The sequence below is a fragment of the Neoarius graeffei genome, chromosome 12 (assembly GCF_027579695.1).
Source record: "Neoarius graeffei isolate fNeoGra1 chromosome 12, fNeoGra1.pri, whole genome shotgun sequence".
Lineage (NCBI taxonomy): Eukaryota > Metazoa > Chordata > Actinopteri > Siluriformes > Ariidae > Neoarius > Neoarius graeffei.
The window spans coordinates 66,917,195-66,989,283 of NC_083580.1; the positions used below are offsets into that span (position 1 = coordinate 66,917,195).

The 72,089-nt window shown below is 40.6% G+C and overlaps 1 protein-coding gene across 4 annotated transcripts; it reads left to right on the forward strand.

Moving 5' to 3' along the window:
- Positions 1–308: 308 nt before the first annotated feature.
- Positions 309–50,671, forward strand: cxxc5a (CXXC finger protein 5a). 4 transcript variants are annotated; one of them, XM_060935189.1, is made up of 3 exons: positions 309–589; positions 18,903–20,002; positions 49,390–50,671. In XM_060935189.1, exons 2-3 carry the CDS (start codon positions 19,148–19,150, stop codon positions 49,432–49,434), a joined length of 900 nt encoding a protein of 299 aa, XP_060791172.1. In that variant the 5' UTR covers positions 309–589; positions 18,903–19,147; the 3' UTR covers positions 49,435–50,671. The 4 variants fall into 4 exon arrangements, with proteins under 4 accessions (XP_060791172.1, XP_060791170.1, XP_060791174.1 ...); XM_060935187.1 differs by having other exon boundaries at positions 309–585; XM_060935191.1 differs by having other exon boundaries at positions 309–585; positions 49,393–50,671.
- Positions 50,672–72,089: the final 21,418 nt, after the last annotated feature.

The window sequence follows — 72,089 nt, forward strand, 5'->3', positions numbered from 1 at the left end:
GGAGAAAGACACTGCTGCTGATCAGGCGCATCTCAAACAATAGCGCGCAAAGCTGTGAACCGACAACCTTGCGGTTCGAAAAAAAAGGGAAAAAAAACCTGCTGGAAGTTTAACCTCTCATGATTCGATTCATAAATAAAAGCGGGGTTTATTTTCAGAAATCGTGACGGGTTTATACGGGGCTTTTTTCCCCCCTTCACTCCCTTTTCCGCCCTCGCGGATCTCATCGCGTGGGAAAGAAAGTCCAGTTCGGTTTTTCCGTCAAGCTCCAAAAATCTATGAAATGTGTTTGCATGCTCGTCTCCGCGAGCGGGGATGTAGAGGTGGGATTGCGAGAGTGGAGAGGTTCGAGAGCCCACGCGTTCAGGCGTCCAGGAAAAGTGCGTTTGGCCGTGATTCGCCGCCCGGTTCGGCGCGCTCTCGTCTGGCTCAGGGGCTCCGCGCTTTCCGGGAGCGCACAGGGAAGCTTTTGGCTGCTTTCGGTTTTGACGTGGATCGGAGCCGGAGCGCTCGGACGGACACTCGGATCCCTCCCCTCTGTTCTGCTCTGCTCTGCTCAGATCAGCTCTGCTCGAAGCCGCCTTGGTAGGTGCGAATAAAAAAAAAAAAAGAAAGAAAGAAAGAGAGAAAGAAAGAGAGAGGACGGGGACGCGTTTACGCATAAATATGCAGATTTATGGAAGGGGCGGGAGGAGTACAGGGGATCATAGTTTGGTGAAGTCTCAAAAGTTGGCGTGTCATCTTTGCTTGATGATCAACTGGTCTGGGGGAGAGGAACGAGAATGGTTCCACCGTGCGCTCGCGCTCGCGCCGCTCTGCACCGTCCGCCGGCACTGCGCTTTCACACCGCCGAGTCCAGACAAAAGGTATTTTTGTGCCGCTTGCTTTTCCTGTCACTCGGATCCGCTTGCCATCCTGCCTCGCTGCGCGTCAAAGTCATTTCCTCCACGCTTCTTGGGTATGAGATCATTACAGAACGTTTAAAATCCCGCGTATGGCATGGTATGGTATGGTATGTTTTTTTTTTAAAAAATGTATTAAATTATCGCGAGGTTTGAATTGCAGCCTGGATTATGTTCCAGATGAGGACCCGGTGCGTTCTTGCCGTGTGTCACCCACCGTTCTGATGAAATATGTGGCAGCGGAACGGCATGGATGAACCCTGCGTATAGCCAGGTGGGCTTGGGCTCTGGGGTGGATGTGATGGTGATGTGCTGCTTTATGGCAGAGGAACTTTATGGCAGCGGAGCGCACCTGTGCTGGGAATGAAACCTATAACCGACTGTGCAGCTGAGCCGTTCCGACTAATTACGCAGTGGGCTTAAGCGCAAAGGAAACGTGTTGCTGTGTGTGTGTGTGTTGGAGTTGAGGATGTGTGGTGATGTGACTGTATTGTTCGCCTCTCATCTCTCCATCTCTCCATCACTCATTCAACTTTGGTCATTACTGGACAAGTTTGCATTTTTTCCCCCCTCCCCAACTTGAGATTTACACTGAATGGTGAAAGTGCAGATGTTGCTGACGTCTGATTCTGAAAGCGCGTCAGTGTCTCCTTAACATCTGTGTGTGTGTGCGAAACTGAGTGTGAGGGAGTGGGGGGGGGGGGCTGGGGAGGTGTGTGTGTGTGCGTGTGTGAAATTGAGAGCGTGAGGGAGTGAGAGAAGGGGGGCATGAGTGTGTGTGTGTGCGTGACCACTCGTCTTTAGGGGAGTGATGCGTTAGATTCCGCATTACCTGGACTAATAAGCATCTGCCTGCGTGACGTCTCGAGGCAACCTCAAGTAGATTTTTTTTTCCCTCCTACTTGTGCTGTCAGCCTCCCAGGCGAGAGGGCGTCTCAACACTCTTCTTCCATTATTGTTTTGGTCATTTTATTCTGCAAGTGTGGCCTATTTATTTATTTATTTATTTATTTATCATCTCACTTACACTATAGCAAACACACTAACACATTGCACGTCATTAAACATAGACTAGAAATCAAGAAATTGATGCAACAGCCCAAAACAAGAATACACACTCAAATCATCCTGCTATTGATTTCTGGCTCAAGCTGGAGATGTTGGGATTAATGTGGCGCGTGTACGTGGATGGCATGGGGCGTGCAGTGGGGCTGGTTTGGATGGAACGACTCTCCTGCAGAGGAAGACCAATTACTGACACACACACACACACACACACACACACACACACACACACACACACACACACACACACACACACACCTCCAGGGAGGAAGCGTGAGCTGTGGTTACGATCAGTTTCTTCCGACGGGATCAGTGTAGTGCTGAAAAGCTGCTACAGTAAACAAGGGAAATGTTTCTGCGGAAGTGCGTCGGCTGCTTTTTATAGGCGCATACACATGTTGTAAGCATGTAACAAGTCCGTTTATAAGGCTATAACCTGAGTTATTACACACAACATGTGTGCAACATATACGGTAGATGAAAGAACTGTCAGGTTTTATAACGAATGAGTACAGCAGCTATTACACTGACACAGTATCATTTCTTTCGTATATTTTCTTTCCAGTTGATTATTCATCAGTTCAACAGAGAACGTTTATTAAAGACAAAATTAGTTCATTTTTTTAAATAACTGCGTAGACAGTTACCAAAGTGTCCTTATAACTTTTAAAGCACTGGGGACGTTGGTGACATGTTCCCACACTTTTCTGATTAAAAAAAAAGTCTAAAACTCTTTTATGCCATGGCTCACAGCATACACTTATCCAAACACTTTCTAGAATTCAGCTGAGCCCTGTTCATTTTCTTCGCTTCACACATCTCTCCTATGATCAAATTCTCACTTTCTGTCAGGTTTTTTTTTTTTTCCCTAGAACTTGGACCACACATGGTGATTATTATGTCATGGTGTACTTTGTTTTTCCTTCTAACAGGCTTCCAGTGAAGACATGATAGAGGTGATGCAAACCATAGCAAGTCAACTTTTAAAGACTTTGTAACAAACATCATTCCATGGAAGTATTTTAAACGCTTGTGAGGATTTAATTAGAATGGAAGCCTGTCTCTTTAGTGAAAGGTACTTAATACAGATGTAGCTTAAGATTGAGTTCTACCGGTAATTGATCAGACTGTGTGGGGTTTTTTTTTTTTTTGCCTCATCATCATTCTTGTCCCAAGCCCTTTTACAAAGCTGACAGTTTTACAGAACTTTATCTGTTTCGCAGTTTATACTTGAAGGTTTTGTTGGACACAGCTTAATTGGGTTTGGCCTAAAGGGGTTATGACATAATGACCTGCTACCTGAGCACCTTAACCCACGTCACCTGGTTTGACAAATATACGCATGGCATGCTTAGGTTAATATTTACACATATTATATGATAATACATATAATATAAGAATATTATAGAGCATATATCCTTCTAGTTTTATTTAACCCCTTCACACCTAGTTTCTTTTAGACCCAAATAATGGTGAAAGTCATTTATTTCACCCTCAAATATGATCTTTTTGACATTCACACTTGTCTTTGAAACATAGTATGGTAAAACTGGATTCCCAATGGCTTCCCAATGGCGTCTAACTAGAAATCAATGAATTTTCTGTCAATATTTTATATTAAAATTAACAGTTTCATGGCCATTACAATGGATGCTGAATCTGAGGCCTTTAATATTAATTATTCTATTTTATTTAATTCATTCACATAATAAAAATGCACGGTGTTGTTTCAGTGCTAGAACAATAGTCCTAGTTGTTAAATTTACTCCCCTTGTGGCTGTTATCTCTCTCTAATTTAACGACATCAATTAAATTAATGGTTAATTAATGTTAAGTAATGTTAGTGAACTAACCAACAAGATCAATTCTATACGTATTATAAAAGTATATAATAACTAGATAGAAACCATGACTAAAGTCACAGTAATTTGCGTTAGCTGACCTTTGTCAATTGAAGGTCAAGGAAAAGTTGTGCCCTGCTGCTCTGAATAAAATGAAAAAAAAAAACTGATTGAAAAAATCATGAAACTTGACAGAGTTGTAAGTGATTGAAAAAAAAGCCTGTTTGTCATGGTTCATTCTGATTTGGTGATCCTGATCAGCACCAAAAGTCATACAGTAGCAATGTAATTCAGCCCAGAGGTATTCTTCATGTGAAATTTGGTGATGATTGGTTGAAAAGTGAGGGAGAAATAGTGTCTTAAAAAAATGTTAGGATACTACTACTACTACTACTACTACTACTAATAATAATAATGTAATACTTTATTAGTCACTGTGATATGAAGAGACATTATTTACCTAGTGAACATTCAATTACGGCGGCACGGTGGTGTAGTGGTCAGCACTGTTGCCTCACAGCAAGAAGGTTCTGGGTTCGGGCCCAGCGGCCCACGAGGACCTTTCTGTGTGGAGTTTGCATGTTCTTCCTGTGTCTGCGTGGGTTTCCTCCGGTTTCCCCCAAAGACATGCAGGTTAGGCTAATTGGTGGCTCTAAATTGACCATAGATGTGAATAGTTGTTTGTCTCTATGTGTCAGCCCTGCGATGATCTGGCAACTTGTCCAGGGTGTACCCCGCCTCTCACCCATAGTTAGCTGGGATAGGCTCCAGTTTGCCTGCCACCCTGCACAGGATAAGCAGTTACGGATAATGGATGGATGGACATTCAATTAAACATAAATTAACACAATTATTAATAACTTTTTTAATGTTAATAATACCATATTATCCATATAATCTTTCCTGATAGTTTTATTTACAGTACTGTATAATTCAAAGTAGTTAAAGAGGAAGACGTTTTAACTAATGCCATAACTAGGGCTTTGAACCGGTTCAAGGAATGAAAACGAAAACCGGGAACTTTTTCTATTTCACATGGAACAGAAATGAAACCAGAAACTTTATTATTTTTTTATGTTCCGGAACAGAAACGCTTATTAAAAATAATGGTAACCGGTTAATACCGGTTTTTATTTCGTTCCTCAAAGTTTCCGTAGCCTACAAATAAAAAAGTAATTCTTCTCCTGCGCAAGTTTCTATGACCCGCTGGGGTTCACTTCCTGTGTGACGTTCGCTGACTGAATGTAGAGAGCGGGACGGTGGACTACTATCACGTCTCCACATCTTAAATAAGAGGTAAATATTGCAGTCTATCGTTATTCAAAAACGTCAATTTCAAACACGATATCAATATATTTGTCCACGTTAATGAGAGGCTCGCGAACATTAAATAACGTTAACCTCTGTTAGCCTATCAATGCATAGGGCCTGACTAGCCTTTGGTAACACACTAAACGAATTATCTTTCATTTTTGGCACTTTTTCTGTTTGTGTAGATGGGAAGACATACTGAGAATCCAAATCGCCAACATTTGAAATAATAATTGTTTTGAATTATTTCTTGTCTTATTTAATGAAGGTTGTAATAGAATTAGCCTACATTTGGCTTAAGCTGGATGAGACAGAGACATAATTTTATAGCCATTTGTTAAACAGCTGACAGGGAACGTAATTAACTGTTCCGGGAACGAAATTTTTTTGTTCTAACCGGTTCGGGAACGTCTATTTAATGGTCGAACCCAAAACTGGAAACGTTAAAATTCCGTTTCTGTTCGGAACAAACCAATAGGAAAAAAATTCTGGTTCAAAGCCCTGGCCGTAACTAATGCTAGTTAACACTTCCTGTATTTGTTCTCGCTTGATGTTACGTGTAATATTCAGTTAGATTATAAGGCAGAGTGCTTTAAGTAACAAAGCCGTCTGTAAGTACTGATTAATGAGTTATAGAGAACTGCTGTACTCATTATACTGTTGTCTTACACGCTCACATAATCTATAATTCAGTTTGAAGTCCAGAGGCCAGGAACTGGCGTCTTTTTTATCTATATAAAGTAAACAAAATGTAAAACGCCAATATGCAGCCATCAAAAATGTAAAAAGTTCGACACAGGAATAAGAAATAAAGGCTGTAAAAAAAAAACAAACACCAAAGCGCTTTGTCATCTGTCATCATTTCAGCTTTACTAGTGCTGTGGTGAATCATAATGTTGTCACAACGCTGTTATTCATCGTAGAATTACAGCTGTCTGAAGAAAAAAAAAACAGTCTGTTTACTCAGCAACTGAATCCTCAGTATGTCTTCAAAAGGCTGATTTAATTTAGACTGTAAACAGGAAGCTAGGCTAGGACAGTTCCCCAAACTCACCGCTGGAGGTAACACGACACTGAATCAGACCTTCTTTTATTGTGTTTTGCCTCATCATATGATGATAAAACTGAAGTGCAACCAGCTTGTTATGGAGCTTCTGATAACAGGATGTGCTTCTCCATTGTCATTCAACTCACCCTCAAATATGTTTTGACATCCTTATTCGTCTGTTGTTGTTTTTTTTTTTTTGCTAATTATGCCTCTTTTCAAACCCTTTCTGTGTGAAACTCATTCGATTTTTACAAATATTTCTCTTCTAAACGTTCTCTAATTCTATAAATGAATAAAAATATCCCCAAATGATTATTAGTTAACGTGTTAAATCCCTTTAAGTTATGTAGGACTAAATATTCTCCCTGATCACAAGCACACACTGATCATTTTTATTTTTCTGTGCAAAAGTCTTTTCTTTGTCTCTGACCTTTTGCAACCTCTTGCTATGAGTCACATGGTAGTCCACATGACTGCACAGTTAATAACTGCTAAAAGGCATTTATTCAGCTCATGCTGGATTTCTGTACACAGGTGGGCTGAGGAACTGAAGGCCCCGAAAGGCACTGACACTATCACGGATGCTGTACTCTTACTCTGATATTGTGTAGGATGTTGCCTGGTTCACTGATTTAACACTAAATAATATTGGCTCTGATAGGAGATTGTCTATGTGATTTTGAAGACTGGAAAAGCCTTGCCTAATTCAGTCTTAAACTGTCCAGTTTGGGCGAGCCTGTGCCCTGTGTAGCTTCAGATTCCTGTTTTTGGCTGTGGTCTTCTGCTGTTGTGACCTACACTACCGTTCAAAAGTTTGGGGTCACCCAGACAATTTTGTGTTTCCCATGAAAAGTCACACTTTTATTTACCACCATAAGTTGTAAAATGAATAGAAAATATAGTCAAGACATTTTTCTGGCCATTTTGAGCATTTAATCGACCCCACAAATGTGATGCTCCAGAAACTCAATCTGCTCAAAGGAAGGTCAGTTTTATAGCTTCTCTAAAGAGCTCAACTGTTTTCAGCTGTGCTAACATGATTGTACAAGGGTTTTCTAATCATCCATTAGCCTTCTGAGGCAATGAGCAAACACATTGTACCATTAGAACACTGGAGTGAGAGTTGCTGGAAATGGGCCTCTATACACCTATGGAGATATTGCACCAAAAACCAGACATTTGCAGCTAGAATAGTCATTTACCACATTAGCAATGTATAGAGTGGATTTCTGATTAGTTTAAAGTGATCTTCATTGAAAAGAACAGTGCTTTTCTTTCAAAAATAAGGACATTTCAAAGTGACCCCAAACTTTTGAACGGTAGTGTATCCTCGTCAAGATTCAGCCTGCTGTGCATTCTGAGATGCTTTTCTGTTCACCACAGTGCTAAAGAGTGGTTATTTGAGATACTGTAGCATTGCTAGCAGCTCAAACCAGTCTGGCCATTCTCCTCTCATCTCATTATCTCTCTTATCAACAAGGTGATGAGACACACAGAACAGATGCTCACTGGATTTTTTTATTTTTTTTGCACCATTCTGTACAAACTCTAGACACTTCTCAGAAGATCAGCAGTTTCCGAACTACTCAAACTAGCCTATCTGGAACCAACAACCATACCACAAAGTGACTGAGCTCACATTTTTCCCCATTCTGCAGTTTGATATGAACATTAACTGAAGCTCTTGACCTGTATCTACATCATTTGTGTTGCTGCCACATAATTAATACGTCACTGAGGTTGTAAAGACAAGCATTGTTTGAGCAGCAATTATTGCATTCTTAAATACATATACACTCCAACCCAGTGTTGTAACTGAGTCACTAAACCTCGAGTCCGAGTCCAGTTTTGAGTCCCCAGCGTTCAAGTCTAGGTCATTAAAGAAAATTTCGAGTTGAGTCCGAGAACAAGACTCCAACCGCACCATTTGACGGTGGCTGTTATTGCCTTTATGTGAAACCGCCTCTGCTACTGTATTGGACTAATGTTACTGCTCGATTGCCCCATTTTAGTTAACAGGCTACAGATAAAAAGCTTGTTCATCGCTCAGCAAGCCCCGCCCACTATCAACAGGGCAAATAACATGAGAGAGGGTTAACACTAGCTAGTTCATCGCTCAGCAAGCAAGCCCCGCTATCAACAGAGCAATGAACACAGCATGTCATTTACTTCTCTGGGTGGAGTCTTACCAAATGACGATTGAAGTTCGAGGTTGTCCCTGTCGTCTCCTCGATAGTTCTTCTACATATGGAACACATAGCAGCGCATTTTTTTTCCCACTGCACGAGAAGTCTGTATTAGCAAAGCGGACAATCCTAGGGGCGTTCTTTCCAAGCATTTTAGCGCCATTAACGTTAGTTTGTTCTTGAACATGACGTATGAACAGGTGAATGTGCATTCTCTTGCACAAAATTAGTATAAAAATCAATGTAGATATAAATATCATATGCCAAATTATTATGGCATGTTACAAAATATAAAGAAAAAATCTGAGTCCTCGTCTCCAGTTTACGAGTCCAAATGCAGTTCATGCACGAGTCCAAGTCTGAGTCATCAGCGCTCAAGTCCAAGTCAAGTCACGAGTCCTTAAAATTAGGGCATGAGTTGGACTCGAGTCTGAGTTCTGGACTTGAGTACTGCAAGCCTGCTACAGCCCTGCTATAATGACCTCCTTGGGGGATGTCCAAATAGTTTGTTCTACCGAAAAGATCGTAATACTGAAATGGACCCAGTTGTCACACCAAACACTCACTCTTACATAAAACAAGACCAACTGTGTTTAATTTATATTTACGCCTAATTCACTTACATATTTACAAAGGAAAGGAAATAAGTCACACTTGCCATAGTTTGCTTGCCGCATCTTCTTTCTTTTCAGTCCATCATGTTGATTGCAGTTTTGGATGAAGTCATGGAGCTCTTTTACTTTAAAAGGTGAAGTTGAATTTTTTTGGCCTAGCATATTCTTTAGACAAATTTGTTGGTTTCTCACCACGCTTTAGATGGTCCAGGATATAAAATTTGTCTTCGATGGAGAGTATCTTACGTTTACGAGTGTCATGTCATGGAGGCGGATGAAGAAAGAGTGTTTTTGTCAAAACAGGCAGGAAAACCGTTCAAAAATGTAAGACAAAGGCAAGGTCTTGGAACGGGCAATGGTTGAGCGAGGCACAAACAGAACATTAGAGGTAATCACAAAGGCAAAGTCCAAAATACGAAAGCAAGTCAAAACTAGTAAAGCAATACATAGCACAAAGGCTTGGCAATGTGAGACACTAGGTACAGTGTGTATACTTTGAAAAATCTGTGTGTTTAGGGAGTCCTAATAAATGTGTGCTGTGATTGCACTCTAATCCGGAACAGGTTCATGGGAATTAGTCTTAATGGCACTGCGTCTGGACGTGACAATGAGTAACCATGACAGCAATGCTTATGGAGTAAAGACTCGAGTAAAACTGCTTTTAGCTCATAAAATAAAGCTCTTTTAAGGGATTTTTTGAAGTCACTGATTGCCCTTCTCAAGAATTGTTAGCGATCGACACCTAAGCGAGGCTAGTTAAGTCTTTGTTTTATGGCATTAACATGTATTGTTAACCTGACTGTGGACTTGATTACTTATTGTTTGTTTCCTGGAGGAAGAGGAGTGCATGGCTCAGTGATGATTTTTTGAAAACTCCGACTCATTGTCATTAAAGGTTGGGGGCACGAACTTAGTTTGTTATATGTGAAAGTTTGTAGTAAAACAGTTCATTATAGCGGGGTTGCAGTGTATGAAAAAGAGACGATATGACTGACAAAGACGGCATGCGCTCTTTGGAGGCTAATGATAGAGAAAGAAGCTGTTTTGAGAGACACTCTTTCTTTCTCTCTGTCTCTCTCTTGCTCTCTGTGAGAACCAAATCTAAAAGAAGTGTTAATGGACAGAGCAAAATTAAAAAATTACTTGCTGCTGCATGCGGCTGTTAATAACTGACGGATGACAGACAAAGCCAGGACTCTCTAGGCTGCATGTAAGATCTTACCATATGACCTCACTTACTGTATGATATGCATATAGAGTTTAGTATAATATTAAACTCATGGATTAAAGTTTTCCGTCGTGTGACGGATTTCCGTCAACTGAACTCTCCCAAGGCCAAATGTGAGGTCGCTGCTGATCCGAGGAGAATTAAAATGACGGGTGGTTGGGTAGAGATTGGGTTATAACACTGATGTGTTGCAACACCATCAACTATCAGCAGGGTTTATTTAACTTTTTTGTTTTTGAGCCATGCTTTGTGTCGTTCATTTCCTATATGTTTGATCATGTTTAAACGTTCGCTGTCTACGGTGCGGCATTAAAAAAACATGCGCTGTCAAAATTGGCAAAATACATTCCCATGTGCTTGGCGTGCTTGTGTCTGACCATTTCTGTTTTGTGTTAAATTAAATCTTGCCAAAATGACTTAGTTCAAACCTGGACATATAGAAATAGAGCATGTAAAAAAAAAAATAAAAAAATAAACCCCGGAAAGCCCGCTCCTCTGCTTCAGCCAGACTTGAAGACCCGACGGTGCAATGCTTGCAGACTGTCAGAAGTAATTAGACCTAAATTTATAGCTAACAAATCAGCAGACGCCCCAACAATTATTATTTTCGTTAGGCCAATGTGTAAGGTATGTTAGAACCGTGCCTTATAGCCTACGTTATATCACAATTTAAAGGACATTTTGAGGAGTTGTAGGCTGCGAGCGCAATGATGTTCCGACATGTGCTAAACTTTATTCCCTGAAAATCATACACCAGCGTTCAATGCCCCAAACGGTCAAAATGTCTAGAAGACTACGGTTAAATAATAATCATAGCCTACTAAGTTAAATTATGTCAAAACATCTGTTTCTGGCCTATGAAATGATGGAGGAAAATGAGAACGAACGCAAAGTAGATAGCAGCCAACTTCACGCGATCTTTTAGGTAACTTAACACTCGTGTTGGCCACAATATTTCTCTTAATAAAATCTTGAATTGTTTTTGAAGTCGTATTCAACACAAAGTAAGGTCAAATTATAATTTTAATTTTAATGTAAGCGAAGATCCAAACTTTTTTCTATATTGACGTCGAGCATAGAGGAGCATGTCATTCTGCTTTCGGTTTCGGCAGCATGGATGCGCTTTACATGAAAGAAGGCACTGATGTGTCTGCCATCGATAAAGGTGTAAAACAAGTGGAGGTGGGCTTGGCTGTACGAAATAGGTGAAAACGGAAAGCCATTTAGTTCATGGTGCAAAAAACCAGGCGTTTGCATTTGTGTGGTTTGCCACAAAAAAATAATATACGGAAGCAATAGAAAGAAAGTGCAATAAATTGAATATATTAATCCATTAATTAATTGATAATAAAGTTATCAGTTCTAAGTTAATCATTCTCAGAATTTCATCGAAATCCACCCATAACCCCCCCGTAGAATTTCATCGAAATCCACCCATAACCCCCCCGTAGAATTTCATCGAAATCCACCCATAACCCCCCCGTAGAATTTCATCGAAATCCACCCATAACCCCCCCCCCCGTAGAATTTCATCGAAATCCACCCATAACCCCCCACCCCCACCCCCCGTAAATTTTCAGTCAAATATTTTTTTTTTACTTTAATTCATGTATTAAACTACTTTAACTACTGGATATGTTTGATTTTCTTCACTATGTGGAAACAAAATCAGGAAATAATGGCCAAAAATATAGTATAGTGATTCAGTGAACAGTTAGTGTTAGAGTTATATCTAACGCTCACTGTTCACTAAGGTGGTTGATTGCTATTTAATAATTGTCAGCTCTTTAGTAAAAAGACAATGCGTGTCATTTTAGTTTCGATTAGTTTAGCTGTAGTTTCTGAATATTTCTTAGTAGTTATGCTCTAAGGTGAATAACTGATGGATAAACTGAATTCCTTTTTCATATTTCTACTCCCTTTCCCATTTAAAGGAGAACTGAAGGCAAATTTTTTATTATCAAAATTCTATTTCTCTCATTTTATTAAATATCGGAATGCATTTTTGATAGCTATTTTGTCACTGCTATAGCAAGTTATGAGTGTTTGAAATATGCTCTGTAATATATCAGTCCATATGTCAGAGCAATGGCCGTAAACGAGATTCGTTGAGACCTGTGCGAGACATCGTAGGACGGAAGTAAAACGTACAACGGAAATCAAAGTGACCGACATCTGCCGACGTTGTCAAAAGACGCGTGCGCCCTCTTTCGAACGCTGACGTAATCAATCCGGAAGTTTTGTTTGTTTTGATAGCAATCAGGAAAGTTTGAAAAAAGTAGGCAGTAATCGTCATTTAAACTTGTTTTTGTGCAATACTTCATTTTGAAAACAGTTTTCAAAATGGCAGCACTGACACCTGGCTGACACTTCACGTTTCGAAGTCTTGCACAAGTCTCGTGAAGATCACGCGGATAAGCGACGCCTGCTGTGGACCAAACGAACTAAATTCAACACGGCTAAAAACCGAATAGGCCGATAAGTATAATATTTGTTTGCAGTTAGTTGCCAATACGAGTCACGATATAAGGTTACTAAAACCGAAAACGTAATTGAATAACACGTTAATTAAGAAATAAAGCAAGTTTAAAAATTACTTCAGTTCTCCTTTAAGGAAATTAGATTTTCCGGCATGAAAGTTTTATTCATCTCAGTGTCTGCTGTTGTATTCTAAAAGACTATTAGAATATGATAAGGGATTAATGAATGAATATACCTTTTTATAACCAGACACTTTATATACTAACGTTTATATATTTTAGTAATTAAAACTAAAGGTGATGATACACGGGGCAACTTTTTGGGCAGTGTTGCTGGGCAGTGTTGCCGACGGCGGGCAACCAGGTGAGACACAGGGCAACTAATTAGGACAACAGACAATTGGCAACAACCAATCAGATAAGAGCAAATCTGTTGCCAGGGAGACAGACACTGCAAAGATGGACACTGAAACATTTGCAGCTGTCACTTTTGTCTCGGCTTCAGCCTTTATTTCGCTCAAGTTATTTGCTCAAGTTACTTTTGGAACAAAACTGAAGAGATACTCTGGTCAAAAGATAATTTGCCATTATTTTAACATTTATAAGTCAAAATAACCACATTATTCTGTTAATAAAAACACTTTAAATTTCTTTAAAAATGCTACTAGTCTCAATCACTAATAACTGACACATACATCACAAAAACATCATTGTTTAAGGGCGTATTCACACCTATGTTGTTTGGTCCGGACCAAACGACCAAACGAACCAAATTTCCCTTGGTCCAGACCTTTTGGGTTGGTCTGAATACAAACCACCGAACTCTGGTCCGGACCAAACAAGCGGACCGAGACCGAGCTGCAAGGTCGGACTCGGTCCGGACCAAAGGAACCCTGGTGCGGACCTTTTGGAGGTGTGAAAGCAGACCGGACCTAATCTGACAGTTTTGCTTTTTTGTACCTCGGGAGCTTCCGTCGTTTGTCGAGCATTATGGGAAACAGAGTCTTGACACTCCACCGCAAAGTGCAAACACTGCTTCGGTTGTCAAGGGAACCTTACAACAGTCGTTCAGTCATTCAGACCAGTGGTAGGCTAGACTACAGAGTACAAAAAATGAGTAGGGGGCAAACGTGGGCCGAGGAAGAAACGCGTACCCTTGTGGATATATGGGCAGATGTCCACATATCTGAGCTTTTGGAGAGAACACACAAAAATGCCGACGTGTTTGCTGTATTCAGTGAGAAAATGAAGGAGAAGGGGTTCACGCGCTCCCCAGAACAATGTCGGCTAAAAGTGAAGAAACTCCGTCAGACCTACATTAAAATCAGGGACATTCTTTCAAAAAGTGGCAGCACTAGCGACGCAAAAAAGAAATTCATCTATTACGATGGATAAGGCGAATATCCCGACACATACCTCCTCTGTCTTGCGTGAAGAGCCAGAACTGTCACAACATGATGTGCGCTCATCAGCGCTATCCTCCGTAGCCGCCTTGCCCTTTGAAGTCGTCGTTGATAAATTACTTGTACAACAGCATAGTAATCGCACAATTGTGAAAACAGTAAAAACTGGAAAAAACGTATAGCTTTGATGACATTAAAAAGAATAACAGCACGGAAAGCCTCCATGACTACTTTTGACCTTAACGCTTTGTGCGCGTGTCGTCTCTGACCAATAGCTGAACGACCTCAGGGCGCGTGGCTTTGTTGACAGATTTTGGTCCGCTTACTAAAATGTACAGCGTGAAAGCGAACCGCACCAAAATGAAAAAATAAAAAAAACATTTGGTTCGGACCAAAGCAAGTGAACTATCGAACTATCCTGGTCTGAATACACCCTAATTCTCATCTCAGCAAAAAAAGAAAAAAGGACATAGACCAGGAGATGGCTGCTGAGGAGGAAAACGGGGTGACCGAGCTCTTGAAAGGCTTTCTTTCTTTTTTACATCCCGAAGTTTGTACTGTTTCACCCTCGGATTCCACAAGTAGTCATGCTCTGTATGTGAATGAAATCAGACGATAAGTTAGACAATCTCTAGTCCAACTCACAAAAAAAAAATATCATGAGCTGCCCATGACTTTTAACTTGACATGAGAGAGCTAACGTTATCCTTACATAGCTAGCCATGTTATGTTAGCAGAAACCATCACTAATTAGCGAAATCCCATTCAATCTCTATGGAGCAGTGGTTAGCTAACGGCAGTTTACACTTAGCTGAAAAAAATCGATGCCTTAACCGTTTGATGCAAAACATATGCACACCACTTCTAATGCACAACATGGGTCAAAAATGACCCGCATTCATTTTCCAGGTTATTTCATGCTGACTGAGTTTTTCTTTGCTCTATCTTTTGAAATCAATTTATTTTATGATTGAATATTCCAAGTATTCTTTAAATATCTTGTTTTTAATTACCACAAATCATTAATTTAATTTTTTCTTTCCTACTTTATGAACAAAAATACTTTTTATATGACTACACATGGGTCATCCAAGTGTGATTTAAAATTAAATGTCTTAATACTATAATAATAATTTGTTTCAAGTAATTACTTTAGCAGTGAATGGGGCCAGTTATTTATTTATTAACTATGTAGTTAGCTAAGCCAACTACAATAAAATTAGCTAACTAAAGTAGAATACGTCAACAGCTCGGTAGCTAATAGTAATTACTTGTAACTTTCTGACAAGTAATCTACTCACTCTCAAGGGAACCTAAACATAATCCATTTTTTTTTCTAAGGTAATGTTAGAACAATTGAAAAACATTACTGACATGTATTAGATGGGCAAAGGGCGCTGTGCTGAGCTGTGAAATGTCTGACACAAGCACAATTCACAGTTCCCACCAAACGCTGTAGTGAATGCATGCGGGTCGTTTCTGACCCATGTGTGTAAACTTGATGTAGAATTACAAAAGCTGTGCTTGTTCATAACTTAAGAAAGGGAAAATAAAAATGATGATTTGTGCTAAACAAAAACAAGATATTTACTGCATATTTGGAAAAGTAAATGACAAAATGAATTTATTTCAAAAGTATATCATAGAAACACTCAGCCATACATGAAATAACCTGGAAAATGAATGCAGGTTGTTTTTGACCCATGTTGTGCATTAGAAGGGTAGTGATACAAAAAGGGTTTTTATTCAAAAAGTAAGAAAGGAAAAAATAAAATAAGGATGTATGATGATCAAAAACAAGTTAATCGAGGAATACCTTGAATACTGAATGATGGAATTAATTTATTGCAAAGATATAGAAGATAAAAACTCAGCCGGGTCACTTTCGACCCATGTTTTGCATCAAAGGGTTTTAATTACAACCTGAACACATATAAATAGATGTCTGTTGGTTTTCTAAGCATTTGATGAGGTAAATTCACAACTTTGGGTTTACACATAACTTATCGACATAAAAAGGTATAAGTTGTCTCTCTTTTTCTTTGCTCCACTGCCAGAGAAGCCGCCACCTTTGTTGAAAATTTCAGAAGGTCTCAGGTAGTCATGTGATTCACTGCTAGCACTCTGATTGGATGATCTTAAAAAATTGCCCAAAACGATGAAAATTGTTCAGATAGAAATTATGTTGTCCAATCTCAATGGGAAAGTGTCGAAGCACAATTGCCCGGCAACATTGCCCAAAAAGTTGCCCCATGTATCAGCAGTCTAATGCTTTATTTGAATTGATCTTGAGTTAATCTTGAATTGGCCCTGTTGTTGTCTTGTCATCTCGTTTAATAAAGTGTGGTTGGGGTGACAGCATCGAACCCTCATGTTTGGCCCTTAGCTTTGCATCACATCTGTGTAGTTAAAGGATTGACTCATAAGTACAGCTGATGGCCCAAAATCTAATCCCATCCCATCCTTAAAGGGAATGTCATGTTGTTCGAGGCCTGTAAGAAGTGAAAGCTGGCCTATTAACAGTACAATTTAATGCGGTTCCTGACAAAGTTACTAACAAACCAAGATTTGAAATTTTGTAACAAGGCTGACCCAGATAACAGCCATATTCGAGATGATAATTAGAGTTTTGCATGGTTTGGGGGGATGGTTGGTCACTGATGGTGTGTGGCCAATCGTTGGCTCCATGCAACATCCATGCGAGTGGAAGGGATTTTAAACGTGCCATGTTGTTGTTCTCAGCCAGAATGAAACAGAACCCAAAGGCTGCCAGAGATGAGCTAGCAAGGTCTGGGTAAGACGTGATTTTTCTGAAGTTTTGAGCATCCAAATGAAAGTGTTGGCGCACAGAGCGAGTTGAACGGATAAGAAATGTGGCGGTGGGGTTGTGCCATGGACCCGTGAGATCTGTGTGTGATGGGGCTGGCTTGGCAGGCGGGAGGCGAAGCTGCCTGGCTCAGCGTGGCCACTGGTCAGGAACAGAACGAGAGAGAGAGAGAGAGAGAGAGAGCGAGAGATGGACTGGCTGTGGTCCACTGGCGCCACAGACCCCTGAGCTGGGGAGAATGCGGAGGCTGCGCTCCTGCCTTTGAAGCTTTACCTCCCACTAATTCTGGCCTTCCAATTTCCACACGCTGCGTAGACACCCCCACCCGCCTAGCCCTCCCTACCCTTCCCTTTGTTTCCCTTATAAGGCCAGGCTTGGCCATTTCCTCAGCCGGGTTTAACGTGTATGCGTATCTGTGGTCATTGTGCATGGCGGTTACACTGATGAAGAACAATAACAAGTCTTTTTAATGAATGTTTACAATCAAACAGTGGTCAGTATCACCGTTCAAGATCTCTTCAGTTTAAGCCACGTCACAGATGTTATGAACATCTGCAAATAGCTTGTTGCTTGATTAAATTATTGACATCAGATTTGTCACTGTTTCTATGACAACTCTTAGATCAGCTGGTAAGTAGTTCAGTCAGAAATGTGACTGCCTGATCCACAGCGGGCCGATCGCACTGACGGAAATATGGGTAGATGACATACATGACCTCATTAGGGGTGCAGATTCTAACACGATGAAGGAATGCAACAAGCAAGATGTGACGTTTCACGCTGGAGAAGTCATGAAAGACAGTCCTAGTACGTGACTACAGAGATGAAATCATGGCATATGACTTTTAATGCGTTCTAATATGTGTGAATGTGCGTCCGTGAGAACCTGAGAGTAATTTTGGTACCCAGTATTTGAAATGTATATTGATACTGAATTTGGACAGACTTTATTTTTTGAGTTGGTACAAACGACATTAAGTAATTACCTTTGGAGATTGTTGTCAGATATCATAATTTCCACTGTGTAACTGTAATCTTAACCAAAAGTCAAAACTCTCCTTTTGTATGGCTACCTAAAAACATACAGCATAGCTTGGTTCCAATGTTAGTATTGATATCTAGCAAAGGTTAGCAAAGTTTTATTTGTTCACTGTACTTTGTGGCCTGCTTTCCCAAAAGCACTGCAAAAATGTAACACGTGATACTTGCTTCACTACATTGCATTGATCCACACTGCTTTTAAAACCCAGGTTCTGAGTCATGACTTTTAAAACCTGACTTTACCATCCATCCATTATCCATAACCGCTTATCCTGTGCAGGGTCATGGGCAAGCTGGAGCTTATCCCAGCTGACTATGGGCGAGAGGCGGGGTACACACTGGACATGACATATAGAGACAAACAACAATTCATCCTCACACCTACAGTCAATTTAGAGCCCCGAATTAACATAACCTGCATGTTTTTGGACTGTGGGGGAAACCAGAGTACCCCCACGCAAACATGGGGAGAACACACAAACTCCACACAGAGAGGCCCCCATCGGCCACTGCACTCGAACCCAGAAACTTCTTGCTGTGAGGCGACAGTGCTAAGCACTACACCACCATGCCACCCCTGACTTTACCAGTTCTACTCAATACCTTTGTTTAGCTTAACTTAGAATGATGAAGGGATAGCTCATCTCAGAGGCAGAGAGATAGATCTGACTGAAGAGCTGTAGTTCTATGAACCCTCCTATTCAATACTGCCTAACAAATTTAGTCCATCCATTAGGCTAGACTAAGCTAAATGCTGACAATGATTCTAAATAATGGCACTTGATATCTCAGATTGTTTAACAACGTCTTTGGGAAACTGTAAAATTCTTCATATAAAGAAAGTTTTTTGATGGGTCCTCATGATTGGGTATGTTTCTTTCATGCAGCTGAACTATAGATCAACTAATATTTGTTTTCTTTTTCTTCCTCTCTCACTCTATCCTTCTTTGTGGTAGTTTACTGGTTGCCAGTGGGAAGATGACGGCTGAGGTCTAAAACTGGTTCTGCGGTGCCAGGGCCTGCCTGCCATTGGCTGGCCAGTTTGTCAAAGAGGAGGCTCCACCCTCATCTGGGTATCCAGTGGACTGAAAGTACTGCCTGGCTCCTCCCTTGCCCATCCCCTGTCCCCTCCCCAACCCCACCCCCTATCCGCCCACGTACACACATACACACACACACACTCACACCCTGGGGCTGGACCATGTCTGGCGGACGGCCGGAGGGCAGCCGGACACCTGAGGCCCAGGAAAAGGACAAAGATAAGGACAAGGAACAGGAGCAGCACAGCTGCAGGGAGGACAGCCCTATCGTTGAGCGCCGCAACCGCAGCGGCATCATTAGCGAGCCCCTCAGCAAAAGTCTGAAAAGGTCTCGCACTCTTTCCCAATACACCGCTGCTTGCCCGCAAAACACCAACGGACTGACCCATAATGGCCAGGCCAAGGGGAAGGTCCAGCCTGGCCAGCACAATCAACAACAGCAGCAGCAGCAGCATCCGTCGTCTACGGCTTCGGCCCTGGTGCCTGCCAAAGCGGACCGGAGTCTGGAACAGGCGCTTGAAGGACACAATGGCCTACTACACTTTGCCCAGGCAGCAGCGCTGCTTAAGCGAGCAGGCATGGAGCACATGTTGCTGCCTGGGGGCATGGGTGCAGGGGCGGGAGTGGGTGGAGTGGGCACTGAAGCAGGGTCAGGTGACCTGGAGGGTGCATCAGCAGGCGACAACGTGGGGGGCCACACGGACTTCCCGTATGGCATAGGTGGTGGCTTTCCCTTCAACCCGGCTGGGCTTTTCATCATGACACCGGCCGGTGTGTTCCTTGCCGACAGTGCCCTGCACATGGCTGGCCTGGCTGAGTATCCAGCGCACAGTGAGCTGGCTTCCGCCATCAGTGCCGGCAAAAAGAAGCGTAAACGCTGTGGTATGTGTGCGCCCTGCCGGCGCAGGATCAACTGTGAGCAATGCAGCAGTTGCCGCAACCGCAAGACGGGTCACCAGATCTGCAAGTTTCGCAAGTGTGAGGAGCTAAAGAAGAAACCATCCGCTGCACTGGAGGTAAGACCAAAAATATTACTTTCCCTTGGTGGCGGTAGGGAATTTTTTTCGTTTGCATCTTCTCAGAAGTAGTTTGTATTCTTCTCTTTATGGTATTTTTGGAGCATAAAACAGATGAAGACTGACCATTCGGTGAAATTTGCTACATACCAAGGTAATCATGGTAGTGTATCCATATTGTGAATACTTATATTTGGTTTATGTTGCTGATATTTCGTGTTGCAATGGGTTCTAACAGACAGCACATTCACGTTTTTTGAGGTAATTGAACTGCGCAGGGAGCCCATTCCTTTCTTGGAGGTCCAGATTGGTGGGGTTAAAGAGGCAGGTGATGAGGCTTTGGGGTGGCAGGTGGCAGTGGCAGGATTGGGGGAGTGGGTGGAAGGACAGACATGCACCATGGGGACTTCTCTAATCTGTCCACCCACTGTGCTTCACGTCTCTCTCCACACAGCCTGCCTCACTGACACTGCAGGCTGCAGAGCTTTTGATAGACTTCTTCAGTTTACAAATAAACCCAGATCCATTTCAGGTTATGGGAATGATAAATGTAGAAGTGTGTGAAAAGTAATAAAAGGCTGTTGCATTGTGAGTCGGACTCCTGGAAAGTATGCATCTTATACATGAGTATAATGATATGTAGTAGGGATAATGTAAGGTTATAATAGAAAGAGTAGAATAGTGGGATGCACATTTGTTAGTTGTGTTTGACATCATCCATCTGGCCAATGACTGTCATCTGGAACACCAGGTGCCATAGTTGCCCTCCCTCTCTCTCTCTCTCTCTCTCTCTCTCTCTCTCTCTTTCGCATATAGCCCTCCAAACTTTTTGCTGAGGTCATCTGAAGTTGGTTTGGCTGTCATTGACATACTATGACGTGTCTTTCAGTTATTAATTTAATTAAGCTGATCTTGCTTCATTCATAATCAGTATTCTCTTTTAAATTGGATCAGTTAAGTCAAGGTTGATTATCTGCTAACATATAGGAAATGTAAAAAAAAAAAATCCTTCATTTTGGTGCAGTTAGAAATTTAGCTGTGACTTAGCATATTAGCGATTGGCTAGCAATGTTGTGGAAAGAATGAAAAAAAGAGTACTGTTGGATATGCTTTCGTTCATGCAGTCTTTTTCATGCCTATAAAAGTGCAAAAAACTGTACAGTATTGATATTCTCTAGCAGTGTGTGGCATGGTAAAAAAAAAAAGCCGCATTTTGGTATGTTAGTGTGTGTGTTAACGGTTTTAGCAAACCATGAAGTAGCCTAATTGTGAAGCAGTGAACAAGACACTAGGGTTACATTTAAATTACCAGGCTGAAGTGACTCAAATGTGACTCAGATCTGATGTTTTCAGAGCTGTGTTGACACAGAACTCTGATCTTTTCAAATCAGATTTGAGTCGCATTCATATTTCGTCCTAGATTGGATATGTATCCGATTCGTGACCATGCGACATGAATGAGAGTCGTCAGATCAGAAATCTGTGGCTTTTCGCCTATACGCATGCACTGAGCCCTGTCTTCATCTGACGACCTGTTTGCTGTCTTCCAGAGGAAAATGCGATGCATACATTAGCTACTAGCGCGTCCATTTTGTCTGTCTTAATACCAGGAGTCGTCTCACAAATATGATGTTTTTGTTGTTGGCATACATGTCAATCTATACGGAATGTCCGTATTTTATACGGATTTGATTCAATAAACGTAGTATACGGGCGTACAAATAAAGTTAGACGGATTCTTTAAAAAAACTTCAATATTTATTTAGAGCTATAATCAATTCCCACGATGATAAAAGAGTGCATAACATTTACAAACATACTGTACACCACAGAAAGCACTGACAGCCAGTAAAGAGTCTTATTAAATCGCGCGTTATCTTGTGGTAGCGAGACTTCGTTCCACTTTTGATCATGTGCACACCGCATTGCGAGAATCCTGCCAACCGGGAAGTAACATTTTGTTTGAAACGCGTATTTCCACCTGAGCGACTTTCAATAGCGACTGAAAAGATTCTGAATGGGCACTCCGGCAAGATCAACACAGACACTTGCTGTGACATGCAGCCTAGTGAGGTATTGGTGCAGAGTGCTAAAAAAAAGCTGTCATGGAGTACAATTCAGAATATTTGAGTGACACTTTGTGTTTTTGTCAAACATTGGAGCTTTGTATTCATTCTGAAGGTTTATTGTTATTAATATTGAATAAAAAGTAACTGGGATATATCATTGTTAATTATCATTCAAATTTTAGGTAATTTTAATTTGCATCTTATACGGATTTTATAAGGGAAATACGGATTTTGGAGGTTGGTTATACAGGTTTGATTGACCAAAGGTTGACATGTATGTGTTGGTGACACAGATAACTCGTGCAAACGTGTATCAGCGTGCACATGCATGCTGTTTCGGAGGACAGATGAGGTCACATTATAGTTACATCAGTTAATTATAGTTAATTATGAACATGAACCATCAAGACAGGCAAATCCGATCTGAGCAAAAATCAGAATTGAACAATGACGCTTGAAATGGGAACATAGCCTCAACTGCATACATTTAACACAAACATCATTATTCAAAGATTAAATAATTCCTAATATTTTGCATAAGGTGCCGTCAGTGTAGTTGATTGCGCCTTGATTTTCTGTGGTTTGTCAGTGTACCTTTGAGAATTTGACTCACTCTCATTGAGGTGATGTTATATTGTTCTCTGGCTCTTTTCAGGTCGATTCACACCAGACATGTTTATGAAACTTTTTTTTTTCTTGACAGCTAGGTCCAGTTTTACAAGTGTTTCAATCCATGGCAGCTGTGTTAACGCCATAAGACCTTCCTACATGTGCTTCTTGTTGTCACTATTTTTTCATTTTGACACATAAAAGTGAAGTGTAAATGCCATAGAAATTGCTTGAAATCGCACATTGAGATTTTCTACACACTGGGAGCTTCAAAATAATGTTTTTTTTTTTCGAGATAGTCCATTTGGTTCTGTGGCTAGTCATGGGGAAACAGGAATACTAGGAGCTTATATGAAGTGCTTGTACACAAAAAACTAGCACTCAAAAAAGCAAAACGTAGCCGTTTAAACATTAGCTAGCTGCTAACAGTGTGTATGCTGTAGCTCAGTCATGAACTACACCACTAAGACCAAAACATAGACATTTAAACATTAGCTTGCTTAGATTACTGCTAATAGCATGTGTGCTCTAGCTCACGTACTGTAGGTCACTAAGTCACTGGAATCTAGCGAACTGATAAAGAAACTCGAAAGCTAGCATGGTTTGCTAGCATTTGCTTAGTAATGTTACCCACTTGACATTACTTGAGTATTCTGAAATGTTTTAAGAGTGAGCTGTGCCAACTTTGTTGGAGGAGGTTATGTTTTTGCCTCCGTTTGTTTGCCTGTTTCCAACATAACTCAAAAAGCAGTGAACGGATTTGGATGAAATTTGGAGGAAAGGTGAGCCATGGGCCAAGGAACAACTGATTAGATTTTGTTGCAAATCCGGATATGTCTGTGGATCCAGGATTTTTTTGTCTGTTCCCAATGTAACTCAAAAAGCAAAGGTGGACAGTAACGAAGTACATTTACTTGAGTACTGTACTTAAGTACATTTTTTGAGTATCTGTACTTTACTTGAGTATTATTTTTGTTGGAAACTTGTGACTTTAACTTCACTACGTTTGAAAGACAAATATCATACTTTTCACTCCACTACATTTCTGTCAAGGTCCTCGTTACTCGTTACTATGAAGTAGCTTTGAAAGTGGATGGGTTTTTTTCTTTTCTTTTCTAAAACGTGATTGTTTTTTTCGCAGGTGACACTGAGACAGCCTATCAGTAATCACTAGGGTCACATCACGTCCATAGTCTGGATAAAATCAAGTTCAATGATTTCTCAGCAGCGTTATTTGAACATGATTGTTCAGTTGATGGCAGAATGGAAGGATGTGGTTTTTCTGGGGAATGCACGCACTCATGGCCATACCTAGAACCCATGTTTCAGTTTTCTGAAAGGAATAAAGATTCGTTTAATTTTAAATGTTTGCTTTGTTTGCTGAAAACGAACCACATCACAGCCTACAAAAATTTGCTATCCAACCTGCAGAAGCATATAGAAGTATGTAAACATTTTATTCCAAGAGAAAGCTTGCAATGAAGTTGTCTGTGCTTTTAGAGTTAGTGATAACGTTGCAATAGCTATGCAGTCTGGTTAGTCAAATGACTTTCTATGGATTTGCCTGCCAAGTTGCCATCGCCTTGTCCACGGCTAACATTGAAACTGTTTGTTAGGATGTAAAAACGGAGTTACACTAACATGAATAACATTAACTTATCTGAAGTCCTTTTAGAAATATGCTTTAGCATAATCTTGCCAAATAAATAGAATGTAGAAATCTTTCTTTTCTAGTAACATTAGCTACCCAATATGATTTTGAGTTTGAAAAGAGTTTGCTAACATGTCAGGTGGATCTTCAGTGCTACAGGTTCTACAAGCTAGTCAGTAAATCCAGTAGGTTGCTTCAGAGGCATTGGGTTTTGTAAGCGCTGTGGCAATAATACAACAACGCATTGACAGAAAATGTACTTTTAATACTTAAGTATTTTTAAAAGCGAGTACTTCAGTACTTTGACTTAAGTAAAAATTTGACTGTACAACTTTCACTTGTATTGGAGTAAAATTTGACCAGTAGGATCTGTACTTTGACTTAAGTAATCAGGGCTCTACATTAACTTTTGAAACCACTTGTCCTGTCGGGCAAATTGAAAGGAAATTTACTTGTCCGAATGTGAAGTTGACTTGTCCGAAGAAATATTTGAGAACCCCCCCCCACAAACTATTTGTAACCCAACAATCTTTATTGCATTTGTTTCCGAATTCTCAACATATGCAAAATATCTATGAATCAAAAGTAATCAATACTTGATATACTGAGGCAAAAGTTCAGAAATATAGTAAAACAGACTGATTGATACCATAATTCACCAATTATTATGCTGAAGTTCAGAAGCAATATATTCCAATAGAGTAGAAATTATGAACATAAAATTTTAAGAACAAAATAACTATACTATGAGATCCAGAAACACTAACCATTATACAGTATATACACAGATCAGTACTCTGCAGTTCAGTAACAAATATCACAAAAAGTAACATTATCGGCGGCACGGTGGTGTAGTGGTTAGCGCTGTTGCCTCACAGCAAGAAGGTCTGGGTTCGAGCCCCGTGGCCGGCGAGGGCCTTTCTGTGTGGAGTTTGCATGTTCTCCCCGTGTCCGCGTGGGTTTCCTCCGGGTGCTCCGGTTTCCCCCACAGTCCAAAGACATGCAGGTTAGGTTAACTGGTGACTCTAAATTGACCGTAGGTGTGAATGTGAGTGTGAATGGTTGTCTGTGTCTATGTGTCAGCCCTGTGATGACCTGGCGACTTGTCCAGGGTGTACCCCGCCTTTCGCCCGTAGTCAGCTGGGATAGGCTCCAGCTTGCCTGCGACCCTGTAGAACAGGATAAAGCGGCTACAGATAATGAGATGAGATGAGATACTGTATCACTAGTTTGGACAGGAGAAACAAATAACAATACTACAAATAAAAACAACTGATAACAAAATTGACTGATTAATACTGTAAATCACTGATTATTATACACTGAAATCTAGTTATCAAATGACAAGATAATATATCTTGTTATGAAAACCTCCACACCTCTATTGACTCACAGATGAATGGATACAAATAAAGTTTCTATTCATCTTCATCTATCAACCCTTGAGTTCTGCGTGTTCTGACCCCACCCTGAAGCCCACTTCAGGAGGGACATTTTCTAGTATTTTCTGGTATTTCATAGATAACTTTCCCCACTCCTACCTCACTCCCTGTCAATCCACACGCATGCAGGCGCACATTCCAAGCCCAGCACACCCCGCCACACACGCTCAGCTATATAATGAACACCATCAACAACAATTCAAAGATTTGGAAATTACCACATACTCAACATAAATATACAGTTGAATAATGATCCCGCCAACAGAAATGTCAACAAATCCACGTGTACGACACGATTAAAACCAATCATAAACGACTGTTTACTTTTCAGCTCAAATACACGAAGCGGTATTGGCCGGTTTCGCAAGTAGAATATTGCGCATGCGCACATCGTTCTTTCCGAATAGAAACGTCCGGCGATTCATCAAAACAATATGTCGAGTGAGATGCTTCGGAAATCATGTGAATAAACTGATAAATTTGATATGTAACCCGAATATCGGCGTATTTTGGCACTTGTCCGATTGTACAAGTAACTGAGACGATGAACTTGTCCGACATAAAGTATCACTTGTCCCGGACAAGCGGACAAGCGTTAATGTCGAGCTCTTAGTAATGAAGTTGGGTACTTTGTCCATCTCTGTCAAAAAGTACTGAATGGATTTGGATGAAATTTGGTGTACAGCTTTAGTTTTATCCAAGGTTCAAGTGATTTGATTTTGATGTTGATAATATGTGGCTTGGCGGAGTTATGACCTCTATGGAGTGCCCTTCTAGTTATTTTTCTGTCTATTTTTTTTTAGTAGTTCATCATGATTTGTAATTATTATACCTAACATCTGAGATAGTAAACAGAGGTACATTTAAGTAAATTTGGACCGAAGTAGAATGGCTTCCTTCCTAATGTATATACAAGCATCATCCAAAAGCTCATCAAATATAACCAGGATCAATGTCAGACTGATCAGGGAGTCATTTGCTATTTCAGATAATGCATGTTTTATAGCTTGTGTTTACTTAAATATGAATGTGTCTGGCCTCCAAGGCTAGTTATAAGGCTCAGTAACATTTTAAAGAGATCCTAATAGGCAGGTAAGATTAATGCCACTAATGCTTGTAAGGATGATCGAAAATACCACAATCGTGTCAGGCTGATCAGGTTGCCAGATGTGTTCCATATAGGCTGCTTGTAATGAGTAATGAATGCCTTACAGCTTGTTCACGTGAGTACTATCTGTTTCAAAGGCTGAATAGGATGCATGCGGTTGCTAAGACTGGTTAAACATCACACAAGTAACATAATGCCAACTATCATTGCGTTCATGCTAATGTTGCTAAGGATGGCCCGTCCAGTATGAATTAAGAAAATAGCACCATCCTAGCTAGCTCCTCTATATGCTAACAGTTTCCTTTCACATTTCTGCTAGCAGTTAGCTGTGACTCAGTATAGCGGAATGATACAATGAGTGCAGCAGGAAGTGTGCAGCTTGCCATGAATTGATTTCCACAACTGATTTAGTATTGTAGTGCCTGATGAGTTTATTCGCTAGCCCACAGCGCAATTAAAAGCTCCAGTCTGCTGTTTTGGTTGCTCAAAAACCTAGCTGGCTAAAATGTGATAGCTAATGTAATGTAATAACGTAATGAGCTAGTAAGCTAAAGGAAACAAAAGTGTATGTGATCATGTGCACTTAGCGGTTACATCATGAACAAAAACTCTGCAAGTCATTGGCGAGCATTTCTAGTCTGAGCTGTGTTCTGGCTGGCTCTTGACATATTTAACCGAGAGGTGACTGAGTTTAGTAAGCAGGTGAGTTTTATGATGGCTTTGCGCTGCTTGGCTTCATCAATGTTTCCACATACCTGTGGCACCTACCTAATGCCCCTAGTGAAATATAATCAGCCACATCACGCCTCAGCTTATACACTCAGTGGCCACTTTAATAGGAACTTATTCTTGATTCTAAGATTCCTGTTCTTGGCTGCAGGAGTGGAACCCAATATGGTTTTCTGCTGTTGCATGCTGAGATGCTTTTCTGCTCACCACGGTTGTAAAGAGTTGCTTTGAGTTACTATATCTATCCTTCCTGGCAGCTTGAACCAATCTCGCCATTTTCCTCTGACCCTCTCTTATCAACAAGGCGTTTGTTTCCACCCACAGAACTGTCGCTCAGTCAACTCAGTTTTTTTTGTTTTTCGCGCCATTCTATCTGTGTAAACTCTAGAGACTGTTGTGTGTGAAAAACCGAGGAGATACCGCAGCAGTTTCTGAAATACTCAAACCAGTCCATCTGGCTCAAACCAACACCCATGCCACAGTGAAAGAAAGTCACACTTTGAGATCACAATTTTTCCCATTCTGATGTTTGAAGTGAACATTAACTGAAGCTTTTGATTTGTATCTGCATGATTTAATGCACTATGCTGCTGTCAAGGGATCGGCTGATTACATAACTACATAAAACAGCAGGTGGATGGATGGGTTTTCCGAATAAAGTGGCTGGTGAGTGTACAAACTTTTTTTTGTAGTAGGGAGGGTCATTTTTTTCTCTCATTGTTGAAATTAATTGGCTATTGGGCAACTATGAATAAAAAAAATGTATAGCCCAGACACAAAACTTGCTTGTCCTGGGCTACTGATTTGTCCAGTCCTGCCATAATAATGAAAGTTCTTAGAGACTTTTACTGGGGAATAAGTAACCATTTGTGTTTAGAAGTAGAATTAAATTGTAGAACCAACTAAACTATTATATGGGGGAAAAGAAGAATGACTAATGTAACATACTGGTTTTGTACAATACCCCTCTTCTGTCTGGGGTAAGCTATGGCTTAAAGGGGAACTGAAGGCAAATTTTTTTATTATCAAAATTCTATTTCTCTCATTTTATCAAATACAGGAATGCATTTTTGATAGCTATTTTGTCACTGCTATAGCAAGTTATGAGTGTTTGAAATATGCTCTGTAATATATCAGTCCATATGTCAAAGCAATGGGCGTAAACGAGATTCGCTGAGACCTGTGCGAGACATCGTAGGACGGAAGTAAAACGTACAGCGGAAATCAAAGTGACCAACGTCTGCCAGCATTGTCAAAAGACGCGCGCGCCCTCTTTCGAATGCTGACGTAATCAAGCCGGAAGTTTTGTTTGTTTTGATAGCAGTCACGAAAGTTTGAAAAAAGTAGGCAGTAATCGTCATTTAAACTCGTTTTTGTGCAATATTTCGTTTGGAAAACAGTTTTCAAAATGGCGACACTGACACCTGGCTGACGCGTCACGTTTCGAAGTCTCGCACAAGTCTCGTGAAGATCTCGCGGATAAGCGACACCTGCCATGGACCAAACGAACTAAATTCAACATGGCTAAAAACTGAATAGGCCGATAAGTATAATATTTAATTGCAATTAGTTGCCAATACGAGTCACGATATAAGGTTACTAAAACCGAAAACGTAATTGAATAACATGTTAATTAAGAAACAAAGCATGTTTAAAAATGACTTCAGTTCTCCTTTAATAGTTAGAGAAGCAGCTTTGGGACCAAAAGGTCGCTGGTTTGAGTCCCTGGACCAGCAGGAATGGCTGAAGTGCCCTTGAGCAAGGTACCTAACCCCTAACTGCTCCCCAGGCTGCTCTGGGTATGTTGTACATCGCTCTGGACAAGAGCGTCTGCTAAATGACTGTAATGTAATGTCATGTATAGTATTACGTTGTTTGTTCCGTCATTCCATCATATTTCTTCTGTTATCACTGGAAGGCAGTAAATTCAGATTTTTGTAGTCACATGTAAATGGATAACAGTGTATTGAACATGTAAATAATATGTGATGATAATCAAATGAAACAGGTTCAACAGTTGTGATATGTTCATTATGCGTTATTTCCTCTCTGTGAATGAACTCAAGGTGAATTACGATTAAAAAGATGGTGAATACACTAATGCACTAAGGCAAGTGTACCTTCTCATCCAGAACATGAGCTATGTAATGCGTCATCGTTTTGGCACTAATTAATGGTTTTCAACAATTACGCACTGATACAGATGGTATGCTGGTATATTAACATGCCTCCTGGGATTATCCTCCTTTCAAAATGTATTAAAAGGCCATGTGTCATTCAAATGGTGAATTAATATCATTTTTTAAATGGCATTATTACAAGTGCATTATAAATTTGATCTGTGTAATCTACAGTGTAATCATACAGCATAATTTGCATCTGGCTTTTGTAGAATTGGTACAGTTATTTTATAACATGATTGTTATGTTTTACGGTGCTTAAATTCCTACTGATTTTGGAGGCATTTAATCAAATTACTCAAATTCCCACCTCCCTCCTCCAATTATGTACTGTGCCAGTCTAAAGTTTGGACACACCTTCTAGTTCAATTTTTTTTCTTTATTTTTATTAATTAAAAGACTTTCATGTCTTAAAGTATTGATGGATGTCGTTTCTCTTTACTTAGTTGAGCGGTTCTTGATATAATACTGTATGGATTACAACAGTTGTAGAATAGGGCTGTTTACTGCATTTTTATTATTTACTGTTTTCTGTTTGATCTCAAATGCATTACGAAGGCAAGAAATTGCACTAATTAACTTTTGACGAGGCAAATTGAAACGCGTTCCAGGTGACTACCTCATGAAGCTGGTTAAGATAATGGCAATAGTGTACAAAGCGTCATCAAGGTAAACACTGGATACTTTGAAGAATCGAAAATATGAAGCATGTTTTTGTTTTTTAACACTTTTCTGTTTACCCCATAATTCCATATATGTTCCAGATGTTCTTTCATAGTTTTGATGTCTTCAGTGTTGTTCTACAATGTAGAAAATACAAAATACAGAAAAAGCTATGAATGAGTACAGTAGGGGTGTACAAACTTTTGACTGGTACTGCTGATGATCAGATGACTGTATCGCAGGTTGGGTGTAAAAAGAAATCTAATCCAGTCAATTCGCATCACTCACGAGTGAAAAAAGCATGTCGTAGCAGTGTGGGAGAAATCGTCCACATTTCTTTTAGACCTGATGCAATTCTTAAGTTATATATATTACAAACGTAAATTTGGATTGGTTTGTTTTTGCCAGCAAAGGTGACCAAAAACCTTTTCTTAATTTTGTTTTAATAAAATTAGATTTTTCAGATTATGACAATTTATTGCAAATCAATTCAGATATTGTGTCCTAGAGCGGCGGCTACAGTTATCGACACCTTAACGATCTTTTGGCCATTGCAAAAGTAGGAAAGACTTTCAATACGTAAATTGTGCATGAATAGTTACTCAAACTTCCACTGGGAAAAAAAAAAGTTGATTCCCAATTACTTAGTGCAGGGGTCACCAAACTACGGCCCGCGGGCCAGATCCGGCCCGCCACTTTGTTAAAGTATGCATGCTTGCTGTGGCCGAGGAGGTGTGTCCCGACAAGAAGGATGCGCTCAATGCGGTGAGTCTCTCCGCACCTACTATGACCAGGCGAACCGAAGATTTGGGGGACAACGTGTATGACCAGCTGAATGAGAGAGCGTCAGAATTCGAGTTTTTTGCTTTGGCCATGGATGAGAGCAATGACGTGCAGGACACAGCACAACTGCTGTGATCTATTGCTCATATTATTATAATTTCACTGTTTTTTTAAATGTATTTATTTTATAGGCCTATTTATTTGACCTTTATTAAGTGCTGCATACAATTATTATTTATATTATTAATAATATCAACAGGCCTACCTACAATTTATAATTTTCCACTCACCTTTGCCAGTGTCAATCACCTCAAATAGGCAGATGTTTCTTACCTTGACAGCTTTGATGTTATTTTTATTAGAAAACAAATAAATGGAATATCTGTGGTATTTCAAATTAAAACAAAGTGTGAAGACTCAATTACTACTTTTGCAAACCACTAGTAAAGATAAACAAATATGTGCCAGGAATCAAGTGTTGATATAGTAGTGGGGGATATAGTAGTGTTGATATAGTAGTGGGGATATAGTAGTGGGGATACAGTAGTGTGGATATAGTAGTGGGGATATAGTAGTGTGGGTATAGTAGTGTTGATATAGTAGTGGGGATATAGTAGTGTTGATATAGTAGTGGGGATATAGTAGTGTTGATATAGTAGTGTGGGTATAGTAGTGTGGATATAGTAGTGTGGATATAGTAGTTGGGGATATAGTAGTGGGGGATATAGTAGTGGGGATATAGTAGTGGGGATATAGTAGTGGGGATATAGTAGTGTGGGTATAGTAGTGGGGATATAGTAGTGGGGATATAGTAGTGTGGATATAGTAGTGGGGATATAGTAGTGGGGATATAGTAGTGTGGGATATAGTAGTGTGGATATAGTAGTGGGGATGGCCGTGCCAGGCTAGTAATCTCTACTACACAATGAGGCCTGCTGGTGGTCATATTTGTCTGGGTCATACAATTCTATGTGATATAGCTGACCCGACCCCGGCCCCCCATCACAGTCAGGAACGACAATGTGGCCCCCAGAGAAAAAAGTTTGGTGACCCCTGACATAGACTTATATTTAGTACAAAATATCTTTTATATAAATATATCGATGTCGGTGCTTACGTAAAGGAGGAAGTAATTCTAATGTTTGTAAACAAGTTAACTGATAATGTCTAACCTGCGTCAGAAAATCTTTTTGTTCCACTTTCTACCCACTTTCTAAGTATTTTCGTCGATCACATTTTGTTAACCATTCGTTGTTGTTTGGATTAATTTCTAGTTTTGTAGTTTACCAATTAATGTCAACAGGCAATTGGCATTGTAACCACATGAAAATCCAGGTCAAAGGTCGCATGTCATTCCTCGAACCAAAATATAAAATGTCTACGGATATTGTAATATGTGGTAGATATTTACAACAAACTGCAAAAAAATTGAATATTCTGAATGGAATAGAAAAATCTGAATATTTCAAGCGTGCAATTTTTTTATATGCTAGGAATTTAATTCTGGTCTAACTGTATTGATTGCAATTGGATTCCAAATACTCCATAAACATTCCATTCTGTTATGAATCAGAAAAAAATATTACTTCAACAATGTTAGACAAAGCTCGATCCATAACAGTTGTAAATGTCATTTAATTCCACAGGGTCGATAATGGTGGACACCGGTGAAAGTGATCACTATTATCGACACCTCGTTTAGATACAAAATGGCGACTGTCAAATGAAAGAGTAAGAAACAAAGAAGGTTTCGATAAGGAGATCATGAAACGTCGGTGAATTTGATAAGTAAAAACATGTCCATGAGCTTTCCACCATGCTTACCTGTGATGATAACGTCCGGGTTTTCCTCAAATTGCTGATCATGCTGAAAAAATTTCCATCTCAGGTAACAAGCTGCGTCATCAGACGACAAGGTCAAAGAGCGAGGGGGGGGGGGGGGGGTCTTCCGGTGGATTAATTAACCAATAATAACTCTTGTAACTGAAGCTCACCTTTGTAAAATTGTTTTTTATTGGTAAATCTGAAAAGGTGTTGATAATTATGGACTGTCGATAATTGTAGCCGCTGCTATATATGAAATGGCCAGTTCTAGCAAGGAAATCAGACCAAAACTAATTTTTTTTTACAGAAAACAAGAAAAATGGAGTTGTCTGGCTACTTTGAAGAATCTACAATATGAAACATTGTTTTTGACACTTTTTTGTTCACCACATAATTCCATATTTGTTCCATATGTTATTTCATAGTTCTGATGTCTTCAGTATTCAGTACAAAATACAGAAAAAGCTATGAATGAGTTGGTGTGTCCAAAGTATATATAAGCTGGGTGCGATTTGCTGGGGGGGGATGGTGGGGATCATCCCCCCCCTCTGGTTTTTATCTCTGCTGAAAAAAAATCCTCGGGGACAACCCCGTCAATAAAACAAACAAACCAAAAAAAAAGTTGACATGACAGGCATGTTGTGACACAGTTTTCTATGGTCTACATTGCACTCACTTTCAAAATGACCCGAAGTGGCAGCTTTGATGTTCACGAACGTCCCCAGCAAATAGATACATTGTAGATAATAACAATATCTTTGCGTTCTATGCAGGGATGCAAACAGCGCGCCTTTTGGCGGATGCCGCCTTTTTCACGGCCGATTTTTTTTTGGGGGGGGGGGGCGTTGGAGTGTCTGATTATAATTTCAAAGTAAATTCTGTATTAAAATTACTAAATAAGCAAATCCGTTACAGTCCATGAAACAGGAAGTATAAGGATGAGAAAAAAACAGTTTAAATCGGAAAGCTGAGCACAATGTGAACTGCGCCATCAGAGCAAACTGTTCATTTAGTATTCATGTATTTTAGTGATTTTCGAGTCACTGTCCATTTAATCCGGAGGGAGAGAAACATCACAGCAACGCGACAAGCAATGCGAACTTTGTTGTGTTAGTGTTCGTGTATTTAGTCGGAGAGATAGGAAGATGAATTTACTATCTCTGGTTTAGTGTTCGTTTTCATTTAGTGTTATTCATTTGATATCATCGGATGTTATTGAGCTGTTAGCCTATTGTTACCTTAATTTTGTGACGTTTCATGATTAAAAAAAAAAAAAATCCCCCCTTCTGGTTTTTTGACAAATCGCACCCTGTATATAAGTATGTCCGTTTTGTGATTTATAAGTTGGCTCTTTATGATTTTGAAGTACTTCCTTCTCATTGTTTTAAGATTTTGAATCTAGGGTTGAATCTCTCTCTCTCTCTCTCTCTCTCTCTCTCTCTCTCTCTCCATCAGCTCCTAGTTGTTTGGTATTATATGGGGGACTCCACAATCGCGGTGCCACTTGGCTCTAGTAAAATGTAAACATTATTATTTAAATAATTTTTCTAAAATTGGATATAATCAAACATGTATTTAGCCATCCTTCCTGAGCCCCCCAGTTTTCTTTGCCAAAAAAAAAATGCCGACAATTTATTCTTCAGTGAGTAACAGGGTTATACACAAAATGTGGTTCACTACCATCCACATTAATGCTCAAATGATTGACATAAAATTATTATTTTTTAATTACTAACTTGTATCCAATGTATAACTTCAGTTAACAGGGTTGTACATTCAAAGTATAAAATTATCACACTCATCTCATCTCATTATCTCTAGCTGCTTTATCCTGTTCTACAGGGTCGCAGGCAAGCTGGAGCCTATCCCAGCTGACTACGGGTGAAAGGCGGGGTACACCCTGGACAAGTCGCCAGGTCATCACAGGGCTGACACACATACCCCTTTTCCACCAAATCAGTTCCAGGGCTGGTTCGGGGCCAGTGCTGGTGCTGGTTCACAACTCGTTCAACTTGCGAGCCAACTGAGAACCAGTTTGCTTTTCCATAGCTCGGGGTGCTAAGGGGAGCCACGTCATTATGTCGCTGTATATGTCAGTTACATCGCTGCGTTTGCACAAACCTTGGCGCGAACATCGAAGCAACAGCAACACGGAGAAGAAGAAGCAGCAACAACAACAATAATAATGTATGACTTCGTGTTTGTACAGCTGCTGCTTCTCGTCGCTTAAAAATGGTGACCTTTCATGGTCTTGCTATTGTTGTTGGTCTTAACAACTCCGCCCCCCCGCTGACGTAAGCGGTTCTTTCCTCTGGCCCAGCAGAGAGTTGGTGCTAGCCTGGAACCGGTTTTTCTGGCCCCAGAGCCAGTTCTTTGTCAGTGGAAACAGAAAACCCCGTTCCAAACTAAGCACTGGCCCCAAACCAGCCCTGGAACTGCTTTGGTGGAAAAGGGGCAACAGACACAGACAACCATTCACACTCACATTCACACCTACGGTCAATTTAGAGTCACCAGTTAACCTAACCTGCATGTCTTTGGACTGTGGGGGAAACCGGAGCACCCGGAGGAAACCCACATGGACACGGGGAGAACATGCAAACTCCACACAGAAAGGCCCTCGCTGGCCACGGGGCTCGAACCCGGACCTTCTTGCTGTGAGGCGACCGCGCTAACCACTACACCACCGTGCCGCCCTCATAGAAAATCATGTTAAAAAAAAAAAGAATGAGAAAACTTCCTTTTTTCCTCCCTGAGATGTTCAGGATATTTGGATGATGCAACTGTTGAAAATCTAACAAATCATCCAAATATTTCATTGAGGTAAATGTGTACCCCAAACACTTTATTGAATATTGTGTATATTTTTCATAACCTATAATGGATGACTCAAGAAAAATGATGCTTCGCACATTAATGCAACAGAATATGATTTCTGAAGTATTTTAATGATTATATTTTGAGTTAAAGTGTAGTACAGACAAAATGCCATTTTTTTCCCCCAGCGCAGTAGATTTGCTAGGTGTTATTATCGGTGCAAGTTATTTTCCCGAAGCATGCACACAGGTTGTTGTGAAGGACACTTTGCCTATGTTTAAAATGTCTTTTAGCTTTACTTTACTTACTTATTTGTAAATATAATATCAGTGGGACACCAATGACTCACCAGTCGTCGGATGATAAGGCTATCTTGGCACTTTACGTTGCAATTTTGCCTGCCACAAAACAAGGCACTTCTAAATATGCATCACTTTCGCGATCTTGTGTCAAGAGAGGGTTGCTCTGCAGGATCCTGATAAAATAATGTGTCCCTCGAGATGTTCTGATACACTGATACAAAGCCATGTGAATAACAAAAGCTGTGGAATAGAAAACGCTTTGTGCGTATGGGCTTTTTTATCACCCACACTGCCAGATTTTTCACTTTTTACTTCTCGTCCTCAGTGCAGGGACTTGGTTAACTTTGATTAATTTGTTTTTGATGACAACCGTTAAGCATAACTTTAATTGTAGATGCAGTGTGTTCAGTCTTGAGACATCATAGAGAATAGGATGCTGCCTCGATGTACGAAAGACAGACGTAGTGCTGTAATATTGCTTTCATTGCTGCTCTAATAGCTGGAAAATTGGGTACAGCGTGAAGCGCTGCTTAAGGGGCCACTTTGTATGTGTATGGAGTCAGACAAGGTCAGGGTGTGCAATGAGATCAGAGTGCCATCTTACATTACGGTAATTAAACTCGCCTTTTGTAAAACAGGTGACTGAACCATTTCAGTCGCCTTCCTCAATATTTTTATGAAGTGCGTAACAGGTGTATGAGGTTTGCCCAGATCTCCTCGCTGTAATTTCAGGATTTCCCACAGCTCATCAGAAGTGTTACCTGTTCGAGTAATTCTATTATTAAACTGTACAGACTGAGCATGTGTTTTGACAAGATGCATAATTGGCTTGCAAACAGCATTTTTGCTAAACAAATGCTATTGTGGTACAAAGCCAGAGCGATACAGTTGGCATACAAACAGACTCTAATTAAGATCATTTGAAGCTGAAATTTCAGAGTATTTGCATTAGTATACTGCATTTTTATTGACGTGGATGTGGAAATGTTTTTTTTTTCTTTTTTTTTCTTAAAGCTAGACAGCCTTTTGATTTCATAAAATCAGTGAAATTTAGTTCCCTCTGAAATTTGGTCGTTATGATATATGTTTATTTCTGTAATATCTCACAAAATATCAGGCCATTGTGTGGCTATTTAATTTGAGGGGATTAAAGCAAATAATGTGCATGAAATCGCTTGCTTCGTGCAGTCAAGCAGACAGAGGAAGTCCATGTGTGCATGCGCAGGTTTACCTTCTTCTTCTTCTTTTGGGTTTTACGGCAGCTGGCATCCACAGTGTTGCATTACTGCCATCTACAGGTTTACCTTGACCGTGCGCTGACAGTTACATCATTCTGTCACGAAACGAACAGCTGATCACACCGAGGTGCTCGCTGACGCTGATATTTATTAGTTTGGTCCTGCGTTTCCTTTCCTTCATAACATAACATCTTTTCTTCTCACTTTCCGTTAGTGTAGTCAGTCTTTCACATTTCATTCGCACACTCACATCCTCCATTTTTCTCTCCTGTTTCAAATTTGTATCCCACAATACCTTGCGCAAACGGGGAAAGCCCACCACGTCATGCATGGCGTAGTATCTTGAATTGGCTCATGGTGAAGCAGGAAAAAATAGTGGAGAATTTAGGGCCACATGGCCCTAAATTCATTAATTGTCCTATTTAAAAAACAAAACAATAAAATTGGAAGTCTGTGATTCGAATTCAGTAGGTTTCAGTCCACTAAACAAAAATAACTGGGTGTTGGGGAAAATTCTTTTTATGACCTACACTTGAAAAATCTGAAAGGCAGTCTACCTTTAAGTCTGTCATTTTATCAACATAATGGAACATTTAGATGTAGGGATTTTTTATTTTGCGCTCTGGCAGCCACTTTGAGTTTTATTTTTCGGCCTACTTTGCAATTGCATGGTCGTTTGTCAGTGGCAATGCTCTCCACTTAAGTGTCTAGCAAATAGCTGGCAAAACTTTCGTGCGTTTCATGGCCCGATTTCATTTTCAGATCGTCCCATCGTGCTCACTGACTGACGATATTTAAGATAAGATAAGATAAGATAAGTCTTTATTGTCATTGTCACTTTTCCAAAGGTACAACGAAATTGAAGGTGCTGTTGACTCATTATGAGTTATAGAAAGAAAAAAAGAAAAAAGAAGGGAAAAAAGGGGAGAACAAATAAAGTATAAAAATATATAGTAAAGTATACAGAGTTGCATTGGTAAAATGGTATAAACAGAATATAAACAGAAATCTATTGTATGGTTCTGTATGTACACGGATTGCACTTAAAATAGTACAAACAGAATTGTTTTGGTTCTGTATGTACACAGATTGCACTGATAAGAAAATATATACACCCATATATATATTGCACAAATTTATTAGTTTGGTCCTGAGTTTCCTTTCCTTCGCAGCATAACAACATCTTGCTTTCCATTACTGTAGTCGGTCTTTCACATTTCATTCGCACACTCACGTCCTCCATTTTGCTCTTCTGTTTCAAATTTCCATCCTACAGTGCTTTGCGCAAAACAGGAAAAGCCCACCCCATGATGCATGACGTAGTATCTTGAATTGGGTCAAAGTGAAGCAAGAAAAAATAGCGGAGAATTTAGGGTCACATGGCCCTAAATTCATTAATTGTTCTATTAAAAAAAAAAATCATAAAATTGGAAGTCTATGATTCGAATTCAGTAGCTTTCGGTCCACTAAACAAAAATAATTCGGTGTCGGGGAAAATTCTTTTTATGACCTACACTTGAAAAATCTGAAAGGCAGTCTACCTTTAAGTGAATAAGAAGAAATATTTATATTTTGAGTATAACGGTGGATCAGAGCTACATTGATACTTTTGCTTTGTTTTGTACACTGCTTGGTATGGTAATGTCAAAATGTAGAGCATTCTTTGGTCAGAAATAAAGTGACGTGTAATAGGAAGCAAATCTTTGCTAAGAAATCGCAAAAATTCCCCCAAGCACTCAACCCAGACTCAGCACTAAATAAATGATTCGATAAAAAATGATATCAATAAATAGTTTCACACATTTTGTGTATCACATCCAGCGTTTACATTCTCCTTTTGTTTGACAGCCTAAATATCCAGAATACATGGCATTTCTGCAGTTTTATAGTTCTGGCCCTTTGCTCAATTTGTGCCTCATCTTATATTCTTATATTCACAGCTCAGAACTCTGTTTCTCACTGCAGTCAAACCATGCACGAGTTTACCTGAGAGAGCACTTCGCTCAGATGGCCTCGAACCAGTTGTTTTAGTCCACACCTGAGTGCGATTGCTGTTTGATTCGAACAGACTAAATGCTGCATATGCATATCAAAGTGCCCTAGATGGCCCAAGGAGCCTGTGTGTAAGTCACACTATAGCTCCTCACCTGCATGTGTCCATATGGAGTCTTGCGTTTGTGAAACCATGTAAGAGCGTGGGCTAGTGACATTTGTGGCCCGTGTATAGTAGCATGTGTAGGTGTGTAGGGAGGGGGTGTGAGGAGAGGAACAGACGGAGGGAGAAGGAGTATGTGGGTGTTGCTGCAGTGTTTGTGGGGTTGGTGGATCTGCAGGCTTCATCGTGTGTTACTGTTGCCTAAGTGAGGGCCATATAAAAATACTGAGAGAGAGAGAGAGAGAGAGAGCGCATGTGAGAGAGATAGTGAGAGAGAGAGGAGGAGGTGGTGTGGTGTGGTGTAGTGTGGTGTGCAGTGCGCCACCTCACACCTCTCTGATGTGTCTGAATTTATTTTGGGATCACTCAGTTTAAACAGCAATAGGAGAAGCACAGGAGAATAAGAACTGGCCAGAACGGCTTGACAAACACTTATCCCAACACTTATCCCAGTCCTTACCATCCTTACTTGCATACTCACCCCAAAAACTTTTCTGTGACCTACCTTAAAACGTACCCCAAAATGTATTCTGCTGCTTATCCCAATGCTTACACCAACACATATCCCAAAACTTCTCATCTCATCTCATTATCGGTAGCCGCTTTATCCTGTTCTACAGGGTCGCAGGCAAACTGGAGCCTATCCCAACTGACTATGGGCGAAAGGCGGGGTACACCCTGGACAAGTTGCCAGGTCATCACAGGGCTGACACATAGACACGGACAACCATTCACACTCACACCTACGGTCAATTTAGAGTTAACCTAACCTGCATGTCTTTGGACTGTGGGGGAAACCGGAGCACCTGGAGGAAACCCACGCGGACACAGGGAGAACATGCAAACTCCGTACAGAAAGGCCCTCGCCGGCCACGGGGCTCGAACCCGGACCTTCTTGCTGTGAGGCGACAGTGCTAACCACTACACCACCGTGCCGCCCATCCCAAAACTTATCCCACCAATTATGGTGTTGCTAACAGGATATTTCCAAATGTTTGCTCCAGAACCTATCCCAGCATTTGCCTAGTTTGTATCATTACTCGTTATTGTACCATTATTACCTTACCCCAACACTTATCCCAAGGTTTATCCCCAAACCTATCCCAACATGTATATGAAAGTTCATCCAATTCTTACCCCAACACTTATCCCAAGGTTTATCCCAAAGCCTACCCCAACACTTATCACAAAGTTCATCCAATTCTTACCCTAACACTTATCCCATTTTTTTATCCCAATGCTTACCCCAGCACTTATCCTGAAGTTCATCCCAATTCTTACAACACTTATCCCAATATTTATCCCAACAATGATCTCAATGCTTACTCCAATATGTATTACAGTGTTTCAGCCAGTGTTGACCCAAACACCTGCCCTAACATTTATCCCAGTGCTTACCCCAAAACTTAATCTGGCACCTACCCTGTTACTCTAACACTTAGGCCAACAAATTCCCCATCATTTACACATTTATCCCAAAACATATTCAATTGCTTAACCATATCCTTACCCAATACTTAAATTGACATTTTTGACAACACGTACCTGTATTATAACACTAACCCCCAGTCTTTACCATTATTATCACAATATTTAGTTACCCTTATTGCTAACATGTAACCCAAACCACTTATTCCAAATCTTAAACTAATAGTTACCCCAGGAACTATCCCAATATTTACTCCCACACTTATTCCAATACTTATCCCAAAATGTCTCCTAGTCCTCAGCTATGCTTTGACACAACTTGTCGTCCTTTGACACTATGGCATTGCACTTCATGAGTGTAAGGCTACGTTTACACTAGACCGTATCTGTCTCGTTTTCTTCGCGGACGCACTGTCCGTTTACATTAACCCCCCTGAAAAAGCGGGGAAACGGGAATCCGCCAGCGTCCACGTATTCAATCTAGATCGTATCAGCTCCGGTGCTGTGTAAACATTGAGAATACGCGAATACGCTGTGCTGAGCTCTAGCTGGCGTCTCATTGGACAACGTCACTGTGACATCCACCTTCCTGATTCGCTGGCGTTGGTCATGTGACACGACTGCTGAAAAACGGCGCAGACTTCCGCCTTGTATCACCTTTCATTAAAGAGTATAAAAGTATGAAAATACTGCAAATACTGATGCAAATACTGCCCATTGTGTAGTTATGATTGTCTTTAGGCTTGCCATCCTTCCACTTGCAAGTAATAAGTGATCTGCGCTGGGATCTCACACACAGCGGCTCAGTCCCGAATCGTGGCTTGTTCACTTCACTCGCGCGCTGTGTGAGCTGCGCAGGGCCGGAGTGCGCACCCTCCAGAGGGCACTCGCTGTTCAGGGCGGAGTGATTTGGAGCGCAGGATGCCTGCGGAGCCGAGCGTATCCGCGTATTGGCGTTGCTGTGTGCACGGCTAACGGTTTTAGTGTCAACGCGAATCGTTTTAAGAACGTTAATCTGATGATCCGCTGATTCGACGTAATGTAAACGTAGCCTAAGTGTGTATGAGTGTATTGTGTTCCTAATTGGGTGTTTGCTTACATTTACTGCCCACTAATTTCATGATGGGTGCTTACTTTCTCGACCATGTTCAAACATAGATATTCAGGAACTGCTGCTCTGTTTATGTGTCTGGCTTTGTGTCTTGACACATGCATTAGAATGGGTGATTGATGTAAGATTAGACTGTATTAAGACCATAGGGAAAAAGCAGCAGGCAATCTTTTAAGCACATGTATAAAACAACCCACAGTATGTCTAAACCTTGTGACATGCTCTTGTCTGTGTATGAATGAAGATGTTTCATTTTTTTATTTCCTGCTCTGTAAAGTCTCTGTAGATGTGCAAGTGGGACGAAGGGCAGGAGACGACTCTCAGCAGGTACAGAGCTACTGCGTTCAGTGTAAAATCAATGAACAGAGATTAAAATGGGTAGATTTAAATGGAGAAAGAATGAGCAAACCTTGTGGGTTAGTGGGCAAGGAAACCAAATATTACTACTCCAAGACCACATGAGAGACTCTGCTATTTTTACAGAGCATGTGTCAAAGAGCATGGGTCATGGGCCTTCACTTGCGAGCTAGTCTTGTGAGTAGGGAAGGCGCTTTTATGCTAACTTTTTAAGCATTTGCTGGTTCATAGGTCACTTTTGACAGAGCTGAAGTGGTTGATGTGTAACAACGTGATGCCAAATAATTTACAAGACGACGACACTGGTTTTACAGCTATATCTAACAAAATGACAATGTCCTTCATTCCTTTACTCAGTTACATATGTCATGCGTGTCAAGGCTCATTTGTGTCAGTGTGAAATCAGTTAGTAGGTCATTCTTGGAATGATCCTTTACGCCACTGTGCTTCTTTCTTTTTCTTCTACTTATCGTCTCAGAAAATGTGTCTGACTAAATTGTTTTGAGATGACTAATTGGTTTTTGGATTGCTTGCTGAGATAGAATACTAGTTGTTGAAAGAGAGAAAATTAATTATCCACAGATTTAAACAGTGACAAAGACTTTTTTGTGACAGACAAATTTAAATTTCAAACTCATAATCCACAATATCGTAACCTTTAGCAAATACATGCGTGACAAAATAAGCAAATGATAAAACATGAAGTGTTTCCTGATTTCCTGTTGTTCTGTGATCGTTTCCTGTAAATCATGGATACTTTGTTTGGTTCTGGTTTGGTTTTGAGCATTATGTATATGTTTTAATATCTTAAAGTGTCAAATCAGAACAGTAAAAACTTCGGCTGGCCTGTTGATTATTCTCGCCAGTGCCGTCAAAATTAACATGAGTAAAGTTTATAGTGCTTGTGTCTGTTTGTGTATTTATTTGTGAATTGGGTTACTCTGACTGAGAGTGAGATTGTGTGGGCTAGAGTGTGTTTGACTCTGTGCATGTGTGTGTGTGTGTGTGTGTGTGTGTGTGTGTGTGTGTGTGTGTGTGCAAGAGGAGACTTGTGAGCTCCTCCTGGCTCGGGGCAGTGTTGGTGAATGTGTGAGATTCTCTGCCGCAGTAGTGTTGCCTTTGGGAGGGAGGCGACAGCTCATCTCCACAGCCATGCCTCAGTACACACAAGCCCTGCCCTCATCTCAATACCAACCACCGCACCTACATACAGCCTCAATATAGCCTAATACACCCAGACACAGCCTCAATACAATCTACTACACTTAGACACAGACTTAGTATGCTCTAGTACGCCTATAACCAGCCTCAGTGCACCCTACAACATCCATGCATAGCCTACATATCCTCAATACTCAATACACCTACACACAATTTCATTACACTCTACTGTACCGACACACAGCTTCAATACTCTATACAACACATATGTACAGCCTCCAAACTCAGTACTGCACCTACACACAACCTCAATACAGCCTACTATTCCGAGATGCAGCCTCAATATGTCCTACTACACCTACATCTAGCCTAAATAAACCCTACTACAACTTCACACAACCTAAATACTCAATACTACACCTACACACAACCTAAATACAGCCTACTGCAACTTTGCATCGTCTAAATATTCAAAACTACACACTGCCTAAATAAATCCTACTGAAACTTTGCACAGCCTAAATATTCAAAACTAAATACTCAAAACTACACCTACACACAGCCTAAATAAATCCTACTGAAACTTTGCATCGTCTAAATATTCAAAACTACACCTACACACAGCCTAAATACACCTTACTGCAACTTTGCACATTGTAAATATTCAATACTACACCTACACACAACCTAAATACACCCTACTGCAACTTTGCATCGTCTAAATACTCAAAACTACACCTACACACAGCCTAAATACACCCTACTGCAACTTCGCACAGCCTAAATATTCAATACTACACCCACACACAGCCTAAATACACCTTAAGAGTACTGCAACTTTTCACAGCCTAAATATTCAATACTACATCTACACACAACCTAAATACACCCTACTGCAACTTTGCATTGTCTAAATACTCAAAACTACACCTACACACAGCCTAAATAAACCCTACTGCAACTTCGCACAGCCTAAATACTCAAAACTACACCTAGACACAGCCTAAATACACCCTACTGCAACTTCGCACAGCCTAAATACTCAAAACTACACCTACACACAGCCTAAATACACCTTACTGCAACTTTTCACAGCCTAAATATTCAATACTACACCCACACACAGCCTAAATACACCTTACTGCAACTTTGCATAGCCTAAATACTCAATACTACACCTACACACAGCCTAAATACACCCTACTGCAACTTCGTACAGCCTAAATACTCAATACTACACCTACACACAGCCTAAATACATCCTATCGCAACTTCACACAGCCTAAATACTCAATACTACACCCACACACAGCCTAAATACACCTTACTGCAACTTTGCATAGCCTAAATACTCAATACTACACCTACACACAGCCTAAATACACCCTACTGCAACTTCGCACAGCCTAAATACTCAATACTACACCTACACACAACCTAAATACACCCTACTGCAACTTCACACAGCTTAAATACTTAATACCACACCTACACACAGCCTAAATACATCCTATTGCAACTTCACACAGCCTAAATACACCCTACTGCAACTTCGCACAGCCTAAATACTCAATACTACACCTACACACAGCCTAAATACATCCTACTGCAACTTCACACAGCCTAAATACTCAATACTACACCTACACACAGCCTAAATACACCCTACTGCAACTTCACACAGCCTAAATACTCAATACCACACCTACACACAGCCTAAATACACCCTACTGCAACTTTGCAGAGCCTAAATACTCAACACTACACCTACACACAGCCTAAATACAACCTCACTCAGCCTAAATACATCCTATTGTAACTTCATACAGCCTAAATACACCCTACTGCAACTTTGCACAGCCTAAATACTCAATACTACACTTACACACAGCCTGAATAGAACCTACTGCAACTTCACACAGCCTAAATACTCAATACTACACCTACACACAAGCTAAATACAACCTACTACAACTTCACACAGCCTAAATACACCATATTACACCTACACACACTCTCAGTACACCCTACTGCAGTTTCACACAGTCTCAATACTTCACATACACACAAAGCACCAATACTCAATACTCCACTGACAGACAACCTCATTATTCAATACTGCATGCCTACACAACCTCAGTTCTCCTTACTGCATCTATACACAGCCTCAATGCACCTGGCTCCACCCACAAATAGTCTTAACATGTGGTAATGCACCTACACACAGCCTCAATACTACACCCACACACAGCTTTAGTACACCACAGTTTGCCTACAGACAGGCTCAATACTCAATATTGCATCAAGCACAGCCTCATTAAAGCCTATTCCATGTTCACATCGCCTCGCTATACCACATTTGGCCTCAGCTACACAATCTACAGCTAAATACAGCCTCAATACATCTCACCACACCTACACACTGCTTTAATACACCACACTTCACCTTCGCACAGCATGATTACTCAATACTACATCTAAATACAGCCTCGATATAGCCTAAAGCACCAACACACAGCTTTAATACATGACACTTCACCTTCACACAGCCTCAATACCAAATACTACATCTAAATACAGCCTCAATACATCCGATTACATCTACACACAGCTTTAATACAACATACTGGACCTACTCAAAGCCTTAATACTCATTACCTCACCTACATACAGCATAAATACTTAATACCACACTTACAGACAGCCTTATTACTTAATACTACACCCATACAGAACCTCATTACAGCCTACTACACCTTCACATAGCATTACATCATACTGCACCTTCACACTGCCACAGTACACCATACAACACCATATCCAACCTCAGTACTCAATACTACACCTACACACAGCCTCAGTAATCAACACTGCATACTTATATATATGCTCTTTCTGTTCAGCTAAAGAGTACGAGTCTCTCTCTCTCGCGCGCGCTCGCTCGCTCGCTCACTCTCTCTTTTAGCATTGAGTACATTTAGAAACTGTAAGACTAAAATTCTTCACTCACATCCTTGTCATTTGGGAACTGTATTTGGTTGGAACTCATTGCTGAAAGTGACCTGAAAAACTCTGGAAAGAACCCGAGGCCTGGAAGTGCAGCATATTTCTGATTTATTTTAAATAATTAATAATAATATAGGAAGAGTTCAGGGGAAAAGCCGACAACTCACCTTTTTTTTCTGCAAATAATTTTTTGGGTAGGCGGTACAATGGTGTAGTGGTTAGCACTGTCGCCTCACAGCAAGAAGGTTCTGGGTTCGAGTCCAGTGCCCGATGGGGGCCTTTCTGTGCGGAGTTTGCATGTTCTCCCCGTGCCCGTGTGGGTTTCCTCCGGGTGCTCCGGTTTCCCCCACAGTCCAAAGACATGCAGGTTAGGTTAACTGGTGAATCTAAATTGACCGTAGGTGTGAATGTGAGTGTGAATGGTTGTCTGTGTCTATGTGTCAGCCCTGTGATGACCTGGCGACTTGTCCAGGGTGTACCCCGCTTTTCGCCCGTAGTCAGCCGGGACAGGCTCCAGCTTGCCCGTGACCCTGCACAGGATAAGCGGCTACAGACAATGGATGGATGGAATTTTTTTGGTCTGATTTCTTTGATAGAACTGGTCTTTTCTTGTAGGACACAATATCTGAATTGATATGCAATAAATAATTGTCATGATCTGAAAAATCAAACTTTATTAAAACAAAATTTTAAAAAAAGGTTTTTGGTCACCTTTGCTTGCAAAAACAAACAAATCCGAATTTACATTTGTAATTATATATATATATATATATATATATATATATATATATATATATATATATATATATATATATATATATAAAGAATTGCATTGGGTCTACAAGAAACGTTGGCGATTTTTCCCACACTGCCACGACATGCTTTTTTCACTCGTGAGTGATGTGAATTGACTGGATTAGATTTCTTTTGACGCCCAACCTGCGATACAGTCACCTGATCATTGACAGTACTAGTCAAAAGTTTGTACACCCCTACTCTACTCATTCATAGCTTTTTCTGTATTTTGTGTTTTCTACATTGTAGAACAATACTGAAGACATCAAAACTATGAAATAACATCTGGAACATAAATGGAATGATGTGGTAAACAGAAAAGTGTTAAAAAACAAAACATGCTTCATATTTTAGATTCTTCAAAGTAGCCAGCGTTTACCTTGATGACGCTTTGCACACTATTGGCATTATCTTAACCAGCTTCATGAGGTACTCACCTGGGATGCTTTTCAATTAAGAGCTGTGTCTCATCAAAGTTAATTAGTGGACGAGTTTCTTGCCTTCATAATGCGTTTGAGATCAAACAGTAAATAGTAAATAATAAAAATACAGTAAATAGCCCTATTCTACAACTGTAGTAATCCATACAGTATTATATCAAGAACCGCTCAACTAAGTAAAGAGAAACGACATCCGTCAATACTTTAAGACATGAAGAAGTGTTTTTTAATGAATAAAAATAAAGAAATACATTGAATTAGAAGGTGTGTCCAAACTTTTGACTGGTACTGTATATTATCGAAGTTTTTCATTTTTTAATGCTTGGTGTTTGGTCAACAAATCATGGGCTCAGGTTTGATGGATGATGTCAGTAGTATCAGCGTGCTGATTTGCTTAAATGGATTTATCGACATCTGTAAAGAAATGGGACACGGTGGATGTCAGTTTATGAAACAAAAACACAAAAATAGCAGGATTTTACAATTGAGATGATTCTTAAGAAAAAAAAACAACCCTGCTGAACAGAAACATGGCACCACCATCACTCCACTGATGGTAGTGGTTCGATTATTTATTTATTTATTTTTACAAACGCTTATCGGCTTTTGTGACTGAACTATTCATGTCTTCTTCTGCAAAGGATATGTTTACCGCATGGTATCTCTTTTTCCATGATTTTTAGCCATATTTGTACAAAAATTGATATATTAGCTCCTTATAGGCATTGTCAGTATTGATCAAGCTGAATATATGGCTAATATTACCAGGCCTGTATTTTGTACTTTGAGAAAGAAGCTTCCATGAGCTCAATTCCCTTTAAGTTTGATTAGTCAGTACTGATACAGTCCATGTTCAAAACCAAAATATGCAAACAAATATTCTATATAGACTGCATGGGAATTCAAGTCTTTGAGCACTTCTTTATTCTGCCTATTAAATACCAGAGCTATCAGAATGACCAAAATGCACAGTGTTAGTCTTAATACATACCTACAACTTCAAAACTCAATACTGCACCTACGCACAGCCTCGATACGCAATACACACCTACACACAGCACTGCTACACTCATTTAGCTGACCACGGCCTTGTCCCAGTCTGCCTGGGCTTGAGAAGCAGACTGTGGTAAACAAGGCAGGAACGGAGGGAAAGTCAGAGCGAGACAAAGAGACACAGATAACGTCAGGGAGTGTCATGAGTGTGAGTAGTGGGGTGAGAGCTCGACGTGACTGCGTGGTGACTAAATAATAAATGTGCCATATCAGGTTTCACGTGGAGCCAAGGCCATGGCCTGTGGCTGGGGGAAGGGAGAAAGGACAGGAGGGACAGCACATACGGTATGAGATGCAGAGGTTTGAAGCAGAAAAGAACTGGAAAGTCAAACACAAACAGGAGATACAAGCAACTTTCTGCTTTTGTGTGCATGATGAAATGAAAACGCACCTTCATTGAAAAAGTGTGATGTCTTAATTATAATTTCCTGTCTCTTTCTTCCCTTCTGTCTCTTCTTTCTCTAAGAAGGTGATGCTGCCGACGGGCGCGGCATTCCGGTGGTTCCAGTAGGGCTGTGACCTCCGACCTCCACCCAAAGCTCTGCCATCAAGTGCAATGCTAACTCTCGCTTGGACCGACTCCAGCACCGACACTGACTAGCAAGCATACAAACCACAAAAAAAAAAAAAAAAAGAGGAAACAACCACCAGAAACTTCATATAAACACACACACACATACACACACAAAGCAGAAACACTACAAAAACGTAATCAATCGAATAATGGATGCACCTACTTATTCCTTGAACCAAAAATTAAACATAATGAAAAAAAAATTATGGCAACTTTCATTCCCTTTTATATGTTTCCATTTTGGTACCTTTTTGTCCTTTTTCCAGCAGGTTTTTTCTCTCGCTTAAACATTGGAACAGTTCATTGCCAAACAGAAATGACAGACTGAGTGTGGACAATCAACAAAATTTCTGTGTTTGGTGTTAATGTCGTTCACGTGTGGAAAGATACAGTACTTGTGTAGAGAATGTAAATTTTACAGCTATATTTTAAAACTAGTGGCTCATGGCAAGCACTATTGTAATTTAGCACCGTTGTTCTTACTTAAACCTCTGTATTTTATTGATTGTTTCCTTTATTTTTTTTAGTTTGATTTTAAATTTATAGATTGGAAAAACTGATCAATGTTTGTCATTTAAGAAAAAAAGAGGGAAACTATTTCAAGATGTAAAAATCCCATTTTCCTGAATGGAATGAAAGAACAAATATATGTCGAGACCCCACGGTAGTGTATAGTCAGGATAGATGATGACTGTTGTACATGTGGGGTTGCTACTACTGGAAGCTCCTTGACCGGCAAACCATCCATTTGTCCAAGCATTTAAGTCTGCACTGTTTTGTTGTAAGACTGCAGCCATACTTTTCGTTACGGCGTCGCCATTGTGCAGGTATGGACTCGTCCTCCGAAGCACTTGGAGACAGCACTTGCTCTACCCAATTAAACGCACTGAAAATGATTCTTTTTTTTTTTTTTAATTTGTTTCTTTTTTTTTTTCATGACATTGCCAGTAGCTACATCTTTTAAAATGAACAGCGATGTTTGTATTGGAATTAGAAGTATGGGCTGGTTTTGTGAATAAAAACAAATGCATGTATTTGTGTCAAGAATTTACAGCTCTGACGTCTGTCTACTTGCATGTTTTTTAAGAAACAATCACAAACGCTTAAAAAAAAAAAAGAGTATGGAAATGTTCACAAATCTTATAGGATGTTCAGTTTTCACTAAGGTTAAAAAAATAAAAATGCAGTTGGACAAGAATTGTCATTTTGAAATGCAGTCAAGGTTTGTGATGTTATTTTGGGAAGGGGAGGTTGTAGCGGATTACAGCGTATAGGATGTATAAAATAAAATAAAACATAACGCAGACTGCTGTTAACTGAGGACAGATATCCACACCAGACGTTAAGAAATGCTCCTGCAGTACGGAACCACCAAGGATCTTCAGGAATAAATCTCTTTCTGTCACACAGTCTGACATTTACAGGTAAAAAACACAATTAGAGATGGATGAATAATTGATATTGAGCCAGTATCTCCGATCCACAGCCGGGGTTTTCTGAGCAGGGCTGTGAAGCCGGATTTGAGTGGAGGGTGCTGGAAGGGTTTGAGATCTTCAGCAGAACCTAAGGAGAGACAGTGAAGAGGCATGATTCTGTTCATCATCGTTATACTTCTTACACCAAGCACCATCCGTTCTGCTCCTTCAGCCAACTTAACTCTTACACATCAAAATTCTGAATTTCCACTCAGACAAAATCAGAAACTAACACTGAATCATTTTTATTCGAAATAGAAACAAATTGTCATAATTGAAAAAATGATATTATCTTTCCTTTACGCTCAGTCCTCAGGAACAGTTGTTTCCTTTGTCCTGTTTCCCTGGGGTATAAATACGATGATGCACACATGAAAAATACCTTTATCATCCATTACTATGGAACAAAACTAAAGAATTTTCAACACAAAGGGGCTGGTTGTTGACTTACACAAATCAGACGATGGGTTTAAAATACATAAGTAATTAAAAACACAATTAGGGTCATAACATAAACTTTCACATGTCTGAATGAAACGTGGATATTTGCCGTACATAATAGACTTTTTTTTAAAATTATATAGACGTTTAAAAGTACAATACCTGTGACAAATCTCTTTCATTGTCGCTTCTTCTCTTATCCAGACAGTGACTGTAAGCTATATACTAGATAAAGATCGTGACTAAAGTCACAGTAATTTGCGCTAGCTGACCTTTGTCAGTTGAAGGTCAAGGAAAAGTTGTGCCCTGCCACCTTGAACCAAAAAAATATAAATAAAAATAAAAATCATGAAATTGACAAAGTTACAAGTGATTGAAAAAAAGATTGTTTTTCATGGATCATTCTGGTTCAGTGATCCAGATCAGCACCAAAAGTCATAGCAACGTAACGCAGCCCAGAGATATTCTTCATGTGAAATTTGGTGATGATTGGTTGAAAACTGAGGGCAAAATAGCGTCCTAAAAACAGGAGAATAATAATAAGAACAATAAGAGGAATAAAATAGAAAGATCCCGAGTGAGACTAACAATTTGCGCTACCATTAGTAGCGCAAATTAATTAACAGAATGGACTCAGTTTCAATCTAGCATTTCATCAATGTAAAAAAACAACAAACAAACAAAACCAGACAAGAAAATCTGTGACCATCACATGCAACACGATATATTTAAGATTTACTGACAATAAATAAACCACCAGACTGCATTGTTGAGCCTGAGGATGAGTTCCCCTGATGCTACCAAATAAAATCTTTCAATGTGCTCGAGTAAGCAAAGACTCACACAGACTGAGGATCTCCTTTGCCTCCACAGTCGGCATGAACACCATCTAATTTGAAAATGCATGGTAAGTTGAGGTAAGTTTAGCTAACTTGCTAACATTAGCTTGCTATACAGTAACCAAATTAGCCTGATTTCGGTGCTAATACTGTACCAGGTTTGACTAGCATCAATTCCAGTAGCTCGCCTAAAATGGCTAGGCAGCAATTCAAATTTTACATGTGCTAATGGTAAATATTGGTTATTTACATAATATTTTACTTATGATGAATTCATTAGCAAATGACACAGCATTAGTTATGCATAAGACAAGCAGTCTTCCAGAGAGTGAATGAGGTTTTCAAGCAAAACAGCGTAACTGCCTGACAAATTCCAGCAATAACTTCTTCAATTATGTGTTTAATACATATTATATATTATGTATGAATACATGCATTAGAAATACACTGTATTCCAGCTTGTGATTCCTGTAGGGTGCTGCATATGGTCTCAACGAATGATGACAGGCATATCAGGTGAAAATTCAAATTCAATCCGAATTGCTTGAAACGCAGAACAACATACTTTTACTGAATTAAAATATGTTTATCCATTCTTGAGATATTACAAATCAAAGATTGAAAAATGGCTTAATTTTTAGAAAACTGCCATAATATTCTGTATGAGGATCACATGGTCCAAAATGGGCCTCATTAACCAATGAGATCAAATGTTTTTACTTAATAACTTTATTTTTTTCAAGATATTTACATGGAAATTGGTAGGAAAATAGCTGGTTGTATACTGAATACAAAATTTGAAAAATTAGTAAAAACAAATTATGCAAATTAGCATTTAATTAATATTCATTATGCTAATTAGGTAAACACATTAAACCGGTACACTCAATAAAAAAGTAATAAAAGATTATTTCTAATCTCTTGTTTGTGCTCTGTAGGCCTTTGTATTTCTCAAAAGTAGGGCCTACTAGTGTTTATATGAAAGGATATAAATGATTATTTCAATTAATATTCACAGGTTTCAAGGTGAACCTCGAAAAAACTGTGTGATCCACATCCAATAAACAACTTCAATTAATTGAATTGAAATTGACACTTGCATTTCTGACTTCTGGGTTTTTAAAATATCATTCCGTCCACTAAGATATCAATATTTTTCATCAAAAAAACTACAGTTATATTCTAAAATAGTTACTTATTTACATGAATCAGTTTTATTTAAAATAAAATAAGTAGGTAAAGCTCTGAAAACTCACTTCAAAGTCTCCCGTGAATCATAACATCAAAACTAGCTGACGGAAAATTTTGCTGAATACTTCATCAGAAACAGTGAGAGCGAGAGAACATCCCTATAAAAGTGATCTGATTGATATTCATGAGTAATCCGGTCAGAAACCGATCAGAAGAGAGAGAGAGAGAGACAGAGAGAGCCTGACCACTTTCCCGTGACTCAAAAAGAAAAGCACCAGCAGTTTCCTGACGTCACGAGAGTAGAAAGTGCACTCTGTTGTACCAACTTCAACCTGCCATTACTCCCAAAGTACTGAACAGATCTTAACAAGATACATTTATTTGGAAAGCAGAGATTATAAGCTTTTTAATGATAGTATTCACCATAGAAAATATTCAAGAGTTTAGCAATGACAGGTTTGGAAACTAAGATGAGCGTCTGCATGGACAATTTTCACAGCACGGCCAGCGAGTGTCTGATATGCCTAATAATGCCAGCGAGTGTCTGATATGCCATAATAACATTTGAAGAAGAATAGTAAGACAAAATGTCAAGCTATCCTTCATTCCTGTCATTAGCTACAGTATAAGTAATCAGTGAGAAAAGTTAGCAAGAGTAAGTATAAACTCCTCCAGAAAGTTCACGTGAGATTTACAGACATGGTTCGTTCATTTTAACGTGATTTAATTTTGCATATGATTTGTTGAACATGTGATTTTCTTCCCACATAGTTCACTTTCATGTGATTTGTTCATGATTCATTACCTACTCCAACTTTGTTGGAGGAGGTTGTTTGTTATTTGCGAAATCGGAGATTTTTGCAAGTATGTTGATCTGTGGCGGTACGGTGGTGTAGTGGTTAGCGCTGTCGCCTCACAGCAAGAAGGTCCGGGTTCGAGCCCCGTGGCCGGCGAGGGCCTTTCTATGCGGAGTTTGCATGTTCTCCCCATGTCCGCGTGGGTTTCCTCCGGGTGCTCCGGTTTCCCCCACAGTCCAAAGACATGCAGGTTAGGTTAACTGGTGACTCTAAATTGACCGTAGGTGTGAGTGTGAATGGTTGTCTGTGTCTATGTGTCAGCCTTGTGATGACCTGGCGACTTGTCCAGGGTGTACCCCGCCTTTCGCCCGTAGTCAGCTGGGATAGGCTCCAGCTTGCCTGCGACCCTGTAGAAGGATAAAGTGGCTAAAGATAATGAGATGAGATGAGATGTTGATCTGTCCGTTTGTTTGTTGGTGCTCTAGCGTCGTCATTTCTTGACCAGTCTTCACCAAAATGCACAAGAAAACTCACTAGGGTCACACAAAGACATCAATAGTTTTTGGTGGGTCAAAGTCACCAAAGTCAAATCTTGTAAAAACACAGGGGCGATTCTAGCATCTGATCTTTGGGGGTGCTTAGCCCCCAGAGCTGACAGAGGCACCTGGCTTGAACGACAGTGTTTCCACATTTATTCCGCATTTAGACTAGACTTAACTAGACAAGAAGACTAGACTAGACAAGACTAGACTTATGTAATGTTTTAACAGAAGCTGACCCAATAAACTATGATATCTACACATTTACAACCACTGACACAAATATTTACGTTATATTTTTAACTAAACAAGACCTACTACTGCATTTGTAATGTTGGAGCTATTCATTTTGAACAGTGGTAATTGTTAATTAATGTGTTATTGTGTATTGTGTAATAATAGTGTGTATTATTATGATTTTACAATAGTTTACATTAGTAAACGCTATGTTACATTAAATAAAATTGACTAACACACGGTGGTCTAGCACCGTAGCACTTGTACAGCTCTGCACAAAAGTATCTCGATATGGATGATAAATGTTGTTTTTATCATTCTGTTCATACAGCAGGGAACATCAATATTGCTTTATGCATATTATTGTGTTGTGTTTAACAATTGTAACTCCAGTCCGTACCTTCACATCTCGCTATGCCAGTAATACTCAGGTGCTACTTCGAGTTCCTCATCGGCGTGGAATCCAGTTAAAAAAAACCACCATGTCGTAGCAAGCACTCGCGCATACAGGCAACCCAATCAGAGGGGACGCAAGGAGGAGAGGTATTTTACTGGTCATAGAATTATCACGTAACAGGTGAATTCAAGAACACACACACGCCCGCACACACATTCATTGCGCAGTGCGCAAGGGCACTTATTTCTGAAAATTACGTCCAAAAGCAGTGTTTTTGAGGGTGCTGAGCTAGGGGGTGCTGAGTTCATTTTTGGGGGTGCTTGAGCACCCCCAAAAATAGGCTAAACATGCCCCTGTAAAAACACCTAATAGGCCATAACTTCCGTTTCTTTGTGATTTTTGCAAGTATCGTGTTCTGCACAACTTTTCATTCATTCATTCATTTGTTTGTTTGTTCCCATCGTAACTCAAAAAGCAGTAACAGATTTTTGATGAAATTTTGAGGAAAGGTGAGCCATGGGCCAAGGAACAACTAATTAGATTTTGATGCAAACTGGATATGTATGTGAAGCCAGGATTTCTTAGTCTGTTCCCAACGTAACTCAAAAAGTAATGAATGGATTTTGATGAACTTTGGTGTACAGCTTTAGTATTATCCAAGGTTCAAGCGATTTGATTTTGATGCTGATAATACTGCATGTGGCTTGCTGGAGGTATGAACTCTACTGAGTGCCCTTCTAGTTTCTTTTCCCGTTATTTGTCTTGTAAGTCAAGGTTATTTTTATAACGCTTTTAACAACAGACATTGTCGCAAAGCAGCTTTACAGAATTTTAGTGACTTTAAACGTGAGCTAATTTTATCCAACTCAAAAAGTAGTGAACGGATTTTGATGAAATTTTGAGGAAAGGTGAGCCTTTCCTCAAAATTTCATCAAAATTGCACACAATTTTCACACAATCATTTTTCGCATGTAGTTTTATCGATCACAAGATTCTCATGATGTCACATGTTGACTTGCGTTTACATGTGCCATTGCAGGGGCTGTATATTATTCACATATTACTCATATTAAGAAAAAGAGAACATGATCTGACATACACGCGAGATGTATGTGATTTTCCTTCGGAAAGCTAAGGAAGAACGGCTTGTGTGTAGGGTGAATGTGGGATGGAGGAGGTCATATATGAGTATAGTGAGAGTGACAGCGTAGGCCTGTGCTGCTCTGTCCTGGATTGAGTCCTCACACTGTAATGAGCGCAGGTCTGTGGTGCAGCCATCGCAGGGGGATCGGTAATGAAGTGAAATCTCTGGTGGGGGCCCAGTTTGTTGGGGTTCGGATGTACGAGAGATTGTGAGCGTATGTGTGTGTGAGAGAAAGAGAGAGAGAGAAAATGATAAAGCGAGAGAGAGTAAGAGAGCGTTCCCAGCTCCCCCCTGGTGACAGCGATGGGCCGGTGCCATGGCCACGGTGCTGGGAGGAAGCTGAGGCTCTGCATTATTAATGTGCACCGCGGCGTCCTCGCTCCTCCCAACCACACTGCCTACTGCCCAGTCTGCCGTCACACAGGGAGAGAGTGGGAGAGAGGGAGCGCAGGGTGATATGAAGAAAGAATGAAAGCGGAAGCAGAGATAGAGTGTAGTGATGCTCATTAGTGCATACTATGTGCGTGTCTTTGTGAGCACACGTGCTGGCATAAGAGAGCGTGAAAATGTTTTTTTTTCTCTTTAGGTCAGTGTCAGTATAGATAGATAGATAGATAGATAGATAGATAGATAGATAGATAGATAGATAGATAGATAGATAGATAGATAGATAGATAGATAGATGCAATATTTTCTAGACAGTGTATTCATAGACGCTAAAGTGGCAGGCCATGAGATCATGTGCATATTTACATGAACATAATTTCATACAATATATTTTATTCTATCCACATTCATTGGATATGCGCAATCGTATGCTCTGTTTGGCTACTCTACTACTAGACTATCAGCTCATATACCATGAGTAGAGAAAAACAAAATGGTGGTGTGTGTTGCTGAACCAAACGAGGACGAAATAAAAACTCTACTCAAAACCAAAACCCAAAAAATACAAAAAAGAAGCAACAAAATATAGAATGAAAATATTTGATGGCAAGAACGTATCTTTATTTTTTAAGAATTAATTATAGAATTATAGCATTTTTCACAAATTGTTACTGTCATTTCACCGATTTGTTTACATTCTAAGCGGACAGAATTTTGTCGGACATTTTGTACAAAGTTTTTATCAAATTTGAAAAAAAATTAAAAAAGCTGTTTTTCCTTCTCACAGATGCTTTGATTTGCATGCAAAATGATTTCTAAGTAATCATTTGTATACTAGCCTAAAAATAATATTTTCATTAGTAAGACTTCATACAGAAGATGTTGCTAATCCAAGAGTTCAGCAGCAACACTAAAGAAATATCAAACTAAAGATGTGTCCAGAATGACGTACATGACCAGGTCTTTTTCCAATCTTCAGCTGTCCAGTTTTGGTGAACCTGCACCCACTGTAGCTTTAGATTGCTGTCTTGGCTGAAAGGAATGTGATCTTTTGCTGTTCTGCCTAAATCACATATGTGTTGTGCATTCTGTGATGCTTTTCTGCTCACCACGGTTGTAAAGAGTGTTTATTTGAGTTACTGTAGCCTTCCTGTCCGCTTGATCCAGTTTGGCCATTCTCCTCAGATCTCTCTTATCAACAAGGCATCTGTACTCACAGAACTCCTGCTCACTCAGTGTTTCTATTTTTTTTCCGCAACATAGATAGTTGCATGTGAAAATGCATGTTTGATGTGAACATTAAAGCTAGACGGCCTTTTGATTTCATAAAATCGGTGAAATTTATGGCCCTTTTCCACTACCCTTTTTCAGCTCACTTCAGCTCACTTCAGCTCGCTTCAGCTCACTTCAGCCCGACACGGCTCGCGTTTCGACTACCTTAGAGCAGCACGACTCAGCTCGCTTCAGCCCTGCTTAGCCCCCAAAACTCGCACGGTTTTGGACTAGGGCTGAAGCGAGCCAAACCGAGCCGAGTGAGGCTGGGGGCGTGAGGAGACACTCCCCTGTGCACTGATTGGTGAGGAGGAGTGTCCTCACATGCCCACACACGCCCCGCGAGCACGCTGGGATCTGTAAACACCGTAAACCTGGAAGAAGAATAATTACGAATTACGAGAATTTCTGAAGCCTTATGCGCCTCGCCTCATCTATACGCTCTTGCCAGTATCTGTTGGCGTTGTCGGTGACAACAAGCCACAACACCAAGACCAGCAACACTAATGACTCCATGTTTATTGTTTACTATCCGGGGCGTGAGACTACCGCTTAAAAGATCACTGATGTCACTGTTTGCGCCGCCTAACGACATCACGTGACGTCCACCCACTTTCACTAACTCCACCCAATGTGTCCACCCACTTCCAGCCAGCACGGTTCAGCGCGGTTGTAGTCGAAATGCAACTCCAACAGCCCCACTCAGCCCGACTCAGCACGGCACGGCTCAGCCCAACTCAGCTGCGTTGGTAGTGGAAAAGCGGCATTAGTTCCCTCTGAAATTTGGTCATTGTGATATATGTTTATTTCTGTAACATCTCACAAAATATCTGGCCATTCTGTGGCTGGGAAATTATTTAATTTGACGTGATTCCCTAGCAAATAATGTGCACGAAATCACTTGCTTTGCACAGTGAAGCAGACAGAGGAAGTCTGTGTGCGCATGCGCAGGTTTACCTTTGACCCTGCACTTGCTCAGTTCATCTTGCCGCTAAACGAACAGCTGATCACACCGAAGTAAACAACATTCGCATCAAAGCTCATCTCATCTCATTATCTCTAGCCGCTTTATCCTGTTCTACAGGGTCACAGGCAAGCTGGAGCCTATCCCAGCTGACTACGGGCGAAAGGTGGGGTACACCCTGGACAAGTCGCCAGGTCATCACAGGGCTGGCACATAGACACAGACAACCATTCACACTCACACCTACGGTCAATTTAGAGTCACCAGTTAACCTAACCTGCATGTCTTTGGACTGTGGGGGAAACCGGAGCACCCGGAGGAAACCCACGCGGACACGGGGAGAACATGCAAACTCCACACAGAAAGGCCCTCGCCGGCCACGGGGCTCGAACCCGGACCTTCTTGCTGTGAGGCGACAGCGCTAACCACTACACCACCGTGCCGCCCCCGCATCGAAGCTTCCAGTCACAATTTTAAGACGAAAATCCGACAGAGCCAATCGACCCTACACATGAAATACAGGTTAGTATATTTTTCATCTTCATGGATATCAGATTAAGCAAATAATATGCAGCATTTAGCGCAGTTTATGTTAGAAAATATGCTATTTTGCAGTGAACTTTAGCTATTTGAGCTGGTCAGTCACTCAATATTTATTAGTTTGGTCCTGTATTTCCTTTCCTTCGCAACATAATATCTTTTCTTCTCGCTTTCCGTTACTGTAGTCGATCTTCTATGTTTGTTTTGCACACTCACGTCCTCCACTTTGCTCTTCTGTTTCAAATTTCTATCCCACAAAGCCTTGCACAAAACGGGAAAAGCCCACCATGTGATATATGATGTAGTTTTTTAAAATGGGTCATGTCAAAGCAGACAGGAATGGCGGACAATTTCAAGGCACATGCCCCTAAATTCATTAATTGTTTTTAAAAACAAAAAAGGTAATAAAATTGAAGGTATATGATTTGGGTTCAGTAGCTTTCGGTCCACTAAACCAAAATAGCTGGGTGCCAGGGAGAATTCTTTTTATGACCTGCACTTGAAAAATCTGAAAGGGTGTCTTGCTTTAACTGAAGCGGTTGACTTTATCTGCATGATTTTATGCATTGCGCTGCTGCCACATGATTGGCAGAGGAATAGATGATAGTATGGTATGGTTTGTGATAGAGGATTCAGTGTTTATTAAGGAAGCAGAGCCAGCACTAATGACTTTAGGTTGTTGGAGATAAAAATCTGTTAGATAATCGTTTTGGATTTCAATTGGCTTCCTCGATAGATTTCACACATCCTGTTAAATGTTCCGGTTTCTTGTCTAAGCATGTGATGCGCTCCTTCAAGATCCAAATCTTGATTAATACCATCCAAATGGTTAGAATAAAATGTTTAATAAGAAGAAATAGCATTTCAGTATCAGTATTTGCATGAAGATTTGCGAGGATGTCAAACTTAAACGATATAATTAATATTTAGTGAATGGCATCTTAATCTAATAGACATGTTTATTTCTCTAGTTCTTATTCATCCATTATATTGTAGTTTAGATGTTATCTTGGACTACACATGGTTTAGATGCCATAAAGAGGAAGTAAATGTGGTTGAGGAGAGAAAAAGAGAGAGAGTGTAGATGCAATGGTGAACAGGAAGGAAATGTGAGGCTGTGCTGGTTGCTGAGGCAGGGTTAGCAGGGTTAGCTGTGAAGAGGAAGGTCAGAGTGGCTGAGCGGACTGTCACGGCAAGAGAATCCTGCAATCTTATCAGCACCTCGCAGACATGGAGCGGCGCTGATCTGCTCGTCCTCTCGGCCAACACTCGCACCCTGCCCCCACCCCCGCGCTCGCCTCCTTTTCCCAACCCTCGCCAGTACCATAGCCACAGCCAGAACAGCCCAATGCTGCTGCTTACCCAGGCCAAGAGGAAGCATTCACTGTCGCATAGAGCCAATGATGATTTGACCATGAGTGGAATGAACAACTAACAATAAACAAAGAGAATGCAGTATTTCTGAATCTTGGTGGTCGAACTGTTGTGAAAGATGCCCAGTGAAAATCAAACGTTCTTTGCTACCCAAAGAGGTTCGACTTGGAAAACTCTCTGATAGGAAAACGTTATGTTGGAGGATTTCTCATAGATTTGTTCAACATTCGCAAGAAGGACAAGCGTTAACGATTCTCACGTTATATATTGTTATTGTTAACCAATTATAGTACATAATAACACTCAAACCGTACAATATTGTTCTTCCAAGCCTCCCCTATTGTCTTGGTTGTCCAATCACTGCTTAACAACTGTTGCTATCTGCCATTATTAGCTCATTCGGCTGACAGGTGATGAGCTCATGCCATCATGTGTTGTCTGTCGTCCGTCCGGCGTCATCTACATTTCACGAAAATCGCTTCCTCTCTCTCAGTTCTTCACCGATTTTTATTCTTTTTGGCAGGAAGGTAAGTCTTCCTCGGGTGCATGTAGCTTCTACCCAAATTTGCATAATTGCAATTAATAATGAAGATATGGAGTAATTAAGCCCTAATGAGGAGTTTCCACACAAATTGCTTCTTCTCCCTCAATTCCTCACCGATTTTGATTCTTTCTGGCATGAAGGTAGGGGTACCTAGGGTGCATATAACTTCTACCCAGATTTGCTTAATTACAATTATTCATGAAGTTATGGACTAATTAAGCCTTAATGAGCAGTTCAACAAAAATCACTTCTTCTCGGTCAGTTCCTTGCTGTTTTGGATCCTTTCTGTCAAATAGGTAGGTATTCCTAGGGTGGATATAGGTTCTCTCTATATATAGCTTGTATATAGTGTATATATGTAGCTTGCAACATTTATTGTGCAAGGTGGCCCACTTTAGATCGTTCCTCCTGGACTAGACGGGGCCGGAGTGACCTACACCGTCATTGACGGTCTCGTTTCAATTTCCTGTTTTACTTTTTGTGGAGATATGCCTGGGAAATAAAATCAACACCTGACACCCCAACAGAATAGAGAGTGTTGTTTCATCATATTCACTTTTCATGACCAATAATTTTCATCTGTGTGGTAACAGTTACCCTTGACCATCAACAGGACATGGATACCATAACCAAATCCCTCTGTCTGATCATAATTGATATAATTTAGTTGGTACTATGACTGAGTCTGCTAAATAACAAGACATGTTATGGATGAAAATACTCGGTGACCTGAACAAAACAAAGTAGCCAAGGTTAGCCAATTTATTAAGCTAATTTATTTGATGAAGAAATTTCAGTAAGGCATTACACCCCCAAGTACGTCCTGAAGTATTTCTTCCTCTTATACTACAGCAGTTTGCCAGCTATTGCAGCTTTTTATTTATTAATGAATGACACGTAGGATTTTTTCACCCAATGTCCAAGTGTTCCTGTTATCACTTACCTTATAACACTTATAAACAGTTGTTCTCTCACCAGCCTGTCTTTTTCCTCTTTCTTGATCTAAGCAAGACAAAAAAGCAGCTTGTCATTGTTACCAATAAACCAGAATGTCCTCTGTCCTGAAGACTCTCCCAGAGCGGAAAATGTACTGACTGTTACAAGGCACTGACACTGGAGACTCCTTTCCTAAATGCTATATCAATGTCTCATTACAGATGATAAATCGGACTACATTTTCAGAATTGTAAAGTACAATAAGAAGGTTAAAATGCTATCAAGTAAGTACTTGTGAATACATAGTATTTCTAAAGACCATGAAACAATAATTAAATGTGAGGCATTTATAATGATGTGAAAATTTCATTTCAGGACCTGGCAGAAATAAATGAAGCTCTTCTTCATTGCAGGGCAAACCAACACAATGACCAAATGCGTGAGCTGATCTTTCCATTTTGATTTCACCTGTGCCTCCACCTTTTGCCTCCATTTTTTCCATTTTTGAGGCAAGACTAGATGTGCACACCAGGTTTCAGTGCCGTTCAGAAGGAGAACGGACAGAGCTCCAGCTTGACCTCCAGCAACTCTGGGCTATGACCTTGTTCCGCTCCTCAGGCCATAGAGGCAGGAGGAGAACGGTGAAGAGAACGGCAAGTCTCCAGTGATGTGGGCAGCAGTAGCAGAAGGCTCAGTGCCTGAGGGTGCAGGGCTGAAGCTGAGGTGTGAGGGGCAAACGCAATGAGCTGCTGCAGGCGGGAAGAGGCTGATGTGTCACTGTCACTGTGGGGCTCTTACCCATGCAACTCTGTGTGTGCTGCTGGATAATGAAAAAACACAAAAGTCAGCCGTGCAGTGTAGTTGATAAAAGATACTGTTTTGAGAGTTACAAATGAAACACACCCCTTAAATATTACTTTATTTATAATTTTACTTTAGTTATGGCATTAAAGTCAAGGTTCAAGCTAGGACTTAGCCTACTGTCAGCCAACATAGTCACAGGAGTGATGTTTTAACCCAAATAGCACACATACACTATTTTCTAAGGTCATGACTAGCCACTAAACTATTCCTAGCAACTTGGCATTCCTGTGATCCATAAGGATAGAATTTTGTCTGTTTTGGTTATATCCAGGACAAATCTGATTAGCTCCTTTTGAACCAAAATTCTGACTGAGTGCTAACAGTACTAACAGTGCTAATAGTTCTATCCTCCATACAGAACTAGCATTAGACAAATATAAACAAAATCGCTATTCAACTATGTATCAGGTTTCAGAAAATAAAAGCAAAAGCAAAGCCGAGCAGAGACAACAAAATGCAATTTATATATCTCTGATAACATTTGAAAGCACTCTTGCTAGTTAATGTTATGGCTGGGGAGTAGAAGCAAATGTTTTGTTAGCTTGTAATTTTGATATGCTAGCTAGATAAACAGCTTATTTGATCAGATATGGTTAGATATGGCAGGCCAGCCTGCATGTTATTAGTTAGCTATTTAACTTCACAATATAGTAGCAAGTTAGCTATCATGTTAGGCATTGGCATCTTATTGACTTACAAATATTAGCTAAATAGCTAGCTAGCTACTAAACACTGTGCCAGTAGTACAGTAGTACTTTCAAGTCTTGAGTTTATTTGCATTTATTATGATGTTTAGGAATTGAAATAGGAAAATGAAACTTATTTTATTAAAACCGGAAATACAGTTACAAAATAATTAATTTGGATATGAATCATGGCACGGTGGTGTAGTGGTTAGCACTGTCGCCTCACAGCAAGAATGTTCTGGGTTTGAGCCCAGTGGCTGACAGGGGCCTTTCTATGTGGAGTTTGCATGTTCTCCCCGTGTCCGTGTGGGTTTCCTCTGGGTGCTCCGGTTTCCCCCACAGTTCAAAGACGTGGTTAGGCTAATTGATGGCTCTAAATTGACCGTAGGTGTGAATGTGAGTGTAAATGGTTGTTTGTCTCTATAAGTGCGTTTACATGCACATCCAAATCGAGCTACTGTCGGTAATCGAGCTAAGGGTCCCAGCAGGGGTGCCAGAGAAATCCAATCCTACATGCACACAAAGAAATCGAGCTATTGTGTGAGGTACATTGTGCACCCGAGCCACAGGTGGCACTACATGCCCCATCGTGTTGGTACACTTCTGATTGTCGTCATGAAGAAGAGCTATTCAAGAGTATAAACAAAGTTATCAGTTCCGTGTTCACAAGAAGAACGACGACGAGGACAGCAACATCGAGAGATGTTGTTCCTCCTGACCTCTTCTGCTGCTCGCTACTACTACTGTTGTCATGCCGACCAAGGCTGTTGTGTTTCCCGCTTGTGGTCTCGTCACTCGTCACTTCCGGAAGGGGCAGTGCTGAAGTAAGTAGCTCGACTACGTAGCTTGATAGGGTTTACATGCACTAAGTAGCTCGGCTACAATCGCATAATCTAGGTCGCGTAACTTGATTACGAGAAATCCAGTTCGGTTCGATTTCAGCCGAGCTAGGGTGTTTTCATGGCATTTAGAACTTCGATTTCAGTCGAGCTACGGCAGAAATTCAATTTTCTCTATGTGCATGTAAACGCACTGCATGTGTCAGCCCTGTGATGACCTGGTGACTTGTCCAGGGTGTACCCCACCTCTTGCCCATAGTCAGCTGGGATAGGCTCCAGCTTGCCTGTGACCCTGCACAGGATAAGCAATTATAGATAATGGATGGATGGATGGATGGATGGATGGATGGATATGAATCAGTTACTAAGATAACCCAGAATGTACTCTCATGCTTACAGCTCATTTTAAGTGTTGTTCATAATTTAATCCATAAAAATATCTCACAGAGTCTTCAAGATAAACAAAGTCTTTGATTAAGATGTTCCTTCTCTGATGTTATCTGGAATCCAGAATCACGAGCAATCATGAAACACACCTCTGTTTTACTCAAACTCCATTCAAAAGTCCAAAGTCAAAGTCCCTTCCCGTGCCAGGACCTGATCTTCCCAGGCAGTCTCCTGTCCCAGTACTAACAACACTCTCAGAAAACAAAGTACATTATTGTACCTTTAGGGGTACAATGGCTTGTCACTGGGGCAGGATCTTCTAAGGTACTTATTTGTACCATTTATATGCTGATTGGGAACATATATGTACCTTTTTGACCCTAAAAAGGTACCCATAGTTACCTTGAAGTCCAATAATGAGCCCTAGGGGGTACATCAGTGTAGACTGTACCTTGGGGGACAGAAATGGACTCCTACTATACCCCTATTTCTCACAGTGTAGGCTCTTGAGGCACACTGGGCAATGCCAATGTCCGTTTCAGTAGTCTTCGGCCTCTTGCCTATTACATAGCTGGGGTTACAGTGAGGGGCCAGTCCTTTGGTAACCACAAGAGTTTGACTCCCTACTCACATCTGCATTGTGGCGTGTCTCGCCAGATGGCAGTAGGCGCCATTTTGATAATGGTCTTTGGTATGACCTGACTGCGAATAGAACTTGCAATCTCCCGGTCAAGAGGCAGACATGCTAACCCTCGCGGTCAAACTCCATCCAGCATGTGTAAATTCTGAATAATACTATGACTCTGTAGTTCCATCTGAGGTCTGAATACAGATGTGCAATTTCAATATTAAATCTTCACTATGTGCGTAACTGAACTCTGAACATCCTGAATGACTTATATTCAGGAAGCTTAAGAAAGGTTACCAAGATTCATTTGAAAGTCTTAACATGTTTGGAAATATTTGTGCATTTAGAATGCCTTCACAAATTTTGCATGTATAGGAGAGTGGCAAGAAGAAATGGCCAAAAAAAATGGAACCAGTGGACCAATGTTTGGCAAAAACCCAGCATGTCTTTTCATCCAAAGACCACCATTCCAACAGTAAACCTCATTGCTAGCAGCGTCACGTTGTAGGGTACTTTCTCTTCACCTGGGACAGGGCCATTTACCAGAATACACTGTAAGATGGATGGTGCAAAACATAGGTGCTTTTGTGAAGAACCTGCAACTCTCAGCCAGGAAGCTGAAAATGGGAAGATGATTCAACTTTTGACATGACATGAGAATCTCCCATAGCCATACAGTGCTGAAAAACAGGAGAAGAATGTCTCATGCCTACTTAAAGCCTCAAAAAACCGAATCACAACTTTTTGGAATGACTTGAGAGGACTGTCCATCAATACACACTGTGCTTGAACAATTCTGTAACAGAGAATGGGTAATTCCTGTCTTTATGTTGGTAGACATGAATCCAAACAAACCTAAGGAAAAAAAATGCTTCTAAACAGGACAAACTCACAGCTCATGTTCTCTTATCCAATCCACGAATATCCTTTATTCATTCGTTTGTTTTTCCTGTTGAAATTTCATCTCATCTCATTATCTCTAGCCGCTTTATCCTGTTCTACAGGGTTGCAGGCAAGCTGGAGCCTATCCCAGCTGACTACGGGCGAAAGGCGGGGTACACCCTGGACAAGTCGCCAGGTCATCACAGGGCTGACACATAGACACAGACAACCATTCACATTCACACCTACGGTCAATTTAGAGTCACCAGTTAACCTAACCTGCATGTGTTTGGACTGTGGGGGAAACCGGAGCACCCGGAGGAAACCCACGCAGACACGGGGAGAACATGCAAACTCCACACAGAAAGGCCCTCGCCGGCCACAGGGCTCGAACCTGGACCTTCCTCCTGTGAGGCGACAGCGCTAACCACTACACCACCATGCCGCCCCTCTGTTGAAATTTGCATCTCAAATTCTTCTTATTTCTTGTTTTTTTGGATTGCAGGTTAATAAAATGTAAACATATTGAAAGAGGTTAATGATTTTCTATAGTTGCAGTATATTCGGTATTTTAGTGTTATGGTGGAAAACAACAGTATATATTTGCTACTATTTTGTGTTTAGCATTTCAGTTGCACATCACATCATACCGTATGATTTGCCAGCTGTTTCATTCTGTAGCTAAAATCACCAACCAGGCGTTAATTTGCTACAAGGTTCACTGACTCACCAAGTCAATTTGAAATATCACACATCACATCACATTATCTCTAGCCGCTTTATCCTTCTACAGGGTCGCAGGCAAGCTGGAGCCTATCCCAGCTGACTACGGGCGAAAGGCGGGGTACACCCTGGACAAGTCGCCAGGTCATCACAGGGCTGACACATAGACACAGACAACCATTCACACTCACATTCACACCTACGGTCAATTTAGAGTCACCAGTTAACCTAACCTGCATGTGTTTGGACTGTGGGGGAAACCGGAGCACCCGGAGGAAACCCACGCAGACACGGGGAGAACATGCAAACTCCACACAGAAAGGCCCTCGCCGGCCACAGGGCTCGAACCTGGACCTTCTTCCTGTGAGGCGACAGCGCTAACCACTACACCACCATGCCGCCCCTCTGTTGAAATTTGCATCTCAAATTCTTCTTATTTCTTGTTTTTTTGGATTGCGGGTTAATAAAATGTAAACATATTGAAAGAGGTTAATGATTTTCTATAGTTGCAGTATATTCGGTATTTTAGTGTTATTGTGGAAAACAACAGTATATATTTGCTACTATTTTGTGTTTAGCATTTCAGTTGCACATCACATCATACCGTATGATTTGCCAGCTGTTTCATTCTGTAGCTAAAATCACCAACCAGGCGTTAATTTGCTACAAGGTTCACTGACTCACCAAGTCAATTTGAAATATCACACATCACATCTCATTATCTCTAGCCGCTTTATCCTTCTACAGGGTCGCAGGCAAGCTGGAGCCTATCCCAGCTGACTACGGGCGAAAGGCGGGGTACACCCTGGACAAGTCGCCAGGTCATCACAGGGCTGACACATAGACACAGACAACCATTCACACTCACATTCACACCTACGGTCAATTTAGAGTCACCAGTTAACCTAACCTGCATGTGTTTGGACTGTGGGGGAAACCGGAGCACCCGGAGGAAACCCACGCAGACACGGGGAGAACATGCAAACTCCACACAGAAAGGCCCTCGCCGGCCACAGGGCTCGAACCTGGACCTTCTTCCTGTGAGGCGACAGCGCTAACCACTACACCACCATGCCGCCCCTCTGTTGAAATTTGCATCTCAAATTCTTCTTATTTCTTGTTTTTTTGGATTGCGGGTTAATAAAATGTAAACATATTGAAAGAGGTTAATGATTTTCTATAGTTGCAGTATATTCGGTATTTTAGTGTTATGGTGGAAAACAACAGTATATATTTGCTACTATTTTGTGTTTAGCATTTCAGTTGCACATCACATCATACCGTATGATTTGCCAGCTGTTTCATTCTGTAGCTAAAATCACCAACCAGGCGTTAATTTGCTACAAGGTTCACTGACTCACCAAGTCAATTTGAAATATGAGATACAATAATTTTAAATGACATAACCTTGAAGTATTACTGGATTTTAGTCAGGCACAGGGCTTAAAGTGGGAAAATAAGTGCCAGTACTCCTCTTTCTGGCATGCTAGTGTACATATGTGTTACCAGTTTTAGCAAACCATGAAGTAATTTTAAAGCTCTGAAGTGCCTCACCTCATGGTCACTGTTTCAAACATAGGGTATATTGCTTTAATTTAAAAATAAGAAAATAAAAAAATTATGAAGTCACAGATCATTCAAGTATTAAAACATTTTTTAAAACTACCCAAATATTCAAAAGTGACATCAATGCAGCTAATCGCTCCCTGATTTCATGTCAATGTACATTTGAATTTATTCTATCCACATTCACTGGATATGAGCAATCGTGCGCTCGGATTGGCTACTCTACTCCTAAGATATCGGCTCATACACCATGAGTAGAGAAAAACAAAATGGCAGAGCGTTTTGCTGAACCAACCGAGGACGAAATAAAAACTCTCCTCGCAAACAACCCCCCCCCCAAAAAAACCCCCCCAACAAAATATGGAATAAAAGTATTTGATGGTAACAAAGTATCTTTTTTATTTTTTCAAGAATTATTATTATAGCATTTTCCACAAATTGCTACCGTCATTGGCGGCACAGTGGTGTAAGTGGTTAGCATGGTCGCCTCACAGTAAGAAGGTTCTGGGTTCGAGCCCAGCGGCCGGCGGGGGCCTTTCTGTGTGGAGTTTGCATGTTCTCCCCTTGTCTGCATGGGTTTCCTCTGGGTGCTCTGGTTTCCCCCACAGTCCAAAGACATGTGATTAGATTTATATGGGACAGCCTTGGGCTGAGGTGCCCTTGAGCGAGGCACCTAACTCCCAACTGCTCCCCAGGCACTGTTAGCATGGCTGCCCACTGCTCTGGGTATGTGTGTGTGCTCATTGCTCATGTGTGTGTTCACTGCTTCAGATGGGTTAAATGCAGAGAGGAATTTCACAAGTGTGTGATGAATAAAGTTGTGCTTTCTTTCATTTCACTGGTTTGTTTACATTCGAAGCGGAAATGATTTTGTCGGATGATTTGTATAAAGATTTCATTTATTGAATTTGCAAAAAATAAAAATGCTCTGTTCATCAAAATCCAGTGAATGTGGATAGAATAAAACAGTTATTCCACTCAATCTTGTCATACATGGCTTAAAGTCAACTCGATGCTACACGCCTCGTCGGCTATCGGCTCATGTATGACTCGATTTTGTGGAATAACTGTTTATATATTTAACTCTAGGGCGGCACGGTGGTGCAGTGGTTAGCGCTGTAGCCTCACAGCAAGAAGGTCCGGGTTCGAGCCCCGTGGCCGGCGAGGGCCTTTCTGTGCGGAGTTTGCATGTTCTCCCCGTGTCCCTGTGGGTTTCCTCCGGGTGCTCCGGTTTCCCCCACAGTCCAAAGACATGCAGGTTAGGTTAACTGGTGACTCTAAATTGACCGTAGGTGTGAATGTGAGTGTGAATGGTTGTCTGTGTCTATGTGTCAGCCCTGTGATGACCTGGCGACTTGTCCAGGGTGTACCCCGCCTTTCGCCCGTAGTCAGCTGGGATAGGCTCCAGCTTGCCTGCAACCCTGTAGAACAGGATAAAGCGGCTAGAGATAATGAGATGAGATGATATTTAACTCTCACTGAGGTGATGTTGTGTTGTCATCTGTTTCTGTAATGTTGTCTAAGAAATGTTTTTTTCATGGCAGTTACTCTAACAGGTGTTTCACTTCACGTTAGCGGTGTTAAAGGCAAGGTAGGTCATTTTGGAGAAACTAGCAAGAGATTTTGTCTCTAGATTTTGAAAGTATCCAAATGAAAAATCCCATGCTCTCCCTTCAGCCCTCCCTCCAAAGCATAGACAACTAGAAGGGCACTCGGTAGAGTGCATACCTACACCCAGCCACATATTCGAATTTGCATCAAAATCTAATCAACTGTTTCTTGGCCCATGGCTCACCTTTCCTGAAAATTTTATCAAAATCTGTTCACTACTTTTTGAGTTATGTTGGGAACAGACAAACAAACAAAAACAGAAATGATGGAGGAAATAAAATGAGTGGATGGAGCCACTCCATTGGGTGGTGAGCCTCACTTCCTGGTGAGCCTTTCAGTGATTGATTGTCTACTGCACAGCAAAAAGCTTAATTTTCGTGACATAAGGCAATGTAAAGCATTGCCTTACTCTCTATAATAGCTGCACCCCCCAAATTTTTCCGCCTCACTTTCTGACATTGAATGTCACTTTGGTGTATTTTTTTCCAAGTGCAGCTTATTTTGATCCAGCAGTAGATGTGAGCTTTTTGTCTCTAACTCTCTAACTAATCTATCAGAAAAAGATATTGTCAGTGACTGCGCAAGTTCATGGCAGCCTTCAAGCATGGCTGCCATGGACTACAACTCCCAAGTGCCACAGCGCCATCCCTCTTCCGAGTACTGATTGGGATTACACCTGTTCCACATTCCAATGTGCTTAACAGCACGCCAAACACTCCAGCATATTACGAAGTATTGTTCTGTGTCTGTGTGCCTGATCATATCAAGCCATTGTTGTTTTGACCTGATTTGACCTGACTCTTAGTGTTTCTGACCCCCGCTACATTATTCTCTCAACCCTAAGACTATTATTTACCTCTGACATCCTGTCTGCTGATCGACCAACCCTTAGCACAAGCTTGATTCTGATTCTCGTCTCAAAATTTGGATTTGTTTACCAGTTTGTGACACACCCGCTCTCCCCTGCATTTGCGTCCATAAGTACCTGCATTCTGACAGATATCAGTAACATGACAGAGTCTGTTATATATACAGTATTTGCAAATTCTTTTAACAAATTTAATCCAGTTTGAGTTTTTTTCTGTTTACATGACCACTTAAATAATCCGTTTGAGTTATTAATGGGCATCTGAAAATTTAACTCCAACATAGCGCCAAACCCAATTCAACAAAACGTCACTGATGGCTGAATAGGTTTTCAGATTTCCCTGACAGCTTCTCATCCAAACAGTACGGTCAGGTCTCTCCTGTGTGACTGGATGTTGCAGGGTCATAACGTCATTTGTAGAGTAGTTGAAGAAAAAATGGCCATAAAGTAAGTGAGTTACG

Bases quoted from the DNA above. Each gene is read 5' to 3' on its own strand.
- cxxc5a (XM_060935189.1), top strand. From the start codon at position 19,148: ATGTCTGGCGGACGGCCGGAGGGCAGCCGGACACCTGAGGCCCAGGAA. The intron at 20,003-49,389 runs GTAAGACCAAAA...TCTTTCTCTAAG, and splicing joins AACCATCCGCTGCACTGGAG to AAGGTGATGCTGCCGACGGG.